The sequence below is a fragment of the Cervus canadensis genome, chromosome 29 (assembly GCF_019320065.1).
Source record: "Cervus canadensis isolate Bull #8, Minnesota chromosome 29, ASM1932006v1, whole genome shotgun sequence".
NCBI classification, from domain to species: Eukaryota; Metazoa; Chordata; class Mammalia; order Artiodactyla; family Cervidae; genus Cervus; species Cervus canadensis.
In genome coordinates this window covers 37,097,958-37,170,046 of record NC_057414.1, presented here as the reverse complement: position 1 = coordinate 37,170,046, position 72,089 = coordinate 37,097,958, and the positions used below count along the sequence as shown (strand labels likewise).

At 43.9% G+C, this 72,089-nt stretch overlaps 1 protein-coding gene and 2 long non-coding RNA genes across 3 annotated transcripts; 1 reads left to right on the top strand and 2 right to left on the bottom strand.

Annotated features, from left to right (window-relative positions):
- Positions 1–23,446: 23,446 nt before the first annotated feature.
- On the bottom strand, positions 23,447–32,157 carry LOC122430934 (pregnancy-associated glycoprotein 2-like). Its single transcript, XM_043451891.1, has 9 exons — positions 32,105–32,157; positions 30,965–31,115; positions 29,804–29,921; positions 29,591–29,709; positions 28,132–28,325; positions 27,102–27,218; positions 25,500–25,644; positions 25,313–25,405; positions 23,447–23,608 (listed from the first exon to the last, which is right to left on the bottom strand). Exons 1-9 carry the CDS (start codon positions 32,155–32,157, stop codon positions 23,456–23,458), a joined length of 1,143 nt encoding a protein of 380 aa, XP_043307826.1. The 3' UTR covers positions 23,447–23,455.
- On the top strand, positions 28,998–58,840 carry LOC122430936. The gene is made up of 3 exons (XR_006266411.1): positions 28,998–29,011; positions 32,705–32,707; positions 57,838–58,840. It is a non-coding gene; the product is annotated as an uncharacterized LOC122430936 (long non-coding RNA).
- LOC122430935 lies at positions 32,619–57,841 on the bottom strand. The gene is made up of 3 exons (XR_006266410.1): positions 57,645–57,841; positions 46,553–46,565; positions 32,619–32,632 (listed from the first exon to the last, which is right to left on the bottom strand). It is a non-coding gene; the product is annotated as an uncharacterized LOC122430935 (long non-coding RNA).
- Positions 58,841–72,089: the final 13,249 nt, after the last annotated feature.

The following is a 72,089-nucleotide window of genomic DNA, read 5'->3' as shown; positions in this document are numbered from 1 at the left end:
GGGTAATTATTGATAGGTGTGGTCCCTTTGCCATTTACTTTGTTGTTTTGGGTTCACGTTTATACAACCTTTCTGTATTTCCTGTCTAGAGAAGATCTTTTAGCATTTGTTGAAGAGCTGGTTTGGTGGTGCTGAATTCTCTCAGCTTTTGCTTATCTGTAAAGCTTTTGAATTCTCCTTCATATCTGAATGAGAATCCTATGCGGGTAACAGTAATCAGGTCTGTAGGTTATTTCTCTTCATTACTTTCAGTACGTCCTGGCCATTCACCTTTCTGGCCTGGAGGGTTTCTATTGATAGATCAGCTGTTATCCTTATGGGAATCCCTTTGTGTGTTATTTGTTGTTTCTCCCTTGCTGCTTTTAATATTTGTTCTTTGTGTTTGATCTTTGTTAATTTGATTAATATGTGTCTTGGGGTGTTTCGCCTTGGGTTTATCCTGTTTGGGACTCTCTGGGTTTCTTGGATTTGGGTGGCTATTTCCTTCCCCATTTTAGGGAAGTTTTCAGCTATTATCTCCTCGAGTATTTTCTCATGGCCTTTCTTTTTGTCTTCTTCTTCTGGGACTCCTATGATTCGAATGTTGGGGCGTTTCACATTGTCCCAGAGGTCCCTGAGGTTGTCCTCATTTCTTTTGATCCTTTTTTTCTTTTTTCCTCTCTGCTTCATTTATTTCCACCATTTTATCTTCTACCTCACTTATCCTATCTTCTGCCTCCGTTATTCTACTCTTGGTTCCCTCCAAAGTGTTTTTGATCTCATTCATTGCATTATTCATTTTTAATTGACTCTTTTTTATTTCTTCTAGGTCTTTATTAAACATTTCTTGCATCTTCTCAATCTTTGTCTCCAGGCTATTTATCTGTAACTCCATTTTGTTTTCAAGATTTTGAATCATTTTTATTATCATTATTCTAAATTCTTTTTCAGGTAGATTCCCTATCTCCTCCTCTTTTGTTTGACTTGGTGGGCATTTTTCATGTTCCTTTACCTGTTGGGTATTTCTTTGCCTTTTCATCTTGTTTAGATTGCTGTATCTGGAGTGGGCTTTCTGTATTCTGGAGGTCTGTGGTTCCTTTTTATTGTGGAGGATTAACCCAGTGGGTGGGGTTAGACAATTGGCTTGTCAAGATTTCCTGGTTAGGGGAGCTTGCGTCAGTGTACTGGTGTGTGGAACTTGATTTCTTCTCTTTGGAGAGCAATGGAGTGCCCAGTAATGAGTTTTGAGATGGGTCTATGTGTTAGGTGTGTCCTTGGGCAGCCTGTATGTTGATGTTCAGGGCTATGTTCCTGCGTTGCTGGAGAATTTGCGTGGTATGTCTTGCTCTAAAACTTATTGGCTCTTGGGTGGTGGTTGGTTCAGTGTAGGTATGGAGGCTTTTGGGCAGTCACTTATTACTTAAAGTTCCATGTAGTCAGGAGTTTTCTGGTGTTCTCAGGTTTTGGGCTTAAGTCTCCTGCCTCTGGATTTCAGTTTTATTCTTCCTGTAGTCTCGGGACTTCTCCAACTATACAGCCCTGATAAGAAAACTTCTAGGTTAATGGCTAAAAGATTCTCCCCCGTTAGGGACACCCAGAGAGGTTCACAGAGTTACATGAAGAAGAGGAGAGGGAGGAGGGAGATAGAGATGAACAGAAGGAGAAAAAGGGGGACTCAAGAGGAGAGAGACAGATCTACGCAGCTGTCTGTTCCCAGAGTGTTCTCCGTAGCCCAGTCACCTACAAGGATTCACAGAATTGGATTGGGAAGAGAAGGGGAAAGGAGGAAATAGAGGTGTTCTGAGGTAGAAAACAGAGTCAAGATTGGGAGAGAATAATCTTCGGTTTAAAAATAGGGCTTCTCTTCTTTTTTTTTTTGTAAGGTTATAGTGTATTGAAAATGAAAATTAAGGAGTAGTAGAGGAGTACTAGAGGACTTTAAAAGAAATAAGAGAAAAAGAAAAATAGAAAATAGAAGAGAAAAAGGAAAGAAAAAAAAGAAAAAAAAAAGAAAAAGAAAAAAGAAAAAAAAAAAATTTTTTTTTCCCCCCTAATTAAAAAATCGTAAAAGTCTCCTTTCGAAGACAATGGGCTGCTTTTCTGGGCGCCTGATGACCTCAGCTAGCGATCCGAAGTTGTTTTGCAAAGTTTGCTCTGCGTTCAGTTATTCTTTTGATGAATTTGTAGGAGAGAAAGTGGTCTCCCCGTCCTACTCCTCCGCCATCTTGGCTCCTCCTGCCTCTGTGTGTTTATATGTGTGCCTATGTGTGTATTCATATGTGTTCTTGTGTGTTTTGGGGTGCATCACATGTCTGTGTGTGACTGTGTGTCTGTGAGTGCACTTGTGTGTGTCTGCATGTGTCCGTGTGCACAGGTGGGAGCATCACGTGGGGTGGTCCTCAGAGGGAGAGGCTTACCGCTCCAGGGCGATCTGCCAGAAGCCAGCTTGGGACACCGGTACCCAGCTGAGCTCTCCTTTGTAGTAGGTGTGGTCCACCCCGCCAAACATCACTGCGCTGCCATCCTCCTTCTCCCTGATGAGGGAAGGAAAGAGGGGTCCCATTGGAGGACAGTGACACCAGGTTCTGTCTGGTAGTAGCACCCATCAGAGGCACTACTACGGTCCCCATTTTACAGATGTGGAGACTGAGGCTCAGAGGGCTTGAGTGCCTGATTCAGGTCAGTCACCATCTGACGAGTGCCACAGAAGAGGTTGGAAGCTGGGCAGCCAGGCTGGGCTTTAACCACCCAGCCTTCTGAGGAGGGTCTGGTCCCTGCCAGTGACCTGTGTTCTTAGAAATATCCTCAGGGAAACCATGCTGGAGGGGTCTAGCATCCTCCCTTGTCTAGCTTGTTTTTTTGTTTTTTGTTTTTTTGGAAAACCCAAGGCTCCAGGGCAGTAAGGGCATGGGTTCAGACTCACCCAGGTTTGGCTTCACCTGCTTGTGACCAGCGCTTTCCATGGGGTCCCACACTCAGCAGGGCCCACACCTCTGCTCTCCCTGTCTGGAAATTCCTAGTACATTTTGAACAAGGGGGTCCCATGGTTTTATTTTGCACTGGCTCCAGCATATTGTGTAGCCGGTCATGGGCTCCCAGTGAAATGTTAATGAGGAAGGAAATATTCCCGCCATCCCCCTCCTTCCTTCCATATCAAATCCATCAGCAAATACTGTTGCCTTCTCCTTCAGTCTGTTTGCTAACATCTTCCATTGCGCTCCCTATTTCCTCCGCTAGACCTAACTGCTCCCCTTGAGTCCATGAGCATAGTTGTGTTCCCCCCAAAATTTATTGGCAAAAGCAGTAATGGGGCCAGGTGGGTCCCTGGGTTAGCAGTTCTCCTAGGCTAGATTGGGCTTTAACCACCCAGCCTTCTGAGGAGGCTTCAAGAAACTTCTGGATGGGGTGGTCTATAATTTTTCATGCAGCTGCAAGCCAATCATCTTACAGCTAATTTGGAGAGAGGCCTTGTCCAGCTCAGACTTACCTGCTGAAGTAGAAGGCCAAGACTGGTTGGTAAGTGACTCCTCGTTTCTTCAGGTTGTCAAAGACAGCAATGACCCCTCCGATGGTAAAGTTAGAGTAGCCCAAGCCCAGGATGCCATCTATGGTGTATGTTCCATGAGTGCGTTCTACTGCTTCCGGCTCAGACCAAAGCTCTGGTTTACCGCTACAAAGACTCCGATCTGCGGGAGAGGACATGGTACCCACGGAAAGGTTTGGGAACTGGGTCTGGGTCTGGGTCTGGGGCACAGATGCCATTAGCACTGCAGAGAAGAACTGCCATGTATGGACCTCAGACGGTTGGACCAAGCTGGGACAGGAATTTGGGTTCCATTTGTGTGGGGCTGTGGATTTTAAAACATCTGCTCCTCTGAAAAACACCATCTGAGTCAGTCAAATTGGCCTCCTGCCTTCTGTCCAGGTGGGGCAAGCAAGACTCAGGACAGGACCCAGTGGTGCCCCCTTGTGGACAAAATGAGTAGACAGCAGGGTGTGCTTGGTCGTGTCCCATGAACTGTAGCCCACCAGGCTCCTCTGTCCATGGGATTTTCTAGGCAAGATACTGGAACGGTTTGCCATTTCCTTCTCCAAGAGAGCAGAGTAGTCTCATCTTTGGCGTCACTATGATCTGGTGACAGAAATGGACTGAATCCATTGTAATGTATTGTGGATTCAGCGTCTGCCCAGAAAGACAGAAGCCCATTATACAAGGTCGCTGGCAGGGTTCTGATGAAAACTGTGTTTCAGAGATGGCCTTTTGGAGGTGTGTGTGCCTGTGAGAGAGAAAGAGTGAGAGAGGAGGGAGGGAGAGATAGACAAAACATCAGGCACTTTGGGGGAGGCAGGCCATAGTTTTGATTAGACTCTCAGTGGCCCCCTAGAGTGAACATTCACTTATCAGGCCCCTCCCACATGTGTGGCCCCCTGCTTTCCCTGCCTGGATGCCCCTAAGGGCCCCAGATCAGTTTTATCCTCTTCCCCCCCACACACACCTGCCTGAGTCCTGACGGGCCAGCCCAGCTCCACTGCTTACCAGATGTGTGACCTTGGCAAGGCCCTCGCTCTGTGCCTCAGTTCCCTTACCTGTATCATGGAGCTAATCACAGTACCTGCTGTGTGGGAATGTTGCCGGATTAAACAAGTTATTACCATGAAGTGCCCAGTAGAGTCTGAGAATAAAAGTGGCTGCTTTTATCTCTCTTCTCTCTGCTCTCAGCAAAATGAAACTTGAATGCTCACAGGCAAGTCCACACCCCCAGGCCACTCTCTGGGTTGGCCATTCTGGGAGTTTGTGTTCCGCAGGGGCTCTGTTTCCCCAGGGACAGTGTCCTGAGGGGCAGATGGCCAGACTCTAGGGGCCTTTTGGGAGGAAGGGCCCTGCCAACTGGTCCGGCATCTGCTTTGTAAGCAGTGGTCACTCTGAAGGGCAGTCCTGACTCAACTCCTTGTTTTCCACATTACCTGGATGGTGTCAAAGCCAAGAACTCCCTCCATCCACCAAGATCTGTGGATGAATTTGAATTGCTGGTTTGAGGGGCGGAAAGTGGTAGATATTTAGGGTTGAAGCGAGTTTGTCTAGCTGGAGACAAAAGAGATGAGTGAGCTTCAGGTGCCAAGGATGGAGAAGAAGGGGAAGGGGAGGACAAAATGGGTGGGAGGGCAGATATACTTACAGCAGGAGGGACTTTGACAATAAACGGAGGACACCCAGAAGGCCGATGAGCCGGTGTCAAACATGAACCGGAACTCTTGACTGGGCATTCCAATGGGGATGTTGCTGACATAGGTGAACTACCAGGGTCAGGGGCTTGTGGTTAGGGCAGAACTGGCTGGCTGGCCACCCTGATTTCTGGAGTACTGCCTCCTGCTGGGTTTCCCATAGCTACTAAAATCAGTTTTCAACCCCTCATCTCACAGCCTCTGCCCAGATTAGAGCCTTCATTTGAGAAGCTCTCCAGTCTCCTCTTCATACCCAGCATAAACACCGCCTTGCTCAGGAGGCCCTTTGTCCAGGTCACTCTGGGCCAGTTTCTCTAAACCAAGACCATATCCTATTAACACCATGCAGGTGGCCCTTTCATTTGACATCTGTTTACTCTTTGCCTATCTCTCAGGGTGGCCTGTGCATTCTGGAAGAAGATAGGAGACATTTTTCTAATCAAGAACAATAACTATATTGCTAGACTTCTATGGTGTCATATGCCATGTGTGTACAAAGGTGCTCCAGTTGTGTCTGACTCTTTGCAACCCCATGGACTGTAGCCTGCCAGGCTCCTCTGTCCATGGATTCTCCAGGCAAGAATACTGGAGTGGGTTGCCATACCTTCTTCCACGGGATCTTCCCGACCCAGAGATGGAACCTGCATCTCTTTTCTCTCTTGCACTGGCAGGCGGGTTCTTTACTACTAGCGCCGGGGCTCAGTATCATTTTACTGTTGTCATTCTTGGATCTGGAGGCCGAATTTCCCCTGCCTACACTTTCACACTTGATTTACAGTTGAATTTACGTTTTGATCATGCATGGTTCACCCTTCACATGAAACTCAATGACACAGTGGGTTCAGAAAGAACAATCTCCCTCAAACTAATGGCCCAACTTTGGCACAGAAATGGATGTTAACCCCCACCTGGTCATTGTTGGGCCCAGTGACCACAGACCAAGAGTTGAGGATGGGAATGGCTTCTCCTCTGGGAATGGGGCCCCTGTTCCCACAGTGTTTCTGCCTCCTGCAGGAGCCCCAGCCCCAACATCCCACCTGGCACCTCCAGATGAGCCCCAGTGCTAGGCCAGAGCACCAGGGGGTGCTGTGGAGTGCCATTCTCAGAACACACTCACATGCAGGGGATTCCTCTGTAGATAAGAGAAATCTGGATCAAGACTAGACTTCTGGGACAGTCTCCTGTAAGCGTGTTCCCTCTGGAAATTTTTCAATAAGTATTTTTTCTGGAAGTTTCTTTGCATGGTCTTCATCTTTGTTAGAGGGATTCTTTCACTGAACATGGCAAAAAGGGAACAAAGAAGGGGCAGCAGTCAGCTGTCCGTGTGAGTGTGACTGTCATACTTGGCTTTGTGACGGCACTGTGTGCTTTCCAGGCATTTTAATGACCATTTGGAGCCTCAGTTTCCCCAACAGTTAAAAAGGTGCAATATAATAATCCCCACACTCCCACATAGAATGTTTGGTTCTTAAGTGAAATGATGGATATAATGTACCTGATATAAAAACACAGGAAGTCTCCACAATGCCAGCCATTACCATTGCTGTTACCATCTCACTGTATTTTTCTCAAAGAAGCTCAGGGAGGGAGGTAGAAGAAGGATTTTCATCCTCTTTTTACAAGGGAGCAATTTGAAATGCGAGGAGTTTGTGTCTTGGCTGTGGTCACGCTGCTTGTTAGAGGTAAAACAGCCTAAAGGTAGCTCTCCTGATCTTCCTCTGGGGCTCAAGCAGAAGAGAGGAGTGAGAGAGGAAGCCAGGAGATGGGGAATAAATTAGGGAAATTATGGTGCTAGAGAAGCAAGGAGGAATCAGAATAGGGGAAAAAAAAATCAGAGTTCTCCACACACAGAGACATCCAAAGAATTGGAGAGATAGAAGATCAGACACACAGATAAGACATGTACACACAGAACTGGAGAGACAGAGGAGAAAAGACTTAGAAGCAAATGCAAGAGAAATGCTATTCCACAGGGCCACACCTACAGTTGCACAGGTTGTGCACTGAACAATTCCAAGGAGTGCCATTTTCACATAGGTCACCATGTGACTGCACTTCCTGAGTTGTGCAATCCTGCAGGCCAACCCCAAGACCCTTGGGCCCCTGGTGCCAATGGCAAGGTCCTCATCAATAAGTGAGAGTAGAACTTTTAGGACTTTCAGGGAATGATTATATTCCCTTCTCACTCTAACTGGATGGAAGAATAAAAGGACAAGAAGAAAAACATCCCAGAAAGAGAGATGATGCCACTTATGGTCCACATACTTATATCATTACGCACTCTGAGAGGGCTACCAGCCCGAGGAACCCAAGCCACCTCATGCTTCTTTCCTGGCTCCAAGTACTCAGGGAAGATCAAGTTCTGAGCATGTAGCAGTGACCAGGAACTTGTTATATATGCTCTGACATGCCCTAATTTTCCCCTTCAGGCCACTAATGGATCTGATAAGAAATACCTAACTCTCGATAAAACTTTTTCTTCCATCAGTGTCCATGTGATATGGACTTGGAAAGTTCTCAGAATACAGTGTTTCTACTGTAATCTCTTCCTTGTGGCTTGGCTGAAAAACCAAACAGAACTAAGTAGGGAGACTCTTGCCAACTTGGAGAAAAAACACTGCTGCGGAATGCTGTGCATTCTCAGTCAGAAGTCCTGATATTTACATAAAATCTCCTGGTTTTAAATCTTATCAACTAACGTTTTCTTTTGTCTTTTTTTAAAAAAACACAGTGTGAGCCAAATCTCCAACAATTGTGTGCTGAATTCAGCCTTCAGTCTCTGCAGGTTTTTATTTCTGGCTTAGAGTTGGGAGAACAGTGGGCACAGAGAGGAGATTCAACTCAAGTTGGCTGATTGAATAAGAGACTGAACACATATTACCCGTGCTAGTTTTCCTTCCATTTGTAAAGAACGTTGTTGCTGGTGTTGTTCAGTTGCTAAGTTGTGTCTGACTCCTTGTGACCCATGAATGCCAGGCTTCCCTGTCCTTCATCACCTGCCTGATTTTGCACAAACTCATGTCCTTTGAGTCAATGGTACCATCCAACCATCTCATACTCTGTCTCCCCCTTCTCCTCTTGCCCTCAATATGATCAAGCATCAGGGTCTTTTCCAGTGAGTCAGCTCTTCGTATCAGGTGGACAAAGTATTGGATCTTCAGCTTCAGCATCAGTCTTTCCAAAGAATATTCAGGGTTGGTTTCCTTTAGGATTCACTTGTATGATCTCCTTGCTGTCCAAATGACTCTCAAGACTCTTCTCCAGCACCACTGTTTGAAAGCATCAATTCTTCAGTGATCAGGCTTCTTTTTTTTTTTTTTTTAATTTTTTTATTAGTTGGAGGCTAATTACTTCACAACATTTCAGTGGGTTTTGTCATACATTGATATGAATCAGCCATAGATTTACACTTATTCCCCATCCCGATCCCCCCTCCCATCTCCCTCTCCACCCGATTCCTCTGGGTCTTCCCAGTGCACCAGGCCGGAGCACTTGTCTCATGCATCCCACCTGGGCTGGTGACCTGTTTCACCATAGATAGTATACATGCTGTTCTTTTGAAACATCCCACCCTCACCTTCTCCCACAGAGTTCAAAAGTCTGTTCTGTATTTCTGTGTCTCTTTTTCCGTTTTGCATATAGGGTTATCGTTACCATCTTTCTAAATTCCATATATATGTGTTAGTATGCTGTAATGTTCTTTATCTTTCTGGCTTACTTCACTCTGTATAATGGGCTCCAGCTTCATCCATCTCATCAGTGATCAGGCTTCTTTATGGTCAAACTCTCATATCTGTACATGACTGCTGGAAAAACCATAGCTTTGACTAGATAGACCTTTGCAGGCAAAGTGATGTCTCTGCTTTTTAATATGCTGTCTAGCTTGGTCATAGCTTTTCTTCCAAGGAGCAAGCTTCTTTTAATTTCATGGCTGCAGTAATCATCCACAATGATTTTGGAGCCCAAGAAAATAAAATCTGTCACTGTTTCCACTTTCCTACCATCTATTTGCCATGAAATATGGGACTGGATGCCATGATCTTAGTTCTTTGAATGTTGAGTTTTAAGCCAGCCTTTTCACTCTCCTTTTTCATTTTCATCAAGAGGCTCTTTAGCTCTTCTTTGCGTTCTGCCATTAGTGTGGTATCATCTCTATATCTGAGGTTGTTGATATTTTCTCCCAGAAATCTTGATTCCAGCTTGTGAGTCATCCAGCCCAGCATTTTGCATGATGTTCTCTGCATAGAAGCTAAATAAACAGAGTGGTAATATACAGCCTTGACATATTCCTTTCTCAACTTTGAACCAGTTGGTTGTTCCATGTCTGGTTCTAACTGTTGCTTCTTGACCTGCATACAAGTTTTTCAGGAGGTGTGTAAAGTGGTTTAGTATTCCCATCTCTTTAAGAATTTTCCACAATTTGTTCTGATCCACATAGTCAAAGGCTTTAGCATAGTCAATGATGCAGAAGCAGATTAAAAAAAATCCCTTGTTTTTTCTATGATCCAGTGGATGTTTGCAATTTGATCTCTGATTCAAAATCAATTTCTAAATCCAGCTTGTATATCTAGAATTTTTTGCTCACATATTGTTGAAGCCTATCTTGAAAGATTTTGAGCATTACCTTGCTAGCAGTTGAAATGAATGCAATTGTGTAGTAGTTTGAACATTCTTTGGCATTGCCCTTCTTTGGGATTGAAATGAAAACTGATGTTTTCCAGTCCTGTGGTCACTGCTGAGTTTCCCAAATTTGCTGGCATATTGAGTGAAGCACTTTAACAGTATCATCTTTTAGGATTTGAAATAGCTTAACTGGAATTGCATCACCTCCCCTAGCTTTGTTCAGGGTCAAATAAACCAAGGAATTTAATAATGTCCATTTACTGGTGACAAATAGATAGAATTCTGATATAATTCCCCAATAGGGTCCACACCACGAAACATTTTGTCCCCCCAACCAAACACAGAAAGAAATAATTTTGAAGTGTTTTATCAATCAAAGAGGGGAAAGAAAACCATTGAGAGCTCCTCATTTGCCTGAGAGAACCAGGGCTACCTGTTAAACTTTTTCTAGCCCAAGTAAAGACACTGGAGTTTTATGGCTCCTCCCATGATTCCCAGGGCCTGAATTTTCCTGCATGAGATCTATCCAGGCCTGTCCCCTGGTTAGGACAAACGGAAGCCTGGCCTGGTCACCGGGTGGATATAGTTTTGGGGCACTGGGTCTTATCCCTCACTTTTGCACATTGTTTAAATTCAGTTTTTGTGGTTCAGTCTTAACAGAGGGTATTTGAAAGCATCAAACAAATGACATACATGTATGACCTTTTATTCAACAATTCTACTTCTAGGGAATCTATCTGTAAGATACCTTGGGAAAAATACAGCAAACCATTTGCTGTTGTTTTAGTTGCTGACTCATGTCCAATTCTTTACTGACCCCATGGACTTTGGTGCGCCAGGCTCCTCTGTCCTTGGGATTTCCCAGGGAAGAATACTGGAGTGGGTTGCCATTTCTTCCTCTAGGGGATCATCCTGACCCAGAGATTGAAACCGTGTCTTGGGCATTGGCAGGCGGCTTCTTAACTGCTGAGCCATCAGGGAAGCCCAAAGAAGCCATATGCACTTATAATAAATACTTATTTACTGCCACATTGCTTGTAAAAGCAAAAGATTAGAAACACACTGGAAGAGATCTGCTGGGGCAATGGTGAGTAAGGTACAGGGCATGCCAACAAGTGGGTTTAATGTGAATGGAGGAGTGGGATGGGTGAGATATTTAGGGTGCACTGTTTAGTTTTTAAAAAATGAAGAACTGGAAAAGTGCTTATAGTTTGTTCCTTTTATAACACGTATATGTGTATTTTCAATAAGAAAGAGTTGAATAAAAAGCCAAAAGCTACTAAAAGATGTGATTTATGGGTGTGGGGCAGGGACAGAAGTGTGATTTTTTGTTTGTTTGTTTTATAGTTTGACTTTGCAACCATGAAAACACATTACAGAATAAAAAATAGATAAATAAGCACACCTGTGGAAACTGAGAACACACTAAAATAAATGAGCCTAATTGTATCAAGCTGATGACATTGCTGCACAGAAAAAAAACATTACTTAAATGGCTTTAAAATGCAGCATTTTGAGTCTGTGTTAAGATTGGGATATTTTCTAAGGACAATGATAAAAAACCAAAAATTGCCCCCATCCAAAACAAAACCAAAGAAAACCAAAAACTAAAAAGCAAAGAAATCTGAGACTATATCCAACACCTTATTGTTGGGGATATTGCGACTGTGAAAGTATTGTTTTTATGTTTATGTTTTTTATTTTATTTTATTTATTATCATTTATTTATTTAATTTATATATTTATTTTATGCTTTTATTGTTTTACTTATAGATAAGCAAGCAATTAATGCTAATTTTGTCTGAAGCAAGTCTTTCAGTGAATAGAGAAAAGAGGTTTAGGTATAAAACATAAAACCTTAGATAAAACCCAGCAGCCTTATTTTTAATGTTTAATTTTTTAAAATTAATTATTTTGAGGAGGATAATTACAATATTGTCTTTTTTTTTTGGCCATGCATCAGCTTGAATCGGCCACAGGTATACATGTGTCCCCCACATCCTAAACCCCACTCACATCTCCTTCTCCACCCTACCCCTCTAGGTTGTCCCAGAGCACCGGCCTTGCGTGCCCTGCTTCCTGCATTGAACTTGCACTGATCATCTGTTTTGCAAACGATAATGTATACGGTTCAAAGCTATTCTCTCAAATCATCCCACCCTCTTCTCCTACTGAGTCCAAAACTTGAATTGAAATCATGAATTTGTACTAACTAATTATTTTTGTATTTTTAATTTTTAAAAAACTTTTTTAAAGAAAATCTGTACTTTACAGCTATGACCACTACAAAGCCCAGAAACGATGGCAACTTGGTAAAAGTTGCCCTCTGAGGGCCTAGCTGGTGGCCTCTAAATACCATTTCCCAGCAGAGGTTCCAGAGATTCCTATAGAGATGGTTGATTTCAGCTCTGGGAAAGCAATGCACAAGATCAGTCTGGGAATCTTGAAGGACCAGAAAGTTGTGGGCCTTCAAAGACCTGCAAGAGCTGGACAAAAACTTTAGGAACTGACATGAAGACACCAAAGATGGGACAATTTTAGCATCACATCAAATAGACAGAAACAAATTAAATATTTAAGAATTTCTAAAAGCTAAGACACAACATCTGATTTGCGACAGTGACAGATTGCTCCGGCACCAACTCTCCATTCTGAGCACCAAGAAAGTGAATAATCGTCAGTGTTTATGCTGCTTTTGTTTGTATGTAGTATATTTCATGTAACTACAAAGAGCTGAAGGAATGTTCTTTTTAATTAAAGAAATTTCAGGTATTAAATTCAGAAGGAGTGGTAGAAATAGGAAACACCACTCATCCTCATGAAAGAATGGATCTTGGCAGAGGTCATCAGTGGATGCTAAAACCATAAGATGAAATGTTAAAGGGGACATTTATAATGGATGCATGAGGTTGTCAACATCGGAACCCAATGCATCTCAGCAACTAGAAATTATGAGTCTCTTAAAGTGATGCCATAAGAAATATATGGAACTGTATGTGAAATATTTCAATAAAAATGGTTGAACTCAAGTCTAGACCTACCTACCAGTTTTCAGGGGGAAACACAGATAAAGGAACAGAGAAGCAACCCTCTAAACCAGCACTCCCCAACACTTTTGGCACCAAGAACTAGTTTCCAGAAGATAATTTTTACACAGACCAGGGTGGCAGATTGGTTTAGGATGATTCAAGGGTATTTTATCTATTATGGACTTTATTATTATTACACTGTGATACATAATGAAATAATTATGCAAGTCACCATAATGCAAAATCAGTGGGAGCCCTGAGCTTGTTTTCCTGGAACTAGACTGTTTCATGATGGCAGAGCTATGGGGAGCAGCTGTAAATACAGATGAAGCCTCACTCACTGGCCTGCTGCTCACCTCCTGCTGTGAGGCCTGGTTCCTAACAGGCCAAGGACTGGTCCTGGTCCTGGTACCAGTGTTGTGGACTCCTGCTTTCAACGCAACACTTGCTCTAAACCCAATTGTATAAGACAAACCACTCACCTCCTCCCACTTATTAAAATAAATGGCATAAAAAGCAGGGTGCAGGGAGGGGAGGGGTGACTGCTATTTAGTTAAAGTCTGAGACAATCAAATGCAACATGTGTTCCCATTGTCTAGATCCTGATTTGAATCAATAAACTGTTAACATACGTTTGTTTTCAGAGGATTAGGAAAATTTGAACACGGACTTGATATTAGACATTAATTTTATTTGGAACAAAATAGCACCATGGTTATGTATATTTTGTGAAATGGTAATCCCTTCCTTAAAATACTTCAGCAAAAATGAATAAATAGTAAAAAAATAATTTTAAATGAGGGTCTGTCTTCATTTAAAAAAAGACCTGTGTAGTTGGTATGGATTGCATTGTGTCAACCCCCAAACTCAGATGTTGAATGCATAACTCCTGATGTGATGGTGTTGGGAGCCAGGGCCTTTGGGAGGTAATTTGGTTGAAATTTTGGTTGGGGGCTTCTCTGGTGGTTCAGATGGTAGAGAATCTTCCTGAACTGCAGGAGACCTAGGTTCAGTTCCTGGGTCAGGAAGATCCCCTGGAGAAGGAAATGGCAATCTACTCCAGTATTCTTGCCTGGAGAAGTCCATGGACAGAGGAGCCTGGTGGGCTACAGTCCATGGGGTCACAGAGAGTTGGACATGGCTGAGTGACTAACACACACTTTGTTGACATGGGGTCTTAATGGTGGGGCCCTCGGATTTGATTAGCACCTTTACTGGGAGAGCCACCTGAGAGCTTCCTCAATCTCTTCTTCCCTCTCTGTCTTTCATTCTCTCTCTCTCTGCCTCCCTCCTTACCTCCTGCCCCATCCACCACCATGTGTGAGGACACAGTAATATGAGAACTGTCTGTGAGCCAAGGAGAAAGGTCCTAAGAATGCAGTTGGCCAGCACCTTGATCTTGGACATGTAGCCTCCTGGCTATGACAGACTAACAGAGTATCGCTGTAGTTCTTGATGCTGCTTGAAGAAATACAGGGTTCTTGTTACTATTCTTCTTTATTTTGTGATGTTTGAAATCTTTTTGTAATCAGCAGTTTACAGATTGTTCACTCTGAAGTTTCTGTCTTCAGTAATACCTAGAGGACCCAAGACAAGCAGACTTGGGGCAGGCCCCCACTGCTTGAATGGTTGGAGACATAGACGCTCACACTCCAGCTCTTCTCCTGTCACATGATCACCGTCCACCCCTGCCCTCCTCCCCTACTGCTAAGCTGCTTGGTCATCCAGTTGGGACTTTGATGAGCCAGGTCAGGGCCTGGAGGTAGAAGGAGTGAAGATACTTTTAGAAAGAATGAACTGGGCATCCTCTCTCCAGTTTCCTCTCTTTAGGGCCATCTGCAGGTGAGGGAGAGGGCCTGGGTAGGGAGGGAGCCAAGGAGAGGAGCTGCAGGGATATTTGGAAGGGAAGAGGAATTCACAACCCAGTAACCAAGAGGAGGTCTGCTTGCTCAGGATGCAGGAGGGAAGGAAGAGGCACTGGGAAAAGAATGGTGCCTACCAGAGGGCCAGACCCACCTGAGTCTTCTGGTTAACCTTACTGGGAGGTCACATCCTTCCTGCTGGAATTCCTGCTCTGGACATGGAAGGGATAGAGCTAATTTCACTGCTAATGAGTCATGGGGAGAGGGGACAGCTTCCCCAGGGGCCCTTTGATTCCACTCTAACTGTGGGCATCATCCCAGACCGGACAGTAAAATGGCAGATTTAAAGATTTAAATAATTCCTAATTAAATCCAAAGATTTAAAATAATTCCTAATTTATCTAAGTATCATGGCATGTATTGTACCCAGAGTTCCTTTATGACAGGTGATTCATCAGCCTATCTTGGGTTTCTGCTGAGGAATCGAAACCTTCCCAGTTGGTAACTTCTGTCTTGTAACTACCTGATCTCATCCGACAGAACCCGGGTGGCAAAAACTTTAGTGGGCAAGGCCTTAAGATCCTCCATCTCACAGCAGCTGTGTGCCAACTGGTCTGTCACGCCCTGTTCTGAGTCCGTCATCACCAGACACTGCCAGGAGGTCATGGCCCCCTGACAACCAGATGTGGCCTCCAAGTCCTTGGCAACATGTACCTCTCAGCCACTTGTCCACTAATTGGTACTGAGCTTCGGTCTGGAACAAGTGTTCTGGAGCAAGTCCAGTCCCCCTCATCCAAGTGATCAGGAAACTGAACCTTGGGGTGTATGACTTACCCAAAGGCTGCAGGTAAGTTAGTGAAGCACAGGGACCCAGGGCCTCTGGTTCTCAGGCTGAGAGAGTTCTGAGAAGGGAAAGAGCAGAGAAAGCTCAATTGTATCCACTGCTGGACAGCTCTCAGAGGTCTGCAGGTGCCAGAGTGGAAGTCTTTTCCCCTTGCCCCTCAAGTCCAGCTCAGCTTTTATCACCAGACCTACTATCTTATAGCAGCAGGAAAGCAATACTGGGAGCTGGGTCTGCTGGGTTCCAGGCACAGTGGGGGCGGCCCCAGCTGGACCGGCCCCAGGAGGCACTTCCAGGCCTTGCTGGACTCACGGCCAGTTCATCAGCCCCAGATCTCCTCTTCTTGGTTCACACAACACAGACCCTTGGCAGACTGGGTAACATGGACCTTCTTTCACAGTGAGGAGCACTTTTCCTGCTCAGCTTTCTGGCAACTTCAGATGCAGTGTCTTACTCTTTTTCAGGGAACCCCTGGCTGAGTGAGGTTGGTGGGGCTAAGACAAGTCTGGATGCAAAGGATATGTTCCCTCCTGGATGTTCAAAAAAGAGCTTGTAGCTTTGAAGTCCTTGAGAGAAGATGCAACCAGTCATGTTCTTTGGGGACTTTGCTTTATGGATCTGGTTGGGGGAAAAGGACAGACACCAGGGCAAGGCTGGGCATCCCTGTGTCCAAAGTACTTGTGAGCAGGCTTCCGGCCACCAGACTACAGGGTCAGGTGATGATGCTGATCTCAGGCCACCTTCGGAGAAGGAGTAGAGGAAGGAGATTTTGCCCAGAGAGCAGAGTGGTCAGGGGGCCACAGGATCACACAGGGCAAGATGAGACAAGAGCGATTGTTTGTTTCTTTGCTCTATCTGTTCCCTGGAGTTTCCACCCCTGAGGACAAGCATACAGAGATGGTCAGTCACTGGTGGTGCCCCTGGCACCTGATGCCCCTGGTAATAACTATCTTGTCTACATGGACTCAAGGCCCAGAGCCAACTCAGCCCTGTGTCTGCTCCAGGGTTTCTCTTCTGGGGAGGATGAGATGGCTCATTGCTGGTATCTCACTAGTGAAGTATGTGATGGGGTCAGGGTGGGTGACGTGTGGCTGAGTTCCTAGTGTGGAAGGAAGATTGGAGGTGGAAAAGTAGCCATTTATTAACCTTCGTTACCTTGGGCCTTTGCAGTGGCTATTTCCCCTTCTGTAATGTTCTTCTCCCAGCTCTTTCCATGGCTGGTTCCTTCTCAATATTCAACATCATCTCCAATGTCTTCCCCCTCAGGGAAGCCTTTCCTTGCCACTCCACTGTCCCAAACACAGGGCCTGATTCATTCAAGGAGACCTCAGACACTGATTGTATCTCCCTACATGCTTTTCATGAGCACCTTGAGAGCCTGAGATTGTCCCCAATTTACAGATGAGGAAACTGATATGAGAGTGGTTAAGCATCTCCCTGGAGGCCATAGGGCCTGTGAGTCATAGATCCAAGATTTGAATCCAGGTTTGTCTGACTGCTAATTCCAGCTGTTCCTAGTCCTGGGCTTGGGGGACCAGCCAGTGATGCAGAGAAGACAAGAGGGTAGGGGAGAGAGGGGGAAACTGAGGAAGGATCTCATTTGTTAGGATATTCATTCTTTCAGTGAACACTTCTTCAAAGCGTTCAAAGCCTAACATGAAAATGCTCCCTGCATAGACGGAGCCTGGAGTGCAGGAACACCATTCAGACTGTGCCCACAATTCAGACACTGTGCCCAGGGAGAAGATGGCCTGAAGCCCAGTTCATAATCTTTTCCCATGAACCTGTTTCCTCCAGAGCTTGTATGCTTGGAGTGCCAGCTTTTCCTATGTAGACTAGCAAGGGGCTTGTAGTCCAGGAATCCAAATGTCAGAAAAGAAATGTGAGCAGCCTGTAATGGAGACATGCTCCCGGAGTCCTGGGAAGCTGAAGCCTAATGTTGCCTTTGATAGCTTGCGGTGAACGGTGCCACCAGATTCATGGTCTCCGAAGGAGAAGATTTAACTCCAGGACCAAAGACAGTCTCAGTCACTGAGCTTTGTGTACATTTTTATTAAAAGTGGAAGTGACAGGAAAAGATTCTGACAGACAACATCAAAAGGGGGCAGGAGAGTACCGCCTCACTAGTTTATTAAGCGGGGCCATATATACTTCTCCTGGTGGCTCAGATGGTAAAGAATCCACCTGCAATGCAGGAGACCTGGGTTTGATCCCTGGGTCGGGAAGATCCCCTGGAGAAGGAAATGGCAACCCACTCCAGTATTCTTGCCTGGAAAATCCCATGGATGGAGGAGCCTGGCAGGCTACAGTCCAACTCACTGTATACGTCTCAACTGGTTACTGAGAATAGATAAAAAAAATACCTCAAGGTTGTAAGAGTTCCACCAGACCCTTTCCCAAGGCATACATCTTGAGATAACTTTGGCACAAGATTAACCAGGGAGACAGGCTTCTGGGCCTGGTCTCTGGGAGAGATATACTGTTGGCTGTGTAATCAGGGGGACAAGTCTTGAGAAATTGGTTTCCAGGCAAGATATGTTACAAATATGATCATTATCACAGAGCCTAAGGAAAGCATTTCCATGAGTAAGACTTTGTGCTCTGTGATCATTAGTTCCAGACCTAAAGTAAGATCATTTCTCAGGCAAGATACATTGTTACACAATGTATCTTTAAGGAAAGCATGGGCATGAATGTTCACCTCCTTCTTAAAGGGCCCTAAGCTTTAACTCTCTCACCTTGGGTGAAACGTTTGGAAGGCTTCCTGGTGGAGGTGGCTACTGAGCTGTGTCTCCATGGATAAAAGACATTGCTGAGTGAGTGTGGGCAGAGGGAATGACTATCAAAGAGGGCAGCACTGGCATCCTACTGAACTCCTGGGATTGTCAGTCACTTTGGAAGCTTAGCCCTAAGGGATACATTATATCAATCAGTCTGGGCAAGTATGGGTGGTACAAAGAATGCACAGTTTAAAAATAGGAACTTGGGACTTCTCTGGTCGTCCAGTAGTTAAGACTCTGAACTTTGACAGCTGGAGAAATAGGTTCGATCCTGGTCACAGACTAAGATTCTGCATGCCAAGTGGTGGGTCCCCAGAGTGAAATCTTTCTGTCATCACAAGTTGCCTGGGGCTCTGACTGGAGACTTCTCCTGGGGATGCAGACTGTTGGAGGCTTCACCATCTGCAGTGTTCCTGGTTGCTGTGGCAGGGAGAAGGGCATGTGCCAATGTGTGTACTGACTATTGTGAATGAAAAGTGTGGCCTGCCATATCAGTAAACCAAGGATGTTACAGCCATCCAGCTATCACATAGCTGCCTATAAAGGTCAGCCCAGAAGGAATTCAGGATGGCAAAGGATGCCCTCCATCAAGCCCTCAGCTACTGAAGCCACCTGCCTCCCCACCAGCTGTGTATCTAGAGGGGCCTCAGGATGAGAAGAAAGTGAATACACTCCCTGGACAGCTAAGGTGCATATCAAAGAAATGATTTCAATGAACCCAGGCTCTTGCATCTTCCCATATATTGAAAAATGCTTCAATTCCCTAAGCTGAGATATTTGACCTTCTCTAATGAACAGCAATCTTTTAATGCTCTAACTCTCTGGTTTTTGTTGCAAAAACTCCTCTATATCCTGCCTCCTCCTTTACCTCTTCAGATAAATCCCTTAGAGCTATCTGAGAGGATGCCCCCAAGCTTGAAGTCCTCAGAAAGTTTGCCAAATAAAACAGAATTGTCAACTTTTAGGTTGTGCCTTTTTTTTCCTGCTCGTGAACACTATCAAAGCATTTGCCAGGAGTGAGCTGTGTCACTGCTACCTGCTTTATATAACAAGCCGCAGGGCTACAGTGAATAATGAGGGAGTATGGATGTGTAATATAGCCTGAATTTAGGACAAAGACTTGAAAATCTGGACAACAGCACTAATGATACACAGGCCCATGTAGAAGACCACCTCCCAGGCTTGGCAGTCAAGCCTAATTTCAAGAGTGTGGGATTTGCGCTGTGTGTGATGGTGATCTCAGAGATTTTAGACTGTGCAAATGGAGGAAAGGAATGAAAAGTGAAGACTAGATAGCAACGAACAGAAGAGATGAAAAATGTTAAGAAGAAGGAAGTACATTAAGAGAACCCGGGAGCTCTAGAAACCGGGTAGGGAAGACTTTGGACACTGAGTGAAGGTCATGACCACTAGCTTCCAACCCTCCATCTGGCTGGGAAGTGGGAATGTGGGCAGATATTTTGGAGGCTTGTTTACACTGGAGAATCAAGATTTTGGTGGGGGCATAAGGACCAACCTTCAAGTCTCTAAAAGTTTTTCACAAAAACTGGACTCACTCTCTGGTGAATTTTCAGAGTAGAATGTGGACAAAAGTAAATGGAGGGAAGTCAGATTTAACTTTAACTTGGTAACAACTTCTGTTGTTAACCATTATTATTTGAACTGTACCAAGCACCTTGGTCCCCCTTATGTTTGTGGACCTTTGTTCAGATTGTCTGGAGCCTGTTTCAGAAAGCCACATCCTTTGCTGTCTTCTAGGACCTGTTCTTTCAGAGTTCTCCCATATGTGCCTAACTGAGAGCCTGTCAGGGTTGTCAGGCAGCACTTTACAGTAATAGATTTTCCAAAGGTGTGAGAGTGCATGAGTTGGTGCTACCTATGGCTTGTCTGGTGGTTTTTCTAGCACCTCCAGAAACTTTTGTGTTTGCTTCTTGTTAAACTATTACAACCACCCCATGAGGTTGGTAGAGTTAGTCCCTTGTTACCAAGAAGAAAAGAATTAAAAGGCTGAATAATTTGTCCAAGGTCACATAGCTAGTAAAAGTCAGGCTGGGATTTAAATGAAGAATATTGGACTCTCAAGCCCTGAACTGTTTCCACTGCCTTTGACACTGTTTTAACTATTTAGCACCGGGGGCCATGAAGGTGAGAGGGTAACAGGCAGGAAGGCCAGGGGTCTCCAAACAGAAGAAATAGGCTTCAAGTGCCAGACATTTTTATCTTTCTTAAAAGGCAGGAAGAAACAAACTAGAGATATTTTTTTTCCTTCTCTATACAAATTTAAAAGGAGGTTTCTCTTCAAATGCTGTGTTGCCATGACACCTGGTTTCACCTGAAGCTAACTATCTCAAAAGCTTGAGTTAACCAATACAGTTTTTCTTATGAAAATGTTTGTCTTAAGCTATGTTAATGTACCCCAGACTCTGTCTTCAAGTTGGTTCCGCCAAATGGCTCAAACTACTTGACAAACCAGTATGTTATACTCAGATATTGTTCCCCTAATCTATGTAAATGAAACTATTTGTGTGGTACTCTGCCCTTCTACAAGATTCAAGTCAATCTTTTTATGGCCTGGGATAAATTATCTGGTGCCAAGATTATCCAAAAATGCATCTTATGGGTGGGGGGCCTGGTGCCATTCTGAGCTTTAAGACATTCCTTTCTTTTCATTAACAGACTGCTAGTGACTATATAACGTCCAGCTGAAGACTAGCAGCGGGGGCACTCTTTCTGCCCCCTTCTGATACCTATGTCAGAAGCTTTCTCTATCTCCTTTATACTTTAATAAAACTTTATTACACAAAAGCTCTGAGCGATCCAGCCTCGTCTCTGGCCCCAGATTGAATTTGTCTCCTCCGGAGGCCAAGAATCCTGGCGTCTATCGTTCAGCAACAACCTTTCAAAGGCATCTTCAACTCTAATCCCAACTCCAGAATATCCATAGAAAGAAACCTAAGAAAGTCTCTCTTCTGGAGCATACAAGCCAACTTTTTGGATTGTTGAGGCAGGTCCATTCGATAGTGCTTTGGGCCAAGTGAGACGTGCGTGATGGGTGGTTTGCTTTTGGCATATGTTGTAAGGGGTTAGGTGACTGAATGTCTGGTTACTTGACTGTGTGGCTGGAATCATCCTGGGAAAAGAAACTTGATCAGGTCAACATATATTTCCTCATTAAGCAGCAAGCTTAGAGAGGTTTCTAAGACAACCACAGATGTTTTTGTCACAAGGGGAAAAATGGGTCCAGTTCCATATAACCCTCAGAGTTTGAACTGTGCAGGCTGCCATGGAGAAGAAGGAATTTATAGGGCCAGGACTCCATCTCAGGCCTATCTGTGCAGATCATGCTTGGCTGCCTTTCCAGTGGACTCTGAACTCTCTGCTTAGTGCCTGTGGGAATGACAATGGAAAGATAAGACCGCCTCCAGACAGGGGAATCTTGAAGATCACCTTCAGGTTACTCATTGTCTAAGAGGAAACATACTGTAATCATCCCTGTCTCTGGATAGGTCACAAATTTTTTTCCGTATCTATTGGGATGTAATCACAGGCTTATCGATTATTAACTGGTTGGAACATGACCACAAGCTTATTGATTATTAACTATTTGGAATGTAACTATGGGCTTATTGATTATTGACTGTTTGAAGACATAACATGTGAATGATGGGGTTATTGTAGTTGTATTTACCCTTCCTTTGTTTATGTAAGTCTCAAGGAAATTGGGGTGGTGGGTTTAGACACGTACACACGGGGTATAAAAGATTTTCACAAATGCTGGTCGGGGTCCTTGGCTAAGAGGAGACTCTGCCTTGGGCCCGCCGGTGTAATAAACTGCACTCCACTATCTGCATTGTCCCTCTGAGTGAGTTTGTTTTCTGGAGAGCGTGGCTATAACAATGGTAACAGATTCTTGTGCTACCCTAGGAGATGTGGGAAACTGAGAAGCCAAAAGCCTTTAACTCTCTTTGCAGTGTGATTTCAGGCTTGAAGTAGTTGGCAAGGACAGGTTGGCTGGTAAGGGTGAGGAGGGGAGTAATCAGAGCCAGTGCTTTAGCTCCTTGTGGAGCCGGGAAAACAGAAGCCCCGGTTCAGTCAGAATTCCCTGTATTTCAGAAGTATTTCAGAAGTATTTCAGAAGTAGCAGTTATTTGCTTGACTCAGTACTAAGCCCCGTGGGTGTCAGGAGTCCCCTGAAATCATCAGATTGTCCCCCAGGAGGCAGAATAATTAATATTTGTTCGCTGCTCAGCCAGGCCACTTGCCGATCCCACGCACACATGCAATCCCCAGGTGGGATTATCATCATGATACCCATTTTCTGGATGAGAAACTGAGGTTATGGGACTTGATCAAGGTCACACAGGCAAAGAGTTGAGGAGGCAAAGTGCAAACCCAAGGCACAAGTCCCCAAATAATGTCTTTCTCCTCGGTACCTGATGTGGGGTGAGGGGGTGGGGCAATGGGGGCGGGACAGGGCCACGTGATCAAGTAAAGCCGCAGTACCGCTTGCCCTCCCAGGTTGGTTGGTTCAGCCTGGATATACGACCTAAGGTGGACCAATCAGAGCCCTCTGTGATAACTAGATTTTTCAGAACTTCTTTCCTTCTGGGTTAGATACTTTATGGATACAGAACCCTGCGGCAGGCACCTTCAGACTCCCTCACTAGGTGTAGTAGCCTGAGGGAAAAAAGTTTTCAGGCTTAGATGATCAAAAATGAAAGAATGGAAAGAACAAGGGAGAGAAAGAGTGAGCTTGATGGCTTCTGATTTCTTGGATCCAATCACCGATCTTTGGATTTACTCTGATTCCTGCGTCCCAGGGCCCCAGGGTCCTTCCAATTTGTCTCCTCTTTCCTTGAAGCCAGTTGGAATTGGGCTCCTCTCACTTGTGATTCAGACTTGATTCTAGATCCTGCCTGGTTATGATGCACCTCCCCGACCCCAGAGAGAGGCACCCATTCATATCAGCACCATTGAGATGAAATGCTTTATTCTTTACTGAGAATAGGACTTTGCAGAGCAGCAAACACAGTTTCATCAGCACCCTTGGGCCGGAGTGCCCTTGGTGTGAGTGAGTGTGTGTTTGGAGTGGCCTGATTGATTCCTGAAGCCCAGCATTTACACTGCAGGAGCCAGGCCAATCCTGTTGTTTTTCCAATCGAAAACAGAGAAATACAACCTCAGGAAGATATCACCCAGGACCCAGGTCTCTGACCCTTTAATGCCTTCTGGGTTTCCTAGAATGTGGGTAAAGCAGACGTGCTCAGAAGCCTGGGGGAGACAAAAATACACACCAGTCAGCCTGCGCCCTTACCTGTCACTGCCCTCGACATCCAGAGCTGGCAGTTTCTTGCTTTTGTTTCCCTCCTTTGTTTAGAATCAAGTGGGTCTCTCCACAGCTCTCTGCAGGTGCAGAAATGGGGGCCCATCCCAGAACAAGAGGGCTCAGGTAGAGTGGTTTTCTTAAAGAAAGGGGCAGAAGGAGGGGAGAATTGGGGCTTTGGCTCAACAAATGCAAACTAATATACAGAGGGTGGATAAACAACAAAGTATTACTGTATAGTACAAGGAGCTATATTCAGTATCCTATGATAAACTGCAGTGGATAAGAATATGAAAAAATGTAAATATATTCATGTAACTGAGTGAATTTGCTGCATAGCAAAAACCAACACAACATTGTAAATCAACTATATTTCAATAAAATTTGTGAGAAAAAAAAAAAGAACAAAAATGGCTGGTAATTCCCCTCATTCTCTGCGGCTTCATTCATTCCCACCCCTGCTCTTTGTCTTCTCTGGAGAGAATGCCTGATCTTCTCCCCCTTCCCCACAACCTGTTCTTTTCTTTTTAAAATTTTTATTTTGTATGGGAGTAGAGTCGATTAACAATACTGTGATAGTTTCAGATGGACAGCAAAGGGACTCAGCCACACACATACAGATGTCCATTCTCCTCCAAAATCCCCTCCCATCCAGGCTGCCACATCACACTGGGCAGAGCTGCATAGGTGCTACACAGCAAGTCATTGTTGGTTACCGATTTTAAATAGCAGAGCCCACAACTGGTTCTTTATACCATGCCCAGGCCCTCTAGGAAGACTCCCAGGCCACTCCAGGCTGCGTTGGATGACTTACTATGGTGCTCTCCTGGTGTAGCCCTCGCCCACTAATCTGACCCAGCACTCCTTTGCAGATCCCACAAGGGGAGGGTGCATTTACTTGGAATCAGTGTAGATTTGCCTGTACCCAAGCGGGCCTCCTCATGCCTCCATGACACTGGGCTTTAGAATTCCTGAAATTCCCTCTCTTCCTCAAAGCCTTCTTTGGCCCATCAGCCTGCTTTGAGCTCCCATAGGGGAGCTGACATGAAGCCTCCACCGTGTGCTGGGGATTTGCAGCCACTGTGCTCCTTTATTCACCTTAGCATCCAACCTCCCCACAGAAGGGTTGGTACCCCAACTCACAGAGGGGGCACTGGGGCTTAGCAAGGGGAAGTTGTAGCAAGGACGGGGTAGTGTTATAATTTGTCATCTAAACCAGGACACTTTTGAGAAGGAAAGGGAGACTAGGGTGGGACAGCACACTGGGACTGTCCCCAGTCACTCCCTGCCTTTGTCACATGTCCTATTTCAGGGATTGCTAGAGCTGGCTTTCCTTGTTCATGCATCTCAGGGTTCTGGTTGCACTGAAGGTCTCTGAGGGCAGAGGCCCTTAGTGTTCCCCTCTCCTTGTGCCCCTCACCAGGCTGGGATGCCGTGGTGTCTCCACATTTTTATCAGGAGGATGGATGTCCCAGACTGTCCATTATGCTCAAGTGGATGATTTTGTGGGAGGCAGTGGCCCAACCACAGGGGCTCAGCAGCATCTGCAATGGTGTGGCTTATCCTGCAGAGGGTTCCCTCCTCCCGGCAGCAGCCCAAGGGTTCCTGCAAATTCCACATCTGAGACCCAGCCCCCAGGATTGGCCCCTCACCTTCTCCATGTAAGCTTGAGCAGGCACAGGGTAGTCAATTCCATTGATGGTGAAGATGATAGGAGGCAACGTACTGGTGAGATTACATGGAATCTGAATACATTAGAGGAATAGGGAGAGAGGTTGACTTCAGCTGATCCTTGGGGTGTGGAGAGCCAGAGAGGGACCCTGTGGCCTGACCCCTCACCTTGCTATCCTCACTGGGCTTGGGCTGAAGGAACCTGTCGATTTTGGTGACTGCATCACTTGGGCCCATCAGCATCGTCGTCCCGGTGTCCACAAGGGCCTGACATCCACAGGAACAAGCAACCACTGTCCCATTAATGGAGATGCTGGGAGACAGTGGGACAAAGCGGTCACCAGGGTCACTATGTAGCCTCCCCTACAACTGCTGCCTCCCTGAAAGTCTCCTAAACAGTCAGAGCTTCAGCTCTTGCCCTGATTCTGATTTCCTTTGCTCTGGTCATGTCACCTTCTCTGACTTCCTTGCACTTCTTGATGCACCAAGGTCTTTCATGCCTCAGGGCCTGGGCATGTACCATTGCCCTTCCCACACAACCACCATACCCTCTGTTGTGTTAATTTGTCCTCATCTTCCAGGTTTAGGCTTAACTGTCACTTTGTCAGGGAATCTTCCCACCAGACTAGATCAGGTTCCTGTCTTGCTCACTCTCTGTAGACTCTTCCTTGTGTCTAGCAAGTACCAAAGTGGTAATTCACTATGTATGTGACTTGTTTCATGTATGACTGCTTTACTAGATGAGAGGGAAAGTTTGACCCCAGTGCCTCTCAGCACACAGCAGATGCCCAATGTATTTTTTTTTTTAATTAATGAATTAAGAAATGAATGAGGAACAGTCAGAAATCTGTGTCTGGTGTTGACCATTAATAGTTCAACCCACACAGAGAAGATGGAGGTTCTCTGGAGAAGCAGATGTTCAGAGAGGGAGTGGGGGAGATACAGGCTCCCCGGGAGATGTTGTCTCCTAGCAACACCTCACCTGGCTCAGACTGAGGCTGTGGCTAGAGGATGCCCAAGCTAACTCATGGGATGCAAAAGGGCACATCAGCTTTGTCTGAGGGTATAACACAGAATGCCATTGATTATTGCCCATTGTTTTCAGGCCACACCTGAATCCCAGCTTCCTGATTCTCTCTGTCACAACCTCTCCCCATTGAAACCAACCTGTCTCTGCTGCTGTGTAGCTTCTTTCTGAGGAGGCCAGGTTTCTGAGTTTGTCTAGGACTTGCCGTGTTTTTCAAGTGGCAGTTCTGTGTGCTAAGAAGTCCCGCCTGCCCGGGTAGCCCTGGTCATTTGGACATCTTAACACAACCCTGTTCAGAGTGGTGAGATTCTCCCTGATCAACTTTTTATCACAGTATAGGGTCCTAAAGCATGCTCCCCACCTCACAGCGCAGCAGGTGCTCCCCTCCCTCCACCCCCCAGCTGCACAGGCCTGTCTGGACCCTTTCAGGACCCCGGTCAGAGACCTGGTCAGGAGGCCTGGGGTGATTTTAAACCCATGGATGGTCTCTGTATCTGTGTTTGCTTGTTTGTGGGTGTGTCTATATGTCTCCCTCTGTCTGTGTGTGTGTCTGCTTGTGTGTATCTGTGGGCCTCTGTGTGTTTATATGTGTTTCCATATGTGTTTTTAATGTGTGTCTTTTTGGGTGGATCATATGTCTGTGTGTGACTATGTGCCTGTGCGTGTACTTCTGTGTGTCTGCCTGTGTCCGTGTGCAAACGCAGAAGCACCACGTGGGGTGGTCCTCAGAGGGAGAGGCTTACCGGTCCATGGCGATCTGCCAGAAGCCGGGTTTTGACACTGGTACCCAGTTGAGCTCTCCCTTGTGGTAGGAGTGGTCCACCCCACCAAACATCACCACGCTGCCGCTCTCTTTCTGGCTGTCGAGAGAAGGAAAGAGGGGAGCACCATGAGGCCAGTAACACCAGGAACTATTTGAGGGCTGTGCTTACCCACCCATCAGAGGCACTACTCTGGTCCCCATTTATAGATGCAGAAATTGAGGCTCAGAGGGATTGAGTACCTGACTCAGGCCTGTCACCGTCTAATGAGTGACACTGAAGAGGCTGGAATCTGAGCAACTTGGCTTCGACCACCGGCCTTCTGAGGAGGGCCCAGTCCCCTCCAGTGACCTGAGTTCTTACAGACACATTCAGAGGAACCATGCTAGAGGGGTCTGGCAGCCCTCCTTGTTTTGCCTGTCATTTTTTCAGAAAAACCAAGGCCCCAGGGAGGTCAGGACTCGGGTTCAGGGTCAACCAGGTTTGGCTTCACCTGCCTATGACCTATGCAGTCCATGAAGCCCTCCACTCAGCAGGGCCCCACCTCTGCTCTCCCGGCCTTGAAATTCCTAGTATGTTTTGAACAAGGGGTCTCACATGTTTATTTTGCACTGACTCCATGCAAATTCTGTCACTGGTCCTGGGCTCCTGGTGAACTGTTAGTGAGGAAGGAAACATTCTCGCCATCCTTCACTTATCTTCCATATCAAATCCACCAGCAAACCGAGTTACCTGTTTCTCTAACCCGTTTCCTGACACCGTCTATTGCTCTTCTTCTTCCCTGAGCCTTTCTGGACCAAATTGCTCCCCTTGAGCCCACTGTGAGTATAGCTGTGTTCCAAAAAACTTTTATTGACAAAAACAAGTGATGGGGCCAGGCGGGTCCCTGGGGCAGCATTTCTCCTCGGATAGACTATCTCTTAGGAATATTCTGGATCAGGTTGTCTATAACTTTTCATGCAACTGAAAGAATCTGACAGTTGGAGACACAGCTTGTCCAGCTCAGACTTACGTGGTCAAGTAGAAGGCAAAGACAGGCTCAGAAGTGACTCCTTGTTTCTTCAGGTTGTCTAAGATGGGGATGGTTCCTTTAGCTAACTTAGGGAAGCCCAAGCCCAGGATGCCATCAACAGGTTTGGATACCATGAGTCTTTCGTACTCCTTGGCCAGGCCAAATGTCTGGTTCATGATGACAAGGTTCCCAATCTGTGGGAGAAGAGAGTGTTCTTATGTAAAGGCTTGGAAAGTGGGACTGGGAGGAGATGCCATTAGCACTGCAGAGAAGAACTGAGACCTGACTATGTCCTGCATTGACTTCAGACTGTTAGACTAAGCTGGGACAGGAATTTGGGTTCCACTGGTGTGGGGATGTGGATTTTAACCAACACTAACTACTCCTGCAAACACCATCTGCGTGAGTCAAATTGGCCTCATGCCTTCTGTACAGATGGGGCAACCAAAGACTCAGGACAGGACCCAATGGTTCCCACCTGAGGACAAAATGTATAGAGACAAGGGTAGCCTTCTCTTTGGCATCACTATGATCTGATGACAGAAATGGACCTAATTCTTTCACTGTAATGTGTTGAGGGTTCTACATCTGCCCAGGAAGACAGAAGCCCATTATACAATGTTCTTGTATACAGGCATCGTTCTTATGAAAACTCTGCCTGGGAAACATGCTTTTGGAGAGGTTTGGGCCTGTGTGTGTGTGTGTGTGTGTGTGTGTGTGTATGTGTGAATGTGTGTGTGTGAGGGAGAGAGATAAAGAGTGAATGAGGGAGAGATAGGGAAAATAGTCAGGTACTTTGGGAGAGACAGGCCACAGTTTTTACTAGACTCTCAATGGTCTCCCAGACTGAGAACCCGTTTATCAGGCCCCACCCACATATGTGGCTCCCTATTTCCCTGGGTGGATGACTAAAGCCCTGAACTGCCCCCAGTGGCCCCAGATCAGTTTTATCCTCTCCTGAAACACTCCACACCTGCTTGACTGGCCTGTCTGGCTAGCCCAGCTCCATTGCTTACCAGATGTGTGACTTTGGCAAGATCCTTGCTCTCTGCACTTCAGTTCTCTTACCTGCCTGTATGATGGAGCTAATCACAGTATCTGCTATGTGGGATTGTTGTAGGATTAAACAAGTTATTACCATGAATATGCCTGGCATAGTCTGAGAATAAATGTGGGTGCTTCTCCCCTTCTCTCCCTGCTTCCAGCAAAATGAACCTTGAGCTGCTCATGGGCAAAGGAGCTGCAGGTCCACAGCCTAAGCCCCTCTCTGGGTTGGCCTTTCTGGGAGGCTGTGTGTCAGCAGAGGCGCTATTTCTCCAGGGACAGGTCTGAGGGGCAGACAGCCAGTCACTTAGGGACTTTCAGGAGGAAGGGCTTTGCCATCTGGTCCTGTGTCTGTTTTGTGAGCAGTAGTCACTCTCAAAGCCTGCCCTGACTCAGCTCCTTGTTTCCAACTTACCCGAACGGTATCATAGCCAAGAACTCCCTTCATCCATGCAAGGCCGTAGGGGAGGTTGATAGACTGGTTCGAGGGGTAGAAGGTACTGGATGCCTCAGGGTTGAAGCGAATCATTGCAGCTGGAGACAAAAGAGATGAGCGTGTCACATGCCAAGGGTGGAGAAAGAGGTGGGATGGGGAGTCCGGGATGGTCGGGGCTGGGGTGGTACTTACAGCAGCTTGGACTGTGACAGTAGACTGAGGCAACCCATGTGACAGATGAGCCGGTGTCAAAGATGACCCGGAACTCTTGAGGAGGTGTTCCAATGGTGATGTTTCCAGTGTAGAAGAACTATAGGGGCCGGAGGTTGGTGGTTAGGGCAGACCTGATTGCCTGGCCACCTCTGATTCCTGGAGTACTGCCTCCTGCTGGGTTTTCCATGTCTCTTAAAATCACTTTCCAACCCTCCACCCCCACCCCCCACCTGTCCCCTATCTCACAGCCTCTGCTCAGACTGGTGCATTCATTTGAGAAACACTCCAGTCTCCTCTTCATGTCCAGCGTGAACACAGCCTTGTCCAGCTGGCCCTCCTGGAGGTCACCCTGGGCCACTTTCTCTAAATTGAGACCATGTCCTGTCAATACTGTGCAGGTGGCCCTTTCATTTGACATCTATTCACTCTTTGCCTGTGTCTCAGGGTGGCCTTTGGCCTGCATATTCTGGAAGAAGACAGGAGACATTTTTCAAATCAATAGCTATAGCATTAGACTTTTATATGACACATGATATGTGCGTGCTAAGGTGCTTCAGTCAGGTCTGACTCCTTGCAGCCCTATGGACCATAGCCTGTCAGGATTCTCTGTCCATGAAATTCTTAAGAAAAGAATACTGGAGTGGGTTGCCATGCCCAAGACCCAAGGGATCTTCCCAACCCAGGGATCAAACCTGCATCTCTTATGTCTCCACTAGCACCATGGTTCAGTATGTTTTTTTTTTTTACTGGTATCATTCTTGGATCTGCAAAGGCTGAACTTCCTCTGTCTGGGGTTTCATAGTTGATTTGCAGTTAGATTTGCTTTTGATCAGACATGGCTCACCCTTCATTTGTAACTCAATGGATCACTTGGTTCAGAAATAGCAGTCTCCTTGAAACTAATGCCACAACTTTGACACAGAAATGGATGTTTACCTCCACCTGGTCATTGTTTGACCCAGTAAACACAGACCAAGATTTGAGGATGAGAGTGTCTTCTCCTCTGGGAATGGGGTCCATGTTCCGCACTGTCTCTGCCTCCTGCAGGAGCCCCAGCCCCAACATCCCACCTGATGAACCTCAGTGCTAGGCCAGAGCACCAGGGGGCGCTGTGGAGCACCATCCTCCCCAAATACTCACATCCTGCATGTTTTTCAAGGGGTGAGAAGTGAATTTTGGGTCATTGGCGGAATTCTGGGACAGTCTGTAAGCGTGTTTCTCCAGGAAATTTTTCAACACGTTTTTTTCTGGGAGAGTGTCTTGCATGGTCTTCATCTTTGTCAGCGGGATTCTTTCACCAAGCATGGGGATAAGGAAACCGAGAAGGGGCAGCAGTCAGCGGTCTGTGTGAAACTATGACTGTCATACATGGCGTTGTAATGGCAGTGTATTTTCCATTTTTATGAACAATTGAAGCTTCAGTTTCCTCAGTGGTAAAAGGTAGAATGTAATAATCTCTACCCCACCTATATAGAATGTTTGGATATTAAGTGAAATGAGGGATGTAATACACTTGATATATATGAAGTCTCAACAGTGACTTACCATAGCTGTGGCTATCCTACTGTATCTTTCTCAAAGAAACACAGGGAATAAGGTAGAAGTGGGTTTCTCATCCTCTTTTTCACAAGGGAGGAATTTGAAATGCAGGGAGTTTGTGACTTGGCTGTGCTCACACTGCTATTTAGAGGTATAACAGCCTAGAAGTAGTACTTCTGATCTTTCTCTGGGGGCTCAAGCAGAAGAGAGGAGTAAGAGAGGAAGCCAGGAGATGGGAAATAAATTAGGAAAATTAAGAAGCTAGAGAAGTAAGGAAGAATCAGAATAGAAAAAAGAAATCAGAGCATTCTCCATGCACAGAGACATCCAGAGAGATGGAGAGATAGAGAGATAGACACAGAGATGATGACACAGACATGTATACCCAGAAATGGAGAGAGAGCAGAGAGAAGACCTAGAAACAAATGCAAGAGAAATGCTATTCCACAGGACCACACCTACAGTTGCACAGGTTGTGCACTGAGCAATTCCAAGGAGTGCCATTTCCACATGTGTCATGCTGTGACTGTACCCCCAGAGTTGTGCAGTTCTGCAAGCCTACCCCAAGAACCTTGGACCCCGGCTGCCAATGGCAAGGTTCTTATCAATAAGTGAAATTTGAACTGTAAGACTGTCAGGGAATGATTACATTCTCTTCAAACCCTGATGGGTAAAAGAATAAGTGAATGAGGAAAAAATCCCAGAGAAAGAGATGATGCCACTTATAGTCCCCGTACTTACATGACTATGCACTCTGAGAAGGCCACCAGCCCAAGGAGCCCAAGCCACTTCATGGTTCTTTCAAGGGTCCAAAGTGCTCAGGAACAATTGAGTCCTTAGCATGCAGAGATTGCCAGGAGCTCCTAGCTATATATGCTCTGACCTGCTCGAATTGTTCCCTCTAGGCCACTAATGGGTCTGATAAGAAATACCAGTTGCTCCATAAAATCTTTACCTCCATCAGTGTCCAAGGGGAGTTGATTTGGAAAATTCTCAGAATACAGAGTTTCTACTGTAATCTCTTCCTGTGGCTTGGCTGAAGAACCAAACTGAACTAAGAGTGGGGAGACTTTTGCCGATTTGGAGACAAAACACTATTGCTGAGTGCTGTGCTAAGTCGCTTCAGTCAAGTCTGACTCTTTGTGACCCGATGCTAATAAGGTGATAAAAATAAATGCCAGGGGCCATGCTAGAGACTCCTGAGCTCATGTGGTCTTCCTAGACATGTCATGAGATGTGCATTGCAGTCTTCAGTTGGAGAGGAGTTTGCTAGGATGATAAGAGGTCAAATGACAAAATGAAGACTTCAGGGGCAGGCCAGCAACATATGAGTGACTTCAGTTAGTGGGACAGATAGCACAGGTCAGAGGCACCTTTGATGCCAATCTGTATCAAAGAGCTAGACTAGAGCAGTGTTACAATTGCATGGTTTCATACTGGAAAAAAATGTGATACATGCACCCACAAGATACTTTATGTCATCCAACAAACATATAAGGAGAATCCTGTGTGCTGGGGTCTGGGATAATGCTAGAAATTCAGAGTCGAATAACACTCCTGCGTGCATGCTCAGTCACTTCAGTTGTGTCTGACCCTTTGTGACCTTATCGATTGAAGCCTACCAGGTTCCTCTGTCCATGGGATTCTCAAGGCAAGAATGCTGGAGTGGGTTGCCATGCCCTCCTCTAGGGATCTTCCTGACCCAGGGATCAAACCTGAGTTTCGGGCATTGGTGGGTGAAATCTTAATGGCTGAGACACCAAGGAAGACCAAATAAACCATATGCCCAAGCTTTTCACTGCAACTTTGTTTTTCAAAGCAAAAGATTCGAAAGTTATCAGAAATGACCATCTACACGGGTGTGTGGAATAAGGCACAGAGCATCCCAATAACTGGGTATAGGTGGATGGAGGGAAGAGTGAAATGGATGAGATGTTCAGAGTGCACTGGTTAGTTTTTTTTTAAAAAGAGGAACCAGAGAAGGGGTTAAGTTTGTCCTTTTCACAACACGTGTGTGTCTATTTTCAATAAGAAAGAGTTGAATAAAAAGCCAAAAACTACTAGAGGAGGTAATTTATGGATGAGGGGCAGGGACATAAGCAAGAGTTTCCTTGTTTTATAATTTGACTTTGCAACCATGAAGACATATTACAGAATCAAAAAACAGATCGGTAAAAACATGTGTGGAAACTGAGAACAAACTAAAATGGATGAGCCTTATTGTATCAAGTTGGTGACAAGCTGCTCGGAACAAAGCCCTGCAGTCTTAAAACTTGAATTGAAAGCACAAGTTTGTACCAACTAATTATTTTCCTTTATTTTTTTTAATGTTGATTTTTTTTTAGCAGAAAATCTTTACTTCATGGCTCTGATCACTGAAAAGCCCCAGAGGTAGCAACTTGGTAACAGTGACTATCCTGATGTCTAGCTTTTAAATACCACTTCCTTTAAATACCGCTTTAAATACCTTTAAATACCACTTCCCACCAGCAAATCTGGAGATTCCTGTAGAGATGTGATTTCAGCGCTGGGAAAGCAATGCATAGTGTCAGCCTGGGAATCTTGAAGGACAAGACAGTTGAGGGCCCTGAAAGACCTGTAAGAGCTGGACAAAAATTTTAGGAATTCACATGAAGAGATCAAAGCTGGGACAATTTTAGCGTCACATCAAATTGATTGAAATGAATCAAATATTTAAAAAGCCAGAAGTTCCAAATGCTAAGGGAGAGCATCTAACTTGTAACTGTGAGAGATTCACCAACTCACCATTCTAAGCACTGAGAAACGGAAATAATTTTCATTAATATTTATGCTATTTTTGTTTGTATGTAGCATATTTCACGTAACTACAAAGAGTTGAAGGAATGTTCTTTTTAATTGAAGAACACAGTGTATTACATTCAGAAGGAGTGGTAGAAACAGGAGACCACTGTTTTGCAATATCCTCATGAAAGAATGGATCTAGGCCAAGATCATCATTGGATGCTAAAACCATAAGATGAAAAGTCGAAGAGGAAGTTTATAATGGCTGCATGAGGTGATCAACATCGGGATCCACTGTAGCTCAGCATGTGTCAAAGTGGGGCAAGTAGAAATTATGAGTCTCTTGAAGTGGTGCCATGAGAAATATATAGAAGTGCATTTGAAATATGCCAATAAAAACTGTTGAACTCAATTCTAGATCTAACTTCCAATTTTCAGGGAAATACACAGATAAAGAGATAGAGAAGCAATCCTCTAAACCTGTAGGCTCAACATTTTTGGCACCAAGGACTGGTTTCCTGGAAGACATTTTTTCCCAAAACCAGGGTGGGGGGAATGGTTTCAGGATGATTCAGGGTAGTGCATCGATTGTGGATTTTGTCTATTATTATTGCATTGTGATATACAATGAAATAATTATACAAGTCACTGTAATGCAAAAACAGTGGGAGCCCTGAGCTTATTTTCCTGGAATGAGACTGTCCCATCTCTGGGTGATGGGAGAGCGATGGGGAGCAGCTGTAAATACATATGAAGCCTCACTCACTGGCTGGCTGCTCACCTCCTGATGTGTGGCCTGGTTCCTAACAGACCAAGGACTGGTACTGGTCTTGGTACCAGTGTTGTGGAGCCCTGCTCTAAATCTAATACTTGGGACATTATATAAGACAAACCATTATATAAGACAAACAAATCATGATGGGGCCCTCATGATTTCATTAGTGTCTTTAGAAGCAGAGTCACCTAAGAGATTCCTTGATTTCTTCCCGCCTCCTCCCACTTTTTAAATAAATGCCACAAAAAGCTGGGGAGTGGGAGACTGATATCTAGTTAAAGTCTGAGAACAACCAAATGCAACATATGTTTGCATTGTCTAGTCCATGATTTGAATCAGTAAACTGTTAAAATACATTTGTTTCTAGAGGATTAGGGAAATTTGAACATAGACTGGATATTAGATGTTAATTTTGTTTGGAACAAAAGAGCACTGTGGCTATATATATATTGTTAAATTGCAATCTCTTCCTTAAAATATTTAAAATAAAATGAGTGTTTATTCATTCAAGCAAAGAATAATTATAAATGAGGATCTGTCTTAATTTAAGAAACAGATCTGTGTAGTTGCTATGGATTGAATAGTTTATACCCTCAGAGTCAGTTGTTGAATCCCTACCTCACAATGTGACGGTATTAGGAGGCAGGGCCTTTGGCAGATAATTTTGTTGAAAAGCCTCACTCACAGCAGGCCAGTGAGTGAGGCTTCATATGTATTTACAGCTGCTCCCCATCGCTCTCCCATCACCCAGAGGTGGGACAGTCTCATTCCAGGAAAATAAGCTCAGGGGTCCCACTGTTTTTGCATTACAGTGACTTGTATAGTTATTTCATCATATATCACAGTGGTATAATAATAGACATGAAATCCACAATAGAGGTAAGACCCTTGAATCATCCTGAAACCATTCCCCCCCACCCTGGTTTTTGGAAAAATTGTCTTCCAGGAAACCAGTCCCTGGTGCCAAAAGTGTTGGAGACTGCTGGCTTAGAGGATTGCTCAACAATTTTCCTGATGGTGGGGCCCTCATGATTTCATTAGTGTCTTTAGAAGCAGAGTCACCCGAGAGATTCCTTAGTCTCTTCCTCTCTCTCCCTCTTTTATTCTCCCTCTCTCTGCCCCTCTTCTTGCCTCCCGACCCCTCCGCCACCAAGTGTGAGGACACAGCAAGATGAGAACTGTCTGCAGGCCAAGGAGAACGTCCCCACTAGGAACCTAATTGGCCAGCACCTTGACCTTGGACGTGTAGCCTCCAGCCTATGACAGACTAGCAGAGTAGTGTTATAGTTCTTGACGCTTAGTGATGAAATAACAGGGTTCATGCTGCTATTCTTTTTTATTTTTGCAATGTTTGAAGTCTTTTTGTAATGAGAAGTTTACAAATTGTCCGTGTTGAAGTTTATGCCTTTAGGAATACCTTGAATAGTACAAGAAAAGCAGACTTGGGAAGGCCACCACTGGCTGAGTGGTTAGAGACATAAAGCTCATTAGGCCAGCTGTTCTCCCGTCATATGATCACTGTTTCCCCACTCACTCCCACCCCACCCCTGCCCTCCCCCGGCTAAGGTGGATGTCATCCAACTGGAGATTCTGATGAGTCAGGTCAGGGCCTGGAGGTAGAAGGAATGTGGACATTATTAGGAAGAATGAACTGGGCATCCTCCTCCTTGGTTTTCCCTTCTTGAGTGCCATCTGCAAGTGAGGGGTAGGGCCTGGGTAGGGAGGGAGCCACAAGTGGGATTGCAGGGATATTTGGAAGGGAATGTAGGAGGAATTCATAACCCAGTAACCAAGAGGTGGGCATCTTGCTCAGGACCCAGGAGGGAAGGAAGAAGCACTGGGAAAAGAATGGTGCCTACCAGAGGACCAGACCTACCTAGGTCTTCCGGATAACCATGCTGGAGGTCATATCCTTCCTGCTGGAATTCCTGCTCTGGACATGGAGGGGATAGAACTGACCTCACTGCTGATGAATCACAGGGAGAGGGACAGCTTCCCCCATGGGTCCTTTGATTCCACTCTGACTATGGGCATCATCCCAGGCTGGGCAGTACCATGGCAGGTCATCCTAAACATTTAAAATACTTCCTATTTATCCAAGCGTCCTGGCATATAATTGCACCCAGAGTTCCTTTTTAGGAGGTGATTCATCAGCCCAATGTGGGTTTCTGCTGAGGGATCTACAACCTTCCCAGTTGGTAACTTCTGTCTTATAACTATCTGATCTCATCCCACAGAACCCGGGTGGTGGAAAGATCCAAGGTCCTCTGTCTCACAGCAGCTGTGTTCCAACTGGTCTATCACTCCCTGTTCTGAGCTCATCACCAGACACTGCCAGGGGGTCATGGCATCATGATGAATAGATGTGGCCTCTGTGTCCTCAGCAACATACACCTCTGAGCCACTTGTCCACAGATTGGCACTGAGCTTTAGCTTGGAACAAGTGTTCTGGAGCAAGTCCAGTCTCCCTCATCCAAGAGATGGGAAACAGAACCCTGGCATGTATGACTCAGCTTAAGGCTGCAGGTATGTTAGTGAAGCACAGGGATCCAGGGCCTCTGGTTCTCAGAGTGGGAGAGCTCTGAGAAGGGAAAGATCAGAGAAAGCTCAATTGTATCCACTGCTGGACAGCTCTCAGAGGTCTGCATGAGGCAGAGCGGAAGTTCTTTCCTCTTGCCTCTCAAGTTCGGTTCAGCTTTCATCAGCAGGCTTACCATCTTGTAGCAGCAGAAAAACAATATTGGGATCTGGGTCTGCTGGGTTCCAGGCACAGTGGGGGCAGCCCCAGCTGGAATGGCCTCTCGAGGCAGTTGTGCAAGTGTTGCAAGACTCACTGCCAGTTCATTAGCTCCAGTGCTCCCGCTCCTAGTTCATACAACACAGACCCTTTGGAGACTGGGTAACATGGACCTTCTTTCACAATGAGGAGCTTTATCTGCTTAGCTCTCTGAGAACTTTGATGCAGTGTCTTACTGTTTCCTCAGGAACCCTGGGCTGAGCAAGAATGGTGATACTCAGACAAGCCTGGATCAAGGGATGTGTTCCCTCTTTGGTGCTCAAAAAAGACCTTAGAGCTTTGAAGGTCTTGAGGGAGGATGCAACCAGTCATGTTCTTTGGGGACTTTGTTTTATGGATCTGCTTGGAGACAAAGGACAGACACACTGGTCAAGGCTAGGCATCCCAGGGTTCCAGCTGATTGTGAGTTGAGTTCCAGCCACCAGGCTTCAGGGTCAGGTGCTGATTCTGGCCTCAGGTCACCTTTCGAGAAGGAATGAAGGAAAGAGATTTTTCCCAGCTAGCAGCGTCTTCAGGGGTCACTGTGACTATACAAGGGAAGATGAGACAAGAGCCTTTACTTGTCTCTTGGCTCTATCAGGGCCCTGGGGTTCCACCCCTGAGGAAAAGGACATGAATAGCATAAGACTCACTGGTGGTATCCCTGGCACCTGATGCCTCTGATGATAAACCAGCTTATCTACATGGCCCTGGGCCCAGAGCTGACTCAGCCCTGTGACAGCCCCTGCTGTCTCCCCTTCTGGGGAGAATGGGATGGCTTGTTGCTGGTATCTCACAAGTTAAGAATGTGATGAGGTCATGGTGAGTGACTTGTGGAAGAGTGTGGAAGGAAGATTGGAGGTGGAAAAGTAGCCAATTGTTAAGTTTGGTCACCTTGGACATGTGCAATGGATGTTTCCCCATCTGGAATGTCCTTCTGCCAGCTCTTTGCATGACTGGCTCCTTCTCAAAATTCAGCATCATCTCAGATGTCTCCACCTGAGGGAGGTCTTCCTTAGCCACTCCAGTGTCCCAAGCCCAGAGCCTGATCCATTTGAGGAGACCATAGACACTGAATGCATTTCCCTATGTACTTTTCACGGGCACCTTGAGAGTTTGAGATTGCCCCCAATTTACATATGAGGAAACTGAGTTGAGAGAGGTTCATCTCCCTGTGAGTGGTAGAACCAAGATTTGAATCTAAGTCTGTTCAGCTGCTAATTCCAACTGCTCCTTGAGTGACCAGCCAGTGATGCAGAGAAGACAAGAGAGTTGGGGATGGAGGGTGAAACTGAGAAAGGATCTCATCTATTAGGAAATATTCACTCTTTCCATGAATATTTCTCCAAAGTGCTCTAAGCCTAGCATGTGAAATGCTCCCTGCATAGATGGAGCCTGCGTGCAGGAACACCATGCAGACTATGCCCAGAATACAGACAATGGGCCCAGGGGAAGATGGCCTGAAACCTAGTTCATAATGTTTTTCTAAGATCCTGTCCCCTCCAGGATGGTATACTTGGAGTGCAGGCTTTTTCTGCTTGGGCTAGTGGGGGTCTTGGGCTCCCCTGGGGGCTCAGACCATAAAGAGTCTGTCTGCAATGCAGGAGACTTGGGTTTGATCCCTGGGTTGGGAAGATCCCCTGGAGAAGGGAATGGCTACCCACTCCAGAATTCTTGCCTGGAGAATCCCATGGACAGAGCAGACTGTTGGGTTACAGTCCATGGGGTCACAAAGAGTTGGGCATGACTGAGTGATTAACACTTAGGACTTATGACAGTCCATAATCCAAATGTCAGAAAGAAATATGAGCAGCCTGTAATGGAGACCTCCTCCCAGTGTCCTGGGAAGCTGGTGCTTAATGTTGCCTTGGGTGGAACTTTAAGAAGGCTTCGTGGTGAAGGTGGGAACTGAGCTGTGTCTCCACGGCTCCATGGATAAAGGACATTGCTGAGTGAGTGTGGGGAGGAGGGAATGCCTATCAAAAACAGCAGCACTGACATTGTACTAAACTCAAGGGATCATCAGTCACCTAGGAAACTTAACCCTAAGGGATAAATTAAATCAGTCAGTGTGGGCAGTGTGGGCAGTATGAGCAATGTACAATTTAAAAATAAGAATCTGGGGCTCTTCTGACCATCCAGTGATTAAGACTCTGCACTTTCACAGCAGGAGAATAGGTTCAGTTCTGGTTTGGGAGCCAAGATTCTTCATGCCACGTTGTGGGCCCCCAAAGAGAAATCCCTCTGTCCATCATTAGTTGTCTGGGACTCTGATTGGAGACTTCTCCTGGGGATGCAGACTGGTGGAGGTTTCATCATCTGCAGTGTCACTAGTTGCTGTGGCTGGGGAAACGGCATGTGCTAATTCATACACTGACTATTGCAAATGAAAACTGTGGCCTGCCATATCATTAAACAAAGGATTAACAGCCATCCAGGCATCACATTATAGCTGCTTCTCAATGGTCAGCCCAGAAGAAATTCAAGGGGGCAAAAGATGCCCTCCATCAAGCCCTCAGCTACTGAAGCCAATCCCCCAACCATCAGTTGTGTATGTAGAGGGGACTCAGGATGAGAAGAAAGTGGATACTTCCCTAGATAGCTAAGCTGCATACGAAAGGAATGATTTCAGTAGACCTGGCTCATTCATCTTCCCATATATCAAAAAATGCTTAAACTCCTTAACTTGCAAATCTGACTTCCTTTAATGAATGGTAACCTGTTGGTGTTCTGATGTCTTTTTTTGTTGCAAAAACTCCTATATATCCTGCCTCCTTCTTTACCTCTTCAGATAAATCCCTTAGAGCTATCTGAAAGGCTGCCCCCAGTCTTAATGTCCTCAGAAAGTTTGCCAAATAAAACAGAATTGTCAACTGTTAGTTTGTGCTTTTTTTGCTTTCCAGTGGACACTATCAAATCATTTGCCAGAAGTGACCTGTGTCACTGCTACCTGGTTTATGTTGGTATAAACAAGCCACAGGGCCACAATGAATTTTGAGGGAATATGAAAGTGTAAGCCAGCACAGGACAAAGACTTGATAATTTGGACAACAGCACCAATGATACACAGGACAGTGCAAAAGAGGGTCACCAAAACCACCTCCCGGGGTGGTGTGCGGAAGGCTGGGTGGTCAAGCCTAATTTCAAGAGTGTGGGATTTATGTTGTTTGCAGTGGGGAACTTTGAGTAGGTTAGTGAGTTGTTAGAGAATGGAGAAGAAGAATGAAAGGTGAAGGTGCAACAGTAGTGAATAGAAGAAATGAAAGATGTTAAGAACATTAAGATAAGCTGTAGAATCAGGGTGGGGAAGCCATTGGACACTTAGTGAAGGTCATGGCCACAAACTTCCAATCCTCCATTTGGTTGGGAAATGGAAGGTTGACAGATATTTTGGAGGGTTGTTTACACTGGAGAACAACTTCCCTGATAGCTCAGTTGATAAAGAATCCACCTGCAATGCAGGAGACCCTGGTTCGATTCCTGGGTGGGGAAGATCCACTGGAGAAGGGATAGGCTACCCTCTCCAATATTCTTGGGCTTTTCTTGTGGCTCAGCTGGTAAAGAATCTGCCTGCAGTGTGGGAGTCCTGGGTTCAATCCCTGGGTTGGGAAGATCCCCTCAAGAAAGGAAAGGCTACGCATTCCAGTATTCTGGTCTGGAGAATTTCATGGACTGTATAGTCCATGGGGTTGCAAAGAGTCAGACACAACTGAGTGACTTTCACTTTACACTGGAGAATCAAGACTTTGGTGGGGGCATAAGGACCAACCTTCAAACCTCTTAAAGTATTTCACAGAAAATGGACTACATTTACTTTATGGTGAATTTTCAGAGTAGAATGACAACTTTTTGTTCAGTCACTAAGTCATGTTGGACTCTTTGTGACCCAATGGGCTGTAGCGTGTGAGACTTCCCTGTCCTTCACTATCTCTCAGCATCTGCTCAAACTGTGTCTGTTGTGTTGATGAGGCCATCCAACCATCTCATCCTCTGTCATCCTTCTCCTCCTGCTTTCAATCTTTCCCAGCATCAGTGTCTTTTCCAATCAGTCAGTTCTTCACATTAGGTGGCCAGAATATTGGAGCTTTAGCTTCATCATCAGTCCTTCCAATAAATATTCAGGACTGATTTCCTTCAGGATTGACTGGTTTGATCTCCTTGCAGTCTAAGTGACTCTCAAGAGTCTTCTCCAGCACCACAGTTTGAAACCATCAATTCTTTCATGCTCAGCCTTCTTTAAAGTTCAATTCTCATATCCGTACATGACTACTGGAAAAACCACAGCTTTGACTATACAGATCCTTGTTGAGAGAGCAATCTCTGCTTTTTAATATGCTGCCTAAGTTTGTCATAGTTTTCCTTCCAAAGAGCAGGTGCTTTTTAATTTTGTGGCTGCAATCACCATCCAGTGATTTTGGGGCCCATGAAAATAAAATATGCCACCATTTCCATTTTTCCCCCCATCTATTTGCCATGAAGTGATGGGACCAGAGGCCATGATCTTAGTTTTTTGAATGCTGAGTTTTTTTTTTTTTCATTTATTTTTATTAGTTAGAGGCTAATTACTTTACAATATTGTAGTGGTTTTTGTCATACATTGACATGAATCAGCCATGGATTTACATGTATTCCCCATCCCAATCCCCCATCCCACCTCTCTCTCTACCCGATCCCTCTGGGTGAATGTTGAGTTTTAAGCCAGCTTTTTCACTGTCCTCTTTCACCTTCATCATGAGGTTAAGTGGGGGGAAGTCAGATTTAACTTTAACTTGATAACAACTTCTGTTGTTAACTTACCTTGTTATTCAAACTGTATGCCAAGCACCTTGCCTGACTGAGGTATGGGTGATATTTGAAAATGGTGATTTACTTCTTGTTCTCAGTTCCTAGGGAAGAAGGAATGAAAAAGTAATACTCTTGGCTAGGAAGGGGTGGTAAACCAAAGGTTTGTGGTATTCTACAACTACATTGAAGAAAGCTCCAAGCTCCCACTGTTCCTTGTGTTTTATAGGCAGTTAAATGAAGTTAAAAGAATAAGTAAGCAAAGGAGTAAGTGCCTGGTTGGAAAGGAGGCAGAAGCTCTCTCTGGGGAAAGATGGGTGGTCCACACTGAGGCTGGTTCCCCTCCTGTGAGGTCTGTGGGAAGGGGCAGAATTTCTGACTGGACATTGGTGGGTACCATAACCTGATGGCTGAGCATGTGGCCTTCATAGGAAATGGTGTGATCCACTAGGTCTGGCCCTTGCTCCTCCTGGGCCTTGGGAGGGGCCCCTCCGTGACCTGACCAGACACAGAGAGCACTGGCCTGTCCCCATGCAGCTGAGGGAACTGGTATATGATGGGGACACCATGGTGTCTGCACAAACACCCCCGCACTTCATTTTCCTTTTGACACCACATAGTCTGGAAATATCAAAGGAGTCTGTGGAGGAGGGAAAAGAGGGGGATATAAGTTCTCTCTGGTCTGGAGGGGGGAGAATATTGAACTTGAGCTAAATATGAAGGTATATGATATGAATTATAAAATGAGAGTGAGCAGAGTATAGCACTTAAGAACTCAGTGCTGGAGCCAGATGACTTGGGTTCAAATCACAGTTTGGCCATCTACTAGCTGTGTGATTCTTGGATAAGTTATTTACTCTGTTGATGCCTCATGTTCCCCATGTTTTAATAGGGGATAATAACAGAACCAAATGAGTTAACGTGTGTAGGGTGTGTCTATTCATGGTAAGCGCTATATCAGTTTTTTTTTAAGTTGTCGATTATTAATAAAAAACACAATGTGAGAGCTGTGAGTGAAGGTTTATTTGGGGCAAAATGAGGACTATAGCCTTGGAGACAGCCTCTCATATAGGTCTGAGGAACTTTGCCAAAGAAATGTGTGTGTGTGTGTGTGTGTGTGTGTGTGTGTGTGAGCCCAGTGCATGTCTTTTCTTGGTGAAGGGGGGTACATGCAGTCATGAAAAGAATGTCTGGAGGTTGTAAAGACCTCACTAGACCTACTCCCATGGCAGAGGCTTGCTGCTAGTTGTGAGGAACAGATGTCTCCATTTTGTAGATATGAGAAGGTACAAGATACCAGGCTCATAAAATCTTTTTTTGAGAGTGTTTCTTCCAGTTTTCCCAGAGCACTAAGAGCCTCATTCCAGATCTCTGCCCTGAATGCCTTGCAGGTTGTGTTGAAAATCACTGATGCCAGTGACTGGTGACTCCATCTTTACTGTGCCCGATGGTGAGGGGCAAATTCTTATCTGTTCCACCTGCTGGATGTGAGCAGCTTGTCTGGGCCTTGGGGGCTGCCTCAAGGTCATGTCTTGATTTGAAAGACAATCAGTCCATCTCTGGCTTTGTAGATGAGAAATCAAGACCAGGAGATTCTAAGGGACATGACCAAAGTCTCTGTAGATCAAAGGAGAGTGAGAAACACACTCCAGACCGAGTGAGGGCCATCTCAGAAGGGGAGAGTGGCCCCAGGGTGTGAGGTCGTCAGCCTTTATGCTCATGCTTGTGCTAAGTCACTCCAGTAGAGTCGGACTCTTTGTGACCCCATGGACTGTAGCCCTCCAGGCTCCTCTTTCCATGGGATTTCCCAAGCAAGAATACTGGAGTTGGTTGCAATTTTCTCCCCCAGAGGATCTTCCTGACCCAGGGATCAAATCCATCTCTTTTATGTCTCTTGTCTTGGCAGGCGAGTTCTTAACAACTGGCGCCACCTGGGAAGCCCTTAGTGACATTTCAGGGACTGGAAGTGAGGCACACTGGAGTGGAGCGTCAGCTTCTTGCCAGCCGTGTGATGGCTGTGCAGGGCCATCCCGCTGTGGATAAAGGTGCGGCTTTGTGGGCCTCCAGGCCTGAGCAGGGCGAGTGGAGGAGATCTGACCTCCAGCTGCTCTGGGGGCTGTCTCAGGACTGCTGCTTGGAGTCAAGCCTGTTTTTCCCCTTCTGACATCTAGTTGGCCTGAAGGTTGTAGAGTTTTATTGACTTCCTGGAGCCTTATGACAGCTGATGTCATGGTCAGTAGGGATGAAAGTGTGAGGGGCTGTGGTGTGACACCAAAGGGACCCAACTAAAGACTGAACCTGGCCTGTCTTGGCTGAGCAGTTTATCAACAATCCTACCAGTCTCTGCATCTTGCTCTTAAAAGCACGGTTTACATGTGTGTGTGTGTGTGTGTGTGTGTGTGCATGTAAGGGGGATTAAATGCTAGGGTGAAATGGTCTCCACTGGGGTGAAGTGTACTCCTGCCTCCAGCTGGTGGCTCATCCCAGTTCATCAGAAATGGTTTCCTAAAAACAGAAACAGATTCAAAGTCTCCAAACAATCTTATAGTTACCAATGCAGAAAAGTGGGAGGGAGATAAATTGAGAGTTTGGGATTAACATATACATGCGACTATACAAGGAACTACTGTATAGCACAGTGAACTCTACTCAATATTCTGTAGTAGCCTGTATGGGGAAAGAATCTGTAAAAGAATGGATACATGAATTGTACAAGGGAATCACTTTTCCATACAGCTAAAACTAATATAGTATTGTAAATCAATTATACTCCAATACAAAATAAAAATTAAATAAAAAGGAAAGCTTACCTCTAGAGACCCATATGGCTCTTTAGACTTGCAGGATTCTGGATATGATGCTGGAGAGGGCAGAGAGGGTGCAGAAATCGACATTATCTGAGGTTGTGTTTTCCTGGCTTTGGGGTGCTTTGTCTCAACTTTGGAGGATTCTAATAAAAGGGCCCATAGACACCGGATTAGTTGAAGGCTCAGAGAACAAAACTTTCTCAATTGATCAGACCGAACTGCTGGGCATTGTGTGGGAGCCAGGAGGATGGACCAGGACTGAGAAACAGCTAGATGGAACTGACTTGTGAAACGTTGTTGCTGAACCACGCAAAGATGCCGGGATTCTTGGCCTCCTGAAGAGAAGGATTCAATCCGGTGCCAGAGACGAGGCTTGATCACTCAGAGCTTTTGTGTAATAAAGTTTTATTAAAGTATAAAGGCGATAGAGAAAGCTTCTGACATAGGCATCAGAAGGGGGCAGAAAGAGTACCCCCTTGCTAGTGTTAGCCATGGAGTTATATACTCGCTAATTAGTTATTACAGTGAATCAAAAGAATGTCTGGAGGTTGTAAAGACCTCACTAGACCTACTCCCATAATTTACATTTTAAGATAACAGGATTAGCCAGAAGGTTTTTTTCTAGAGACTCTCCTCAAGCAGGATACATTATTATTATATAATCCTAAGGAATGTAGAGGGAAAAAAGTTTGTCCTTTCTTCCTCCTTGAGAATTCCAGATTCCTCTCTCCTTGGGGACCCCTAGACTTCTTATCAACCTGCCTAGGAATTGATTCTCTCATCCCCCACTTTTCTTTTAGGAGAATTATGTTGCCAAGGGAAAGGGGTGTTATTTTCATTCTATAACTACTTCCTGCTGTTTAGGGGCTTGGTCCCTAAATTGTTGAGGCAACATATTCTCCTAACCCTCATATTGAGGGTTTCTGATACAGGGGCCCCAAGCAATAGTTGGAGGAGGCTGTGGCACTCCTAGAAGCTTAGACAACCATTTGTAAATTAAAAGCTTTTAGACGGTTAGAAAACCCCATTATACAGTTACATATGTAAGGCAAAATAGTCATTAAACCAAGTTAAAATCAAAATGAAAAGTCAGATCATGCCCATAGTTACATCCATCCATCTTAAGGTTGTTAGATGTCATAAGTTTAAGAAGAGGCATCACATGCGATTGTTGTTGAAGGTATTTGCAGACTTGGAGAAAGTCTTTTCCTTGAAGTGGAGATGTCCACCATGGGAAGCCTTCCACTGATGAAGAGGGGAGTGCTCCACAGACCCAGCAGTTAGACTGATTGTGAAATGCTGCGTAGGAGTGAGCCCAGCACAGGAAGGCATTGTCTTGAGGATCAAATGGCAGACTCAGGATTTTTGGAGTCAGCATAATTAGGCTCACATAGATTATCAGGCCCATCTGAAAAGTACAAAGTCAGAGCATAGAAAGTAAAGACATAAAATGAAGTCACTTAGTTCTGGTCAGGGTGCCACCTCTTAACTTGAGTGTGATGTACCCATGAATCAGTCCCTGGCACTTTGACAGCTGTGGGAGAAGAAAGAATAACCTGGCAAGGGCCTTCCCAGAGGGGCTCCAGGTATGGGCCCCCAGACCCCAGTGTTTTTATGAGGACCTCAGTTCCTGGCTCAAATAGAGGCTTGCTTGACTCAGAGGCTGAGTCAGGAATCGTCTGCCGGAGTTCTGTTAATGCCTGTTGAAAAGCTGAGAGCTGAGTTACATAATTAGTTAATTCCAAGGCTTCAGGGTCTATAACAATATCCGTACATAAGAAAGGCCTTCCATAAATACATTCAAAGGGGGACAGTCCCTCCTTTTTTGGGGGCAGTTTGAGCATTCATTAAAGCCATGGGTAGGACTTTAATCCAGTTGTCCTGCGTCTCTTGAGTTAATTTGTGCAGATGTCTTTTGATAATGTCATTAGCTTTTTCAACCATTCCTGAGGATTGGGGTCTCCAGGAACACTGTAAGTGATATTCTATTCCCAGAGCTTTAGACACCCCCTGAGTTACAGCAGCTTTAAAGACGGAGCCGTTGTCACTCTGAAGGCTCCATGGCAGTCCAAACCTGGGGATAATTTCATGGATTAAAATCTTTATAACCTCCTTAGCTTGTTCACTATGACATGGAAAAGCTGCAATCCATCCAGTAAAAGTATCAACCCAAACTTATAAGCAAGAATGTCCGTGAGCTTTTGGCATATGAGTAACATCACTCTCTCAGTCCTCTCCAGGATACTTTCCACTTCATTGTAATCCAGATTTTGCTGGCTTTTCAGTCTTCAGGTTATTTTTCTAACAAACCTCACACCTTTTGATAATGTTCTTTAAAGTTTTCATTACATTTTTACCTTCAAACAAACGAGAAACCATCTGGTAAGTACTCTCTGCACCCAAATGAAAACTCTGGTGTAAACCCTTAAGAATATTCCATTGAGCACCTTCAGGAGTTATTAATTGTCCATCCTCAGACAGTAACCATCCGTTATCAGTAATCTTTGCTCCTCTTTTCTCATATCTTTCTAATTCTTCCTCAGTATATTGTGGTTTTCCCTGTTCCACAGGGCCTATCCAGATCAAAGGTGTCTGTAGTGAGGGGGCTTCGTAAAGTGCCACTTTTCTGGCTTGACAGTCAGCCAGCTGATTACCTTCACCTACTTTACTCCCATCCCTGTTGTGTCCTTTGCAATGCATAACAGCTACTTCTTTAGGACAATATATAGCAGTTAAAAGTCTCTCGATCTCTCTGAAATGTTTAATAGGTTTTCCTGTTGCTGTTTTTTTTCCCCCTGTTGCTGTTTTAAACTGTCTTTCTTTCCATATTGCAGCATGAGCATGCAAAATTAAATAAGCATACTTAGAATCAGTGTAGATATTTATTTGCTGCCCTTTGCTTAATTCTAGAGCTCAGGTCAGAGCCACAAGCTCTGCTAACTGGGCACTGGTTCCCCGGGGAAGAGATTCTGCTTCTAAAACCTGTTCAGCAGTCACCACGGCATAACATGCTTTACGCTGTCCATCCCAAACAAAAGAACTGCCATCAATAAATATTTCCATGTCAGGATTGTCTAATGGTGCCGGAGTCCAGCCTCGGCAGGTGCCAGGGGTACCCTCAGGGTGAACGGCGTCGGCGATATATATATATATATTATTGGCAGCCTCGCACTAACAGGAATACCTTTCCTCACTGGATTCTATTCCAAAGACCTAATTATTGAAGCCGCTAACACGTCGTACACCAATGCCTGAGCCCTTTTAATAACACTAATCGCCACCTCCTTCACAGCCATTTACAGCACCCGCATTATTTTCTTTGCACTCTTAGGGCAACCTCGATTCCCAACCTTAATTACCATTAATGAAAATAACCCTTTTCTGATAAATTCCATTAAACGCCTAATAATTGGAAGCCTTTTCACAGGATTTATTATTTCCAACAACATTCCTCCAACAACAATTCCTCAATTAACAATACCTCATCATTTAAAAATAATAGCTCTGACAGTAACAATTCTAGGTTTTATTTTAGCACTAGAAATCAGTAACATAACCCAAAACCTAAAATTCAATTACTCAACAAATATTTTCAAATTCTCTAATATACTAGGATATTTCCCTACAATTATACACTGCCTGGCTCCTTACATAAACCTAACAATAAGTCAAAAATCAGCATCCTCTCTCCTAGACTTAACGTGACTCGAAAATATCTTACCTAAAACAACTTCACTTATCCAAACAAAAATATCAATCATGGTTACAAACCAAAAAGGCTTAATCAAACTGTATTTCCTCTCTTTCCTAGTTACAATTATTGTTAGTATAGTTCTATTTAATTTCCATGAGTAATCTCCATAATAACCACTACACCAATTAACAAAGACCACCCAGTCACAATAACTAATCAAGTACCATAACTGTAGAGAGCCACAATTCCTATAACCTCCTCACTAAAAAATCCAGAATCTCCCGTATCATAAATAACTCAATCCCCTAACCCATTAAATTGAAACACAATCTCCACTTCCTCATCTTTTAATACATAATAAACCATCATAATTTCCATTAACAGACCAGTAACAAATGCCCCTAATACAGTCTTATTAGATACCCAAATCTCAGGATATTGCTCCTTAGCTATTGCCGTTGTATAACCAAAAACCACTATCATCCCTCCTAAATAAATTAAAAATACCATTAAACCCAGAAAGGATCCACCAAAATTTAATACAATACCACAACCAACCCCACCACTCACAATTAAACCCAACCCCCCATAAATAGGCGAAGGTTTCGAAGAAAATCCTACAAAACCAAGCACGAAAATAATACTTGAGATAAATACAATGTATGTTATCATTATTCTCGCATGGAATCTAACCATGACTAATGATATGAAAAACCATCGTTGTCATTCAACTACAAGAACACTAATGACCAATATCCGAAAAACCCACCCATTAATAAAAATTGTAAACAACGCATTCATTGACCTCCCAGCCCCATCAAATATTTCATCCTGATGGAATTTCGGCTCCTTGCTAGGAATTTGCTTAATTCTACAAATTCTCACAGGCTTATTCCTAGCAATACACTATACATCTGATACAATAACAGCATTCTCCTCTGTCACCCATATCTGTCGAGACGTCAATTACGGCTGAATTATTCGATATATGCACACAAACGGAGCATCAATATTTTTCATTTGCCTATTCATGCATGTAGGACGAGGCCTGTACTACGGATCATACACTTTTCTAGAGACATGAAACATTGGAGTAATCCTCCTGTTTACAGTTATATCCACAGCATTCGTAGGATACGTCCTACCATGAGGACAAATGTCATTCTGAGGAGCAACAGTCATTACCAACCTCCTCTCAGCAATTCCATACATTGGTACAAATCTAGTCGAATGAATTTGAGGAGGCTTTTCAGTGGATAAAGCAACCTTAACCCAATTCTTCGCTTTCCACTTTATCCTCCCATTTATCATCACAGCACTTGCTATAGTACACTTACTCTTCCTTCACGAGACAGGATCCAATAACCCAACAGGAATCCCATCAGATGCAGATAAAATCCCCTTCCATCCCTACTACACCATTAAAGATATTTTAGGCATCCTACTTCTAGTTCTCTTCTTAATATTACTAGTATTATTTGCACCAGACTTGCTTGGAGACCCAGACAACTACACCCCAGCAAATCCACTCAACACACCCCCTCATATTAAGCCTGAGTGATATTTCCTATTTGCATACGCAATCTTACGATCAATTCCCAATAAGCTAGGAGGAGTCTTAGCCCTAGTCTCATCCATCCTCATCTTAATTCTTATACCTCTCCTCCACACATCCAAACAACACAGCATGATATTCCGACCATTTAGCCAATGCTTATTCTGAATCTTAGTAGCAGACCTACTAACACTGACATAAATCGGAGGACAACCAGTTGAATACCCCTTTATCATCATTGGACAACTAGCATCTGTCTTATACTTTTTCATTATCCTAGTCCTTATACCAGTTACCAGCACAATCGAAAACAACCTTCTAAAATGAAGATAAGTCTTTGTAGTATACTCAATACACTGGTCTTGTAAACCAGAAAAGGAGAGCAACCAACCTCCCTAAGACTCAAGGAAGAAGCCATAGCCCCACTATCAACACCCAAAGCTGAAGTTCTATTTAAACTATTCCCTGATGCATATTAATATAGCTCCATAAAAATCAAGAACTTTATCAGTATTAAATTTCCAAAAAATTTAATAATTTAATACAGCTTTTTCACTCAACATCCAATTTACATTTTATATCCCACTAACTACACAACAAGACATGTGATATAACCTTGTGCACTTATAGTACATAAAATTAATGTATTAGGACATACTATGTATAATAGTACATTACATTACATACCCCATGCTTATAAGCATGTACTTTTGACTGCTTATAGTACATAGTACATGTCATTATTTACCGTACATAGCACATTAAGTCAAATCAACCCTTGTCAACATGCATATCCCATCCCTTAGATCACGAGCTTAATTACCATGCCGCATGAAACCAACAACCCGCTAGGCAAGGATCCCTCTTCTCGCTCCGGGCCCATGAACCGTGGGGGTAGCTATTTAATGAATTTTATCAGACATCTGGTTCTTTCTTCAGGGCCATCTCACCTAAAATCGCCCACTCTTTCCTCTTAAATAAGACATCTCGATGGACTAATGACTAATCAGCCCATGCTCACACATAACTGTGGTGTCATACATTTGGTATTTTTAATTTTTGGGGGGATGCTTGGACTCAGCAATGGCCGTCTGAGGCCCCGACCCGGAGCATGAATTGTAGCTGGACTTAACTGCATCTTGAGCATCCCCATAATGGTAGGCATGGGCATTGCAGTCAATGGTCACAGGACATAATCATTATTTCATGAGTCAACCCTACAACCTTTATTCCCCCCCCCTCTGTTATTTTCCCCCTTATATAGTTATCACCATTTTTAACACACTTCCCCCTAGATATTATTTTAAATTTATCACATTTCCAATACTCAAATAGCACTCCAGAAGGAGGTAAGTATATAAGCGCCAATTTTTCCCTAATTATGCACAGTTAATGTAGCTTAAACAGTAAAGCAAGGCACTGAAAATGCCTAGATGAGTGTATTAACTCCATAAACACACAGGTTTGGTCCCAGCCTTCCTATTAACCCTTAATAGATTTACACATGCAAGCATCCACACCCCAGTGAAAATGCCCTCCAAGTTAAGAATACTAAGAGGAGCTGGTATCAAGCACACATCCGTAGCTCACGACACCTTGCACAGCCACACCCCCACGGGAGACAGCAGTGATAAAAATTAAGCCATAAATGAAAGTTTGACTAAGCCATATTAATCAGGGTTGGTAAATTTCGTGCCAGCCACCGCGGTCATACGATTAACCCAAGTTAATAGGCCCATGGCGTAAAGCGGGTTAAAGCACTATACTAAATAAAGTTAAATTCCAATTAAGCTGTAAAAAACCATAATTGCAACAAAAATAAACAGCGAAAGTAACTTTACAGCCGCTGAAACACGATAGCTAGGACCCAAACTGGGATTAGATACCCCACTATGCCTAGCCTTAAACACAAATAGTTGTGTAAACAAAACTATTCGCCAGAGTACTACCGGCAATAGCTTAAAACTCAAAGGACTTGGTGGTGCTTTATACCCTTCTAGAGGAGCCTGTTCTATAATTGATAAACCCCGATAAACCTCACCATTCCTTGCTAATACAGTCTATATACCGCCATCTTCAGCAAACCCTAAAAAGGTACAAAAGTAAGCACAATCATAGTACATAAAAACGTTAGGTCAAGGTGTAACCTATGGAGTGGGAAGAAATGGGCTACATTTTCTAATCTAAGAAAATCCAACACGAAAGTTATTATGAAACTAATAACCAAAGGAGGATTTAGCAGTAAACTAAGAATAGAGTGCTTAGTTGAATTAGGCCATGAAGCACGCACACACTGCCCATCACCGTCCTCAAGTAGGCACAATACACTCAAATTTATTTACACGTATTAATCATATGAGAGGAGACAAGTCGTAACAAGGTAAGCATACTGGAAAGTGTGCTTGGATAAATCAAGATATAGCTTAAACAAAGCACCTAGTTTACACCTAGAAGATTTCACATATCACGAATATCTTGAACCAATTCTAGCCCGCAAGCCCATTTACACTAAATTATCAATACACTGTAAAATAAAACATTTATTCAACAATAAAAAGTATAGGAGATAGAAATTTTAATACGGCGCCATAGAGAAAGTACCGTAAGGGAATGATGAAAGAAAAAAATTAAAGTACAAAAAAGCAAAGATTACCCCTTGTACCTTTTGCATAATGAGTTAACTAGTAAAAACTTAACAAAATGAATTTCAGCTAAGTACCCCGAAACCAGATGAGCTACTTATGAACAATTTATCGAGAACCAACTCAGCTATGTAGCAAAATAGTGAGAAGATTTGTAAGTAGAGGTGAAACGCCCAACGAGCCTGGTGATAGCTGGTTGTCCAGAAAATGAATATTAGTTCAGCTTTAAAAATACCAAAAATATGAACAAATTATAATGTATTTTTAAAAGTTAGTCTAAAAAGGTACGGCCTTTTAGAAATGGATACAACCTTAACTAGAGAGTAAAACTTAACATAAACCATAGTAGGCCTAAAAGCAGCCACCAATTAAGAAAGCGTTAAAGCTCAACAATAAAACAACATTAATTTCAATAGTAGACAGTCAACTCCTAATCTAATACTGGACTAATCTATTAAGAATAGAAGCAATAATGTTAATATGAGTAACAAGAAGTAACTTCTCCCCACATAAGTTTAAGTCAGTACCTGATAATATTCTGACTATTAACAGCAAAATAAGAGTAACCTAACTATAAATAACTTATTAACTATACTGTTAATCTGACACAGGAGTGCACTTAAGGAAAGATTAAAAGAAGTAAAAGGAACTCGGCAAACACTAAACCCGCCTGTTTACCAAAAACATCACCTCCAGCATAACTAGTATTGGAGGCACTGCCTGCCCAGTGACGATCGTTAAACGGCCGCGGTATCCTGACCGTGCAAAGGTAGCATAATCACTTGTTCTCTAAATAGGGACTTGTATGAATGGCCACACAAGGGTTTTACTGTCTCTTACTTCCAATCAGTGAAATTGACCTTCCCGTGAAGAGGCGGGAATATATTAATAAGACGAGAAAGACCCTATGGAGCTTTAACTACTTAGCCCAAAGAAATAAATTTTATTACTAAGGAAACAACAACACTCTTTATGGGCTAACAGCTTTGGTTGGGGTGACCTCAGAGAACAAGAAATCCTCCGAGCGATTTTAAAGACTAGACCTACAAGTCGAATCACACAATCGTTTATTGATCCAAAAAAATTGATCAACGGAACAAGTTACCCTAGGGATAACAGCGCAATCCTATTCAAGAGTTCATATCGACAATAGGGTTTACGACCTCGATGTTGGATCAGGACATCCCGATGGTGCAACAGCTATCAAAGGTTCGTTTGTTCAACGATTAAAGTCCTACGTGATCTGAGTTCAGACCGGAGTAATCCAGGTCGGTTTCTATCTGTTATGTATTTCTCCCAGTACGAAAGGACCAGAGAAATAAGGCCAACTTCAAATAAGTGCCTTAAATTAGTTAATGATATCATCTTAATTAACTTCACAAACAAACTTTGCCCTAGAAAAGGGTTTTGTTAAGGTGGCAGAGCCCGGTAATTGCGTAAAACTTAAAACTTTATAATCAGAGATTCAAATCCTCTCCTTAACAAAATGTTTATAATTAATATTTTAATACTAATTGTTCCCATTCTCTTAGCCGTGGCATTCCTCACACTAGTAGAACGGAAAGTCCTAGGATATATACAATTTCGAAAAGGTCTGAACGTTGTAGGTCCCTATGGCCTACTCCAACCTATTGCAGATGCCATCAAACTTTTTATTAAAGAACCACTACGACCCGCCACATCTTCAATCTCAATATTTATTTTAGCCCCTATTCTAGCCTTAAGTCTAGCCCTAACCATATGAATCCCCCTACCCATGCCATATCCTCTCATTAACATAAACCTAGGGGTCCTATTTATATTAGCAATATCAAGCCTAGCCGTATATTCTATTCTCTGATCGGGCTGAGCCTCTAATTCTAAATATGCACTAATCGGGGCCCTACGGGCAGTAGCACAAACAATTTCATATGAAGTAACACTAGCAATTATCCTACTATCCGTTCTCCTAATAAACAGGTCATTCACACTCTCCACTTTAATCATTACACAAGAACAAGTATGACTTATTTTTCCAGCATGACCCTTAGCAATAATATGATTTATCTCAACACTAGCAGAAACAAACCAAGCCCCATTTGATCTCACCGAAGGTGAATCAGAACTAGTTTCCGGCTTTAACGTAGAATATGCAGCAGGACCATTTGCCCTATTTTTTCATAGCAGAATATGCAAATATTATCATGATAAATATTTTCACAACAATTTTATTCTTAGGAGCATTCCACAACCCAATCTTACCAGAACTTTACACAATTTCACCATCAAATCCCTACTACTAACAATCTCCTTCTTATGAATCCGAGCATCTTATCCTTGATTTCGCTACGACCAACTAATACACCTGCTATGAAAAAATTTTTTACTCTTAACATTAGCCCTATGCATATGACATGTATCACTACCCATTTTTATAGCAAGCATCCCCCCACAAACATAAGAAATATGTCTGACAAAAGAGTTACTTTGATAGAGTAAATAATAGAAGTTTAAGCCCTCTTATTTCTAGAACTATAGGAATTGAACCTACTCCCAAGAATCCAAAACTCTTTGTGCTCCCAAATACACCAAATTCTAATAGTAAGGTCAGCTAATTAAGCTATCGGGCCCATACCCTGAAAATGTTGGTTCATACCCTTCCCGTACTAATAAACCCAATCATCTTCATTCTTATTCTATCAACAATAATATTAGGCACTATCATTGTTATAATCAGCTCCCATTGACTACTTGTCTGAATCGGATTTGAAATAAACATGCTCGCCATCATTCCCATCATAATAAAAAAGCATAATCCACGAGCCACAGAGGCATCAACCAAATATTTTTTAACCCAATCAACAGCCTCAATACTACTAATAATAGCCGTTATTATTAACCTAATATTTTCTGGCCAATGAACTGTAATAAAACTGTTTAACCCAGTGGCATCTATACTCATAACAATGGCTCTCACCATAAAACTAGGAATAGCCCCATTCCATTTCTGAGTCCCAGAAGTAACACAAGGCATCCCCCTATCATCAGGCCTAATTCTACTTACATGACAAAAATTAGCACCCATATCCGTTCTCTACCAAATCTTTCCATCTATTAATCTAAATATAATCTTAACCATTTCCATTCTATCAATCATAATTGGAGGCTGGGGAGGACTAAACCAAACCCAACTACGAAAAATTATGGCATATTCATCAATTGCCCACATAGGCTGAATAACAGCGGTCCTACCATATAATCCCACAATAACATTACTAAACCTAATCATTTATATTATCATAACTTCTACCATGTTCACACTATTTATAGCCAATTCAACTACTACCACGCTATCATTATCACATACCTGAAATAAAATACCCGTAATGACCGTCCTAATCCTTATTACCCTCCTGTCAATAGGAGGACTTCCCCCACTATCAGGATTTATACCAAAATGAATAATTATTCAAGAAATGACAAAAAATGATAGCCTCATCCTACCCACCCTCATAGCAATTACAGCACTACTAAACTTATATTTTTACATACGACTCACATACTCCACCGCACTAACAATATTCCCCTCTACAAATAATATAAAAATAAAATGGCAATTTTCTACTACAAAACAAATAACCCTCTTACCTACAATAGTTGTTCTATCTACTATACTATTACCACTTAACACCGATCCTGTTAATTCTAGAATAGGAATTTAGGTTAACCTAGACCAAGAGCCTTCAAAGCCCTAAGCAAGTACAATATACTTAACTCCTGATAAGGATTGCAAGACCACATCTTACATCAATTGAATGCAAATCAACCACTTTAATTAAGCTAAATCCTCACTAGATTGGTGGGTTCCACCCCCACGAAACTTTAGTTAACAGCTAAACACCCTAATCAACTGGCTTCAATCTACTTCTCCCGCCGCGAAGAAAAAAAGGCGGGAGAAGCCCCGGCAGAATTTGAAGCTGCTTCTTTGAATTTGCAATTCAACATGAAATTTCACCACAGGACTTGGTAAAAAGAGGAGTATAAACCTCTGTCTTTAGATTTACAGTCTAATGCTTCACTCAGCCATTCTACCTATGTTCATTAACCGCTGATTGTTTTCAACTAACCATAAAGATATCGGTACCCTGTATTTACTATTTGGTGCCTGAGCAGGCATAGTAGGAACAGCCTTAAGCCTATTGATTCGTGCTGAACTGGGCCAACCTGGTACCCTGCTTGGAGATGACCAAATTTATAATGTTATCGTAACCGCACATGCATTCGTAATAATTTTCTTTATAGTTATGCCAATTATAATTGGAAGATTTGGCAATTGACTAGTTCCCTTAATAATTGGTGCCCCAGACATAGCATTCCCTCGAATAAACAATATAAGCTTTTGACTCCTCCCTCCCTCTTTCTTACTACTTTTAGCATCATCTATAGTTGAAGCTGGTGCAGGAACAGGCTGAACTGTATACCCCCATCTAGCTGGTAATCTAGCTCACGCAGGGGCTTCAGTAGACCTGACTATTTTTTCTTTACACCTGGCAGGTGTCTCTTCAATTCTAGGGGCCATTAACTTTATTACAACAATTATCAATATAAAACCCCCTGCCATATCACAATATCAAACTCCCCTATTTGTGTGATCCGTACTAATTACTGCTGTATTACTACTTCTCTCACTCCCTGTACTAGCAGCCGGAATTACAATATTATTAACAGACCGAAATTTAAATACAACCTTCTTTGACCCAGCAGGAGGCGGAGATCCTATTCTATACCAACACTTATTCTGATTCTTTGGCCACCCTGAAGTATATATCCTTATTCTACCCGGCTTTGGTATAATCTCCCATATCGTAACATACTACTCAGGAAAAAAAGAACCATTCGGGTACATAGGAATGGTCTGGGCTATAATATCAATTGGATTTTTAGGGTTTATCGTATGAGCCCACCACATATTTACAGTTGGAATAGATGTTGACACACGAGCCTATTTCACATCAGCTACCATAATTATTGCCATCCCAACTGGAGTAAAAGTCTTTAGTTGATTAGCAACACTTCACGGAGGTAATATTAAATGCTATAATATGAGCTTTAGGCTTTATTTTCCTTTTTACAGTTGGAGGCTTAACCGGGATTGTTCTTGCCAACTCTTCTCTCGACATTGTCCTTCATGACACATACTATGTAGTTGCACATTTCCACTATGTACTGTCAATAGGAGCTGTATTTGCTATTATGGGGGGGTTTGTTCACTGATTCCTATTATTCTCAGGATATACTCTCAATGACACATGAGCCAAAATCCACTTTGTAATTATATTTGTAGGTGTAAATATAACTTTCTTTCCACAACACTTCCTAGGATTATCTGGCATGCCACGACGCTATTCTGATTACCCAGATGCGTACACAATATGAAACACCATCTCATCCATAGGCTCATTTATTTCTTTAACAGCAGTTATATTAATAATCTTTATTATCTGAGAAGCGTTTGCATCCAAACGAGAAGTCTCAACCGTAGAACTAACAACAACAAACTTAGAGTGATTAAATGGATGCCCTCCACCATATCATACATTTGAAGAACCTACATACGTTAACTTAAAATAAGAAAGGAAGGAATCGAACCCCCCATAGCTGGTTTCAAGCCAACATCATAACCACTATGTCTTTCTCAATTAATGAGGTGTTAGTAAAATATTATATAACTTTGTCAGGGTTAAGTTACAGGTGAAAACCCCGTACACCTCATATGGCTTACCCCATACAGCTAGGTTTCCAAGATGCAACATCACCTATCATAGAAGAATTACTACATTTTCATGATCATACATTAATAATTGTTTTTCTAATCAGCTCGCTAGTACTCTACATCATCTCATTAATGCTAACGACAAAATTAACACACACTAGCACAATAGACGCCCAAGAGGTAGAGACAATCTGAACAGTCCTACCAGCTATTATCCTAATTTTAATTGCTCTTCCATCTTTGCGAATCTTATATATGATAGACGAAATTAACAACCCATCTCTCACAGTAAAAACTATAGGACATCAATGATATTGAAGCTATGAATATACAGATTATGAAGACCTAAGCTTTGACTCCTATATAATTCCAACATCAGAATTAAAACCAGGAGAACTGCGACTACTAGAGGTAGATAACCGAGTTGTTCTACCAATAGAAATAACAATCCGAATATTAGTCTCCTCTGAAGACGTACTGCACTCTTGAGCCGTACCCTCTCTAGGACTAAAAACGGACGCAATTCCCAGGCCGCCTGAACCAAACAACTCTTATATCGACTCGACCAGGTCTATATTACGGACAATGCTCTGAAATTTGCGGATCAAATCACAGCTTCATACCCATTGTTCTTGAACTAGTTCCACTAAATTATTTCGAAAAATGATCTGCATCAATACTATAAAATCATTAAGAAGCTAAAATAGCACTAGCCTTTTAAGCTAGAGATTGAGAGCACAGTACTCTCCTTAATGAAATGCCACAACTAGACACATCCACATGACTTATAATAATTATATCAATATTCCTAGCTCTCTTCATTATTTTTCAATTAAAAATTTCAAAACACAATTTCCATTTTAATCCAGAACTAACATTAACCAAAACACAAAAACAAAATACCCCTTGAGAAACAAAATGAACGAAAATTTATTTGCCTCTTTTATTACCCCAATAATCCTAGGCCTTCCGCTCGCTACCCTCATCGTTATGTTCCCTAGCCTATTATTTCCAACATCAAACCGTCTAGTAAATAATCGTCTTATTTCCCTCCAACAATGGATACTTCAACTTGTATCAAAACAAATAATAGGAATTCACAATGCCAAAGGGCAAACATGAACATTAATACTCATGTCTTTAATTTTATTTATTGGATCCACAAATCTCTTGGGCCTATTACCCCACTCATTTACACCAACCACACAACTATCAATAAATCTAGGCATAGCCATTCCCCTGTGAGCAGGAGCTGTGGTTACAGGCTTCCGCAATAAAACTAAAGCATCGCTTGCTCATTTTCTCCCACAAGGAACTCCAACCCCATTAATTCCCATACTAGTTATCATCGAAACTATTAGCCTTTTTATTCAACCAATCGCCTTAGCTGTACGATTAACAGCCAATATTACTGCAGGACACCTGTTAATTCACCTAATTGGAGGAGCTACACTTGCACTAATAAGTATCAGTACTACAATAGCCCTTATCACATTCATTATTCTAGTACTACTCACAATCCTTGAGTTTGCAGTAGCCATAATTCAAGCCTACGTATTTACCCTTCTAGTTAGCCTTTACTTGCATGACAACACATAATGACACACCAAACCCATGCTTATCACATAGTTAACCTAAGTCCCTGACCTCTAACAGGAGCTCTATCAGCCCTATTAATAACCTCTGGCTTAATTATATGATTTCATTTCAACTCAATAATCCTATTAACACTTGGCCTAACAACAAATATACTTACAATATATCAATGATGACGAGATATTATTCGAGAAAGTACTTTCCAAGGACACCATACTCCAGCTGTCCAAAAAGGCCTCCGCTACGGAATAATCCTTTTCATTATCTCCAAAGTCTTATTTTTCACCAGATTTTTCTGAGCATTTTACCATTCAAGCCTTGCCCCAACACCCGAATTAGGCGGGTGCTGACCCCCAACAGGCATTCATCCACTTAACCCCCTAGAAGGGGGTTATATATATATATGGAGAGAGAGAGAGAGAGAGAGAGAGAGAGACCAGACTGGGGGTGTGCAGCAGAGTCTGGCAAATCTTTATTTTTTACCGTAGCTTTTATATTCTAAGTTAGTACATTTTTAAGGGGAAGATAGTTTAATATTACATCGGCTTATCCTTCACGAAACCAGGGTGTTTTCTGCATACTTCTTTGTGAGAGTCTTGTACATTATCTTCTGGCCTTGGGGCCTATTGACATTTTATGACTTAGGTGAATGCAAAGCTGTTTTCCGTAATCTATTCTTTAATGAACACAAAGGTCAGTCTTTTTGCAGAAGTTATCAGTTAAATTTATCTAAAAGGTTTACCACACAAAGACTCTGCAGCTCTGGTGAGGCAGCCCCTGTTTAGCATTCCTGGTTAAAATTAACAATTCTAAACTCTTATTTTTCTAAATCTTTAACTATAACCACTTTTAGAATAATATTTTTATGTTCTCTAACAGGGCTTCCTTACCCCCTAAGGGCTCTGTGCCTATTAGGGCCTTTCGTGTGATCAGGTTTTTAATGCTGTTTATGATTAAGGTGTTGTGAGCAGTCATGTGCATTAGTATGCATTTGCCAAGCAGGCTAGAATGCCAGCAAAGGGGTCTAAATTGAAACACTCCTTTCATCCTGGATAATCTTATAGGAATTTACCAGGAGTTTCCTTCTCCTCCTGTTCTATGTCTGCCAATTTGCCATAGTTTAAAGCCTTAGCACATGCCTACCTGAGTCCTTTAAGAACACATCTGACAAAATGACTCTGATCCCATCTTCCTTTTGCTGTCTTGTAGCCCCAGTCTGGTTCTGTAGTTGGGACCGCCTGTTTTCCAGTGGGGAGGGTGGTTATCTCGTCCTCCCTCTTCCCTACTGATTCATTACCAAACCATTCATCTCCATAAGCAACCGCTTTCCCCAAAACTCGAGTTTTTAGTCGGGAGTCAGCGTTTGCCCCAAGACATACATCACATCCTTCCAAGTAAGGTCATAAAACAGAGTAACACCTTTAAAAGCTCTAATATATTTTTCTGGGTCCTCTAAATAGTCTCCCAGATCCTCCTTGATTTTTTGTGTTTCTTGATAAGAAAAAGGCTTATTAACTCTCATAGACTGATTATTTCTCCTGGTGGGTGCTTCATGAAGAGGCAACAGCTTGTGTGGCTGTTCCTCAGTCTCTCTGGCTGCTCTGTGCATATGATCCCAGGGATAGATTGGAGAAACCTGCTTTTCTTTGTCTCTTTGTCTCCTGTCCTCCATCTCATCTAGCTAAGTAGGAGGACAAGAGGGAGCTGAAGGTTTCACACCCAAATCTATACCCTTAGGACCTAGGTCTGGCATATTTCACAGAGAGAAAAAGGGCAACACATATGCTACTTCTACCCATTCCCCTTTTTTTCTACAGAACTGGTCTAATTGTAAAACAGTATTATACTTAAGAGATCCTCAACTGGCCACCATTCACCGTCCTCCAATAGATACTGTGGCCATGCAGTATCACATAGGAAGACCAGGTGTGTCTTCTTTAAGCCCTGGGGATCAAATCTATCCCAGTTTTTCAGGATACAGTTCAAAGTAGTGAGGCTGGAATTCTTAGCTCCCCTCTGTAAGAGAGAAAAAAAAAGCGACCAGCGCCCTCTTTCTACCAGAGGCATCCCTGCCTGCTCTAGATGGGGGTATAGACAGACTTTACACCAAAGCTTTTCTTTCCTGGTCGGACTTAGTCGGTCCCTTACTGACGCAGGCAACCTACTCATCCCTCCCGGTTCTACCACCGAGATGGGGTGGAGATGCACCAGGGGTAGACCTGATGGTATCCCTGACTGACATCCAGCTCCTCACCATTAAAACCTTGCTTGCCTCTGATGCCACCCAGAGTACAATCAGAGTAACCATCCAGAATGCCTCCCAGGCTTAACTGCTGGGGGAAACATTCTCATCACCTGAGTGCCTGTGCAAGACCCTGAGTATATTCCTGACCACAATACAACCGATACAAACATAAAACTGAGATGTTCCTTCAAAGCCTCACCACACCAGTATAAGAACCTCCTAAGTGTCACCACACCAGTATAAGAGTCTTTTCTGGTCCACTAAGAGCCAGCATTACTAAAAGGGGGGAAAATCCCCTGTAGTTCCTATCTGAGTAACCTTTAACCTCGGCAATGCTCTTGAAGCTAGAGCTCCATCTAGCTTCCAAACTTTCCATGCCTAGTGAGGCTAGGTGCTTCCTGACTACCAATCCAAGTTTGGGATCTAAGTAACAGTATACAGTAACAGCATAGATCACAAGTCCCTTGACAGTCTATGATCTGACAGATTAGGTTAGTACTTCTAATTCCAAGGAGTTATGAAATGGTCAAAGAGACTGAAAAGTTTGACCGAGAAAGGAGAGTTCGGTCCACACACTTTTTCCACTTCTGGTCAGTCCCTGAAGGAGACCCTGGGTGCCTCTTGGCATTGGCAGGTCGGTATAAACCCCCGGTAGGTTTCTGCCATAAGCCATATGAGGTCGTCATGGAACCCAAGCAGGGCTCCTCACCTGCTTCGCGCAGGGCATTTCATTCATTTACACAAGCACACTGTAGAGTTAGTAAAGTACAGCAGAAAACGTGTTCGCTAGGAGAACAAAGAACTAGAGATCCAAGCATCCTTACCTGTCCTAAAGAATTCCGGATGAGCCCCCAAGATGAAAGGTTGTTGCTGAACCACGCAAAGATGCCGGGATTCTTGGCCTCTGGAGGAGAAAATTTCAATCCGGGGCCAGAGACAAGGCTTGATCGCTCAGAGCTTTTGTGTAATAAAGTTTTATTAAAGTATAAAGGAGATAGAGAAAGCTTCTGACATAGGCATCAGAAGGGGGCAGAAAGAGTACCCCCTTGCTAGTGTTAGCCATGGAGTTATATACTCGCTAATTAGTTATTACAGTGAATCAAAAGAATGTCTGGAGGTTGTAAAGACCTCACTAGACCTACTCCAATAATTTACATTTTAAGATAACAGGATTAGCCAGAAGGTTTTTTTCTAGAGGCTGTCCTCAAGCAGGATACATTATTGTTATATAATCCTAAGGAATGTAGAGGGAAAAAAGTTTGTCCTTTCTTCCTCCTTGAGAATTCCAGACCCCTCTCTCCTTGGGGACCCCTGGACTTCTTATCAACCTGCCTAGGAATTGACTCTCTCACTTGTGTTCTGAAAAAAACAAAACAAAACAAAACAAAAAAACTGAAAGAAAACCACAAAACAAAAAAATGAAGTCTTCACTGGAGCTTTGAGGACTGAACTGGAGATGATACATACCACATGGCCCAGCTTGTTGTGAAAACTGCTTTTTCAAATCTTTCTCATTTCCTAGCTTCTTAAATATCTTGTCTTTGTTCCCTTACATTTTGACCCAACTTTCTTACCTTCCTTACTTCTGTAATGGCCAATAGGCACAGGAAGATACTCAACATCACTTGACATTAGGGAAATGTGAATCAAAATGACAATAAGATAGCACTTCATACTTATCAGAATGACTATTGTTAAAAGACACCTGAAATATTGACAAAGATGTGGAGAAATTGGAACCCCTCTTTATATTGCTGGTGGGAATTTAAAGTATGCAGCTGCTGCGGAAAACAGTATGGCAATTCCTCAAAAAATTAAATATAGAATTATCATATGATCTAGGAATCCCAATTTTGGGTATAATCCTAAAGAAGTATAAGCAGAGACTCAAACAGATATCTGTACTCCAATGTTATTGGCAGCATTCTTTACAAAAACCAGAAGTCAGAAACAACCCAAGTGTCCACCAATAGATGAATCTGTAAACTAAATATGATACATGCACACTGTAGAATATTATTCAGCTTTACAAAGAACGGAAAATTTTGACAACATGGATGAAATCTGAAGGAATAATGCTAAGTGAAACAACTCCATCACAAGAGTCTTCTTATTATGTAAGATTCTTGGAGTAGTTAAATTCATGGAGACAGAAAGAAGAATGATGACTGTCAAGGGCTGGGGGAAGGGAGGAACTGGAGTTAATGCTTGATGAGTACAAAATTTCAGTCTGGGACAATGAAAGAGTTCAGGGGGTAGATGGCTGTGATGGTTTTACAGTAGTGGGAATGCATTTAATTGCACAGAATTGTACACATGAAATGGTAAATTTTATGTTATGTATGTTTTGCCATAATCAGTAAATGGATAGGGATTAAAAGAATAGTGTGGTGTATCTCTTACATACTTTTACTTCTAAAATATTTGTGTCTGTGTATTTAAAGTGGATTTCTTGTAGATAGCATGGAGATGAGTTTTGCATTTTGTAAAATCCAGTTTTACAATTTCTGCCTTTTAATTGTGATGTTTAGACTGCTTATATTTACCTTGAATATTAGCATAACATCAGACATGACTGAGCAATTGAACAACAACAACAAACTATTTTCAATGAAATTCTAGCCAAAGACTTACAGGGACTGCATTTAAACCAAGGAGTCTTCCTTCTATATGTGGATGATTTATTTATTTATTTATTTTTCATTTATTTTTATTAGTTGGAGGCTAATTACTTCACAACATTGCAGTGGGTTTTGTCATACATTGACAAGAATCAGCCATGGAGCTACATGTATTCCCCGTCCCGATCCCCCCTCCCACCTCCCTCTCCACCCGATTCCTCTGGGTCTTCCCAGTGCATCAGGCCCAAGAACTTGTCTCATGCATCCCACCTGGGCTGGTGATCTGTTTCACTATAGATAATATACACGCTGTTCTCTCGAAACATCCCACCCTCGCCTTCTCCCACAGAGTCCAAAAGTCTGTTCTGTACATCTGTGTCTCTTTTTCTGTTTTGCATATAGGGTTATCATTACCATCTTTCTAAATTCCATATATATGTGTTAGTATGCTGTAATGTTCTTTATCTTTCTGGCTTACTTCACTCTGTATAATGGGCTCCAGTTTCATCCATCTCATTAGAACTGATTCAAATGAATTCTTTTTAATAGCTGAGTAATATTCCATGGTGTATATGTACCACAGCTTCCTTATGTGGATGATTTATTAATAGTAAACTCAGATTTAGAGCACTGCTTGTCTAACACTACCACAGTGTTAGATCACCTGGCCTGGTGCAGCTACGAAGTCTTTCTTGTAAAAAAAGCTTAAATCTGCCAACATCAAGTGACTTACTTAGGGTTCCAGTTACAAAAAGAGATCCAGAGCTTGTCAGCCAACCGAAAGCAGACTATCTGTAACTTGGACATTCCAAAAAGCCTCTGACAACTCTGAAGTTTCCTCCGGAAGCCTGGATTTGTTGCTATGGATACCAAACTTCAGGCTAATTGCAAAGCCATTATACAATGCTTTGAAAGGTGCAGATTCTGAGCATTTGATTTGGGCAGGAAATGAGACTTTAAAACTTAAGCTCACAACTACACCAGCCCTGGGTCTGCCTGACCTTCAGAAAGAATTCAAACTTTGTGTTCATGAGAGGCAGGGACTGGCCCAGGGGTACTCAAACAACCAGTGGGAACATTCGCTGACCAATGGCTTATCTTTCAAAGTAGCTAGACACCACAGCCATCAGCTGGCCCCATTGCTTACACACAGTAGCCTCCACCTAAAATTTTTTTAAGAAGAGCAAGAATGGTTGGTATTTCCCCTCACACTCTGCTGTTTCTCTCCTTCTGACGCCTGCTTTCTGTTTTCTCTGCAGAGAAGGCCTGTTCTCCCCCTTCCCCACAACCTGCTCTTTTTGTAAATTTAATTTTTTATTGGAGTATAACTGATTAACAATATTGTGATAATTTCAGGTGGACAGCAAAGGGACTCAGCCATACATACACATGTATCCATTCTCTCCCAAAGTCCCCCTCCCATCCAGGATGCCACATAATATTGAACAGAGTGTCCAGTGCTACACAGCAGGTCGTTGTTTACTACTCATTTTATTTTATTTATTTATTTATTTTTATTACTCATTTTAAATAGCAGTGCCCACAACCCATTCTTTCTACCACGCTCAAGTCCTCAAGGAAAGCTTCCTGAACCCGCAATAACCCTCCCTGGCCACTCCTGGCTGGGTTCGGCAATTTGCCCTGGTTCTCCTCTGGTATGTAGCCCTCATCACCCCTAATCTGACCCCAGAACCCCTTTGCACAGCTCCCAGGGGTGCCGTTCACATGAAATCCAGTATAGATTTGCCGTGACCCAAGCAGGCCTCCGTGAGTCTGGGGTTTTAGAATTACTGAAGTTTTCTCTTTTCCTCAAAGCCTTCTTTGAGCCCATCAGCCTGCTCTGAACTCCCGCAGGGAGCTGACACGAAGCCTCCACCCTGAGCTGGGGCTGTGCAGTCACTGTGCACCCTTTATTCACCTTAGCATCCAACCTCCCCACAGAGGGGTCAGGTACCCCAAATCACAGAGGGGGCACTGGGGCTTAGCAAGGGGAAGTGGCAGCGAGGCCTATGGTAACAATGTAATTCATGGTTCGAACCTGGACACTTTTGAGATGGGGAGGGAGACTGCTATCTCCAGGGTGCGACAGCACACTGGGACTCTCACCAGCCACACCCCTTGCCACTTGGCCTTTTTCAGGGACTGCTAGAAATGGCTTTTCATTTTCATCCATCTGAGGGTTCTGGTTGAACTGAAGCTCTGTGAGGGCTGAGGCCCTTAGTGTTCCCCTCTCCTGTCACTCCCACCACGCCAGCACGGGGTGGTGTTTCCACACTTATTGCAGTAGGATGGATGTCCCAGACTGCCCATTACTCTCAAGTGGCTGGTTTTGTGGGAGGCAGCGGCCCAGCCACAGGGGCTCAGCAGCATCTGCAATGGTGTGTGTTGGCCTGCAGAGGGCGCCCTCCTCCCAGCAGCAGACCAAGGGTTCCTGCAGGTCCCAGATCTGAGAACCAGGTAGGTGGCGCATTGGTAAAGAATCCACCTGCTAACGCGGGAAACCCAGGAGACGTAGGTTTGATCTCTGGGTTGGGAAGATTCCCTGGAGGAGGAAATGGCCATTTACTCCAGTATTCTTGCCTGGAAGATCCCATGGACAGGGGAGTCTGACGAGCTAACGGCCATGGGGTCACAAAGAGTCAGACATGACTGAGCAAACACACACACACACACACACACACACACACACACACCAGAGTTGGCCTCTCACCTCCTGGAAACAGGCTTGAGTGGGCACAGGGTAGTCAATGCCATGGATGTTAAAGATGACAGGAGGCAGGGTCCTGGTGGTGGTACATGAAACTGAGAACTGTTGGAGAAACAGGGCGAGAGGTTGGCCCAGCTGATTCTTGGTGTGTGGAGAGCCCCAGAGTGACCCTGTGGCATGACCTTTCACCTTGACAGCCTGGGAGGATCAGGCATTAATGAATCTCTGCAGGATGTTGGTGACCAAGTTACTTGGGCCAGGCAGCAACAAGGTCCCAATATTCACAATGGCCTGATGTCCACTGAAACAAACAATAACCATCCCATTCACGGAGATGCTGAGAGACAGTGAACAAAACAGGTACCAGGGTCACCCTGAAGTCTCCCCCATGACGGCCCCCTCCCTGACTATCTCCAGAACAGCCCTTCAGCTCTTGCTCTGACTCTGTTTTCCTTTGCTCCAGTTACATCTCGGAGAAGGCAATGGCATCCCACTCCAGTACTCTTGCCTGGAAAATCCCATGGACGGAAGAGCCTGGTAGGCTGCAGTCCATGGGGTTGCTAAGAGTCGGACATGACTGAGCAACTTCACTTTCACTTTCATGCATTGGAGAAGGAAATGGCAACCCACGCCAGTGTTCTTGCCTGGAGAATCCCAGGGACGGGGGAGCCTGGTGGGCTGCCGTCTATGGGGTCACAGAGTCGGACACGACTGAAGCGACTTAGCAGTAGCAGCAGCAGTTACATCTCCTTCCTTCCTTGCAGTTCTTGAATGCACAAGGCTTATTTGTGCCTCAGGGCCTTGATACGTGATAGTTGTCCTTCCTAAAAGACCCCACCTTTTGTCTAGTTACTTTGTCTTCTTCAAGGTTCCAGCTTAACTGTCACTTTGTCAGGGAAGTCTTCACCCCAGACTAGCTCAGGCTCTGTCTTGCTCACTCTCTGTAGGTACTTCCTCATGTCTAGCATGTACCAAAGTGGTAATTCACTATGTGTGTGAGTCGTTTCATGTACATCTGCCTTACTACATGTGAGGGTAGGCTGTATCCTCAGTGCCTCCCTCTAGTGCCCAGCACAGAGGAGACGCAAGTGTATGTTTGTTGAATGAATGAATAAGAAACACTCAGAGACCTGTATCTGTCATGTGATCAATAATAGGTCAACTCACACAGTGAGGAGGGAGGTTCCCTGGGGCAGCAGATGCTCAGAATAGTGGTGGGGAAGACACAGGCTGCCCTGGGAGAGGGTGTCTCCCAGCATCGTTGCCTCTCCTGGCTCAGACACTGAGGCCCTAGTCAGGGGAGCATGAGCTAGTTCACGGGACTCTAAAGGACAGGTAAGCTTTTTTCTGGGGGTATCACACAGAATCCCTTCAACTATTGTTCCTTATTCTCAGGCCACTCCTGGATCCCAGCTTCCTGATTCTGTCAAGTCACATTCCCTGCCCCACTGTGTGTCCAGGATGGGGCGTGGGTAACGATGGTTAGGGGAATGTTTCTTCTTAGGAGTTGCTTTCAGTTCTCAAGACTGCAATCAACCTGTCTCCACTGCTGGGTAGCTTCTCCCTAAAGAGACCAGTTTTCCCAGTTTGTTTTGGAATTTATTCTTGTTTTTAAACTGGCTGTTCTGGGTACTGAGAACACCCTCGACCCTGGATAGCCCTGGATAGTTGGTCATTTTAACACAACCCTGGGTATGATTTCATGCAAGTCTTGGAGAGGGAAGATGCAGCCTGTTCCCGCAGGCAACTCTGGAACATACGTTGTGCTTCAGAAGTGCCCCAACCCAAGGTGGGGGAGCTGAGCTTCTACATTCCCATCAGCACCTACCTCTCAGCCTTCAACTAATGGCCACCTGGTATCTATGGGCCCTTGTGTTAGATCCTCAAAAGACAAATCAAAAGTGATACTAGAAGCCTAAGCACACCAAAGCATTGGAAAATGCAACCTCAGATAATATCAAGGTGCTTTACACCCCCTCTGCCTTCTCCAGCATCATATCAGAACCCCACAGAAAAAAAGAGCTCCTTCTGGTTTCTATAGGACTCTTTTCAAAATTTTATATTGGAGTATAGTTGAGTTACGATCATTTCTTCAGTTTCAGTATACAGTAAAGTGATTCAGTTGTACATTTACTTGTATCCATAAAGATTCTTTTCCTTTATAGGTTACTACAGAAAATTGAGCTTAGTTCCTTGTGCTATGCAGTAGGTCTTTGTTGATTACTTATTATATATGATTGTGTGTGTGTGTGTGTGTGTGTTATTTGCTCAGTTGTGTCCAACTATTTGAGACCCCGTGGACTGTCAGGGTCCTCTTCATGGCTGTCCATGGCAGCCTGTCAGGCTCCTCTGTCCATGGGATTTCCCAGGCAAGAATACTGGAGTGGGTTGCCATTTCCTTCTCCAGGGGATCTTCCCGACCCAGGGATTGAACCTGGGTCTCCTGCATTGCAGGCAAATTCTGTACTGTGTTAGCCACAGGGGAAGCCCCATTTTATGTTTAGTAGTGTGTAAAAGTTGGGGCTTCCCAGGTGGCGCTAGTGGTAAAGAACCCACCTGCATTGCAGGAGAACTAAGAGACACTGGTTCAATTCCTGGGTTGGGAAGATCTGCTGGAGAAGGAAATGGCAATTGAGGTTAATCCCAAACTCTCAACTGATCTCTACTTTTCCCCTTTAAAAACCATAAATTTGTTTTTGAAGTCTGTGAATCTGTTTTTCTTTTGAGGAAAGCATTTCTGATGAACCTGGATAGGCCACTCCCTGGAGTGGGATGCATTTCAGCCCAACGGAGAGCATTTCACCATAACATTTAATTCCCCCCTCCGCTCCGCCCCACCAAAGACACACACACACAGACACATTGTTATCAGGAAGATGCAAGGACTGGTGTGATTGTTTCTAAACTTCCCAGGCCACACTCCAACTCAAGTTTGGGTCCCCTTTGGTGTCACACTGCAGCCCCTCACACTTTCATCCCCGTTGACCTTGGCATCAGCTGTAATAAGACTCCAGGAGGTCAAATGAAGCTCCCCAAGCCCTCAGGCCAGCTAGATGTCAGATGAAACAAACTGCCTCTCCTCCAGGCAGCAGTGCCAAGGCAGCCCCCAGAGAAGCTGGAGGTTGGAAAGCCGCCGCTCACCCAGCTCAGGCTTGGAGGCCCACGAGGATTCATTCCACAGCTGGACTGCCTCACACAGTGATCACACAACTCCCGAGGGACTGACACCCCAACTCCAACTTGCCTGAGTTTCAGGCCCCGGCTTGTCACTAAATTCCCTTGTTCTACAGCAACCTTGGCCAAGTCCCTTCTGCTCTCTTGGTCTTGATTCTTCATCTGAAAACAAGAGATGGAACCAGATGGTCCCTCACATCATGGCATGATCCCAAGGCAGCTCCCAAGGCCCAGACAAGCTCCTCACATACAGCAGGTTTAACAGGCATGAATTGGAGTCCAAAACACCTGATTAGCTTTGCCAATGACACATTATTCCTCGCCATCTGACACTACCAGGATGGAGTCACTGGACACTGATGTCACAGACTTCCAACACATCCTGCAAAGAATTCAGGGTGGAAGTCAGGAGTGCTGCACTCTGTGCTCTGGGGAAACTGACAGAACAAGCCTTCAAGGACATGTTTTCAAGAGGTTTTATGAACCCTGTTTCTTGCTTCTTCTCATATCTAGAAAAGCACTAAAATCATTAATCTAGACATCTATTCTTCATAACAAACATCAAACCTCTGCCAAAATGTGTGCTTGACTGCACGTACCCACTTCAACAGATCACATAGCCGCTGACCTCCCCCACACATGCACCTCCTCAGCAAAGTCCCTCAGAGCTACATGAGAGGTTGTCTCGCAGGCTATAGTCTTTGTTTGTCCCAAATAAAACTTAACTCACAACTCACATATTGTTTGCTTGTTTTTTTTCACTTGACAACTTCATATAAAATGGATACAGCATTTACCATGAATACAATACCATGAACACATATTAACTTATGGTGT

What these genes read in the sequence shown, in the direction of transcription:
- LOC122430934 (XM_043451891.1), bottom strand. Translation starts at nt 32,157, where the DNA reads ATGAAGTGGCTTGGGCTCCTTGGGCTGGTGGCCTTCTCAGAGTGCATA. An exon ending in TGGCAGATCGCCATGGACCG is followed by an intron (nt 25,645 to 27,101) that starts GTAAGCCTCTCC and finishes ACTGTCTCCCAG; the next exon opens with CATCTCCATTAATGGGACAG. An exon ending in AGCCCAGTGAGGATAGCAAG is followed by an intron (nt 25,406 to 25,499) that starts GTGAGGGGTCAG and finishes TAATGTATTCAG; the next exon opens with ATTCCATGTAATCTCACCAG.